Source organism: Cricetulus griseus, chromosome 8, assembly GCF_003668045.3.
Source record: "Cricetulus griseus strain 17A/GY chromosome 8, alternate assembly CriGri-PICRH-1.0, whole genome shotgun sequence".
NCBI classification, from domain to species: domain Eukaryota; kingdom Metazoa; phylum Chordata; class Mammalia; order Rodentia; family Cricetidae; genus Cricetulus; species Cricetulus griseus.
Window position 1 is genome coordinate 62315868 of NC_048601.1, and position 72089 is coordinate 62387956.

Here is a 72089-nt window from a genome sequence, read left to right on the forward strand (position 1 = left end):
ACTTATCTTTCCATGATTTGTCCCTTCTTCGGTCCTATCTCCCTGACCACTTCTCAGCCTCTTCCCTCCCACCTTCAGTATTCCTCCTTTGACTTTCCTAACACTTAAGATTTGCTGGGTTTTGTATGTGTTTTCAGAGATAATAAATAGAAATCGCTTCCCTGGGAAAAAAAGTTAACCAAAGAGACAGTGTGTGTGTGTGTGTGTGTGTGTGTGTGTGTGTGTGTGTGTGTGTGTGTGTACAGGGGGTGTGGGATAACCTGAATGAGTTAGTTCTTTCTTTCCACAATGTGAGGTCTTGGAATCAAACTCAGCCTCATTGGTCTTTGCTGTAAGCACCTTTCCAATTACCAGCTGAGCAGTCTTGCCAGTCTAACCCTACCAATTCCTTTTTAATATTTTTTTTCATTTTTAATTGGGGTGGGGTGTTGGTGTGTGTGTCAGTGTCCCTATCAGTCAGAAGAGGATATCAGATCCTAAGGAGCTGGAGTTTCTGGAGATTTTGAGCTAGTTTAAGTGGGTACTGGAAACCCAACTGCAGAGCAAGAAGTGCTTTCAACTGCCAAGCCACTTATTCACCTCTGATCTGCCATTTATTAGTGACTCTTTTGCATTAGGACAATGATAAATTTAATGGAGGTTTTGTTGTTTGTCATTTAAATTGAAAAGAGCTTTGAGTAATTAAACTTGTCAGTAAATCCTTCAGATGCAGGGTTACATTGTGACCACAATGTTTTTATTCTCCAATTTCTTTTGCTTGTTTGCACTCACAAACAGCCTGCTACAGTTACTTAGAAACATAAGGCACTAATTTTTCTGCTTCAGTTCCAATGTCTCTATCTGTGTGTCTGTCCCCAAATTAACTCTTCCATATAAGATTTATTAATTGAATTTTTGTCTTTATACAATATTCATCATTTTAACAACTTCTATAGTTGTGGTTGAAGTTCCCTACCCTTTCCTTTTCTTCCTTCCTCCCTTGATGGGGAATGTACTGTGTATGTTCATCTTATTGATTATTGAATAAAGTACTTGTTTGGCCAATGAGACAGCAAGTTAGATAGGACTATGAGTCAAAGAGGATTCTGGGACATGTAGTAGAGAAGTGGTGATCCAGGCAGGAAGAAACATAGCAAGGAGACTTGTCCCGCGCTATGTTCTCGCCGGCAAGAATCACACAGGACACTCGGATCCTTCTGCAGGAAAGCTTTAATGCATCTTGAGAGAGGAGAGCATAAGCTTACCAGAGCGGAGACCCCGAGCCAAGAATCCCGTCCCTTAATAAAGGCTGGCAGCGGCCGCCTGGGACGTGTCACCCTATGAATGGCTTCAGCTCCTCAGGCCATATGAGCCACGGGATAGGCAGAGATCAAAGAAATGGAAATTACCCAGCGCCTGCGAAATAATTTACATTCAGTGCCTGCAGGCACCATCATTGTAATGGAGAATGCAGGGATGGCTCCCTACAGATCCCCCTTTTTTTATTAATTAATGATAAGGCTTTATATTTTTACAAGCAAATAGGTCACCCATATGTTGAGGGATAGAGGCAGAGGTTGTACCTTCCCAATCAAGACTGTGTACAAGAGTCGCCATCAGGCTGTTAGCTTGACCCGAAGCGCTCTCGACCTGTCCTCTGCCGTTTTTCTGGGAAAAGGAGACTAGGCAGGCAACCCTTATGCAGGACAACATGCCTCCCAGAGAAGCCTGCATACTAGGCAACTCTGTGCGATGCCTTGCTCAACATCCCTCATGGGCTGCTCAAACCAGACACTCTACCCTGTGCAATGGGCCTAGGCTCCGGGTGTGCAAGAGCTGTCTGGCCGGCGGCCTATTGCTTAAGCATAGTTAGCCAAATATCAGTGGAAGAAAGTTACAAGCGCTTGGGCGATAACCATCTTGTCTCTCTTTAGTTTGAGCCCTGAGCTTACAGACCAGCCAGAGAAGTAACACCAATCCGCAGCAAACGGCTGCACCAAACAATCCCACCCCCACCCCTTAAGCGATGACAATCTCTCCGTCAAGGACAGGAGTTAATCTGGATAATAATAGCGGCTCTCAACTCCCGGGGAGAGGGTGGAGTTCCGACGTTTGAAGGTCCGAAGGGGCTCTTCGGGTGAGTCTTTCTGGGATCCACAGAGGATTTTCTTCATCCTGTGGAAAAACACAAATAGCTCCCCTGGATCTTATGAGAATAGGATCCGGGTCTCTCCAAAGACCAGTTAAGATATCTTTCCATTTTACCATTTCCTTTGGCCTTTTAGGTTCTGAGGTGTGACGCTTGGCCGTAGTATGGCCCCGAGCGTCAATGTTTATGAGGCTTTAAAGCCCCAGGCATTCCAGGCCTTTAAGAAGTGTTGAATAACATGCATGGCCTTTTCCCCTATCAAAGACTGGGAAAGCCATCTGTAATTTCCTCCGCTCCTCTAATGGTAAAAAGGAGTCAGTACCAAATAATGGGGGTGTTGATGGAAGTACACCCGCTGGATTAACAGGTCTCTTAAATTTACCGGGGTGTGACCGGTTATCCCCTATTTTCTCTCCCCCCTTTTTTGTTTCTTTTTCACCTAGCTGAGCTGTTTTCTCTAAAACTTTATCTCTTGAGCTTTCAGAGTCATCAGAGCTATCAAGATTTAAAGCTTTAAACTTATTTACAAAATCATCTAACAAATTATTCACTCCCTTGTCATTAGACATCCCGGGAGGTCCTTTTTCCTTACATACTCCCTTGTCAGTAGACATCCTGGGAGGTCCTTTTTCCTTATATTTTATTATTGGGTGCGCCCCATCTCTCACTACATTCGGTTTCTGACATGTAATTCTGGACTTCTTTAAGATTGCTACAACAGTGAGAAAGGTCAAAATGGCTCCTAGTAAAAGCACAGAAGCCTCTACACTAACCTCCCAAAATAGCAACATTCCCAAGCCAAAGTCCAGAAAAGACATACCTCTCCGAATTTACCACCCTGCAGTTCTGAATCCGCCCCGTTAGAGGGGTCTCCGTAGTGCCGGCGATGTTAACAAGTTCCCGGGTTTCGGCACCATGTGTCCAGCGCGATATTCTCGCCGGCAAGAATCACACAGGACATTCGGATCCTTCTGCAGGAAAGCTTTAATGCATCTTGAGAGAGGAGAGCATAAGCTTACCAGAGCGGAGACCCCGAGCCAAGAATCCCGTCCCTTAATAAAGGCTGGCAGCGGCCACCTGGGACGTGTCACCCTATGAATGGCTTCAGCTCCTCAGGCCATATGAGCCATGGGATAGGCAGAGATCAAAGAAATGGAAATTACCCAGCGCCTGCGAAATAATTTACATTCAGTGCCTGCAGGCACCATCATTGTAATGGAGAATGCAGGGACGGCTCCCTACAGAGACTCATATTTAAGCAAGGAGAAACAGGATGGTCCCTTTTTCCCCTCGGCTCTTCCTCCAGCAGAGCAATGTGATCCACCGGCAAGAGAGGGTGCCAAATGAAGGCATCCTCTATAAGATAAGTCTTATAAAATATATAGATTTACGAAAATTAAGACTGAGCTAACAGATGAGAAGTCCTAGTCATTGGTCAATCAGCATTTGTACCTAATACAGGTTTCTGTGTATTCATTTGGGCCCTAACTCAGGCAGGCGGCTGGCATAAAGCACACACGTGGCGGTGGGGCTCGGGCTGCTTTTAGCAGAAAAAATTATCGTAACATTTCATTTCTTTCTTCTTCTTTTGTATATGGTGTATAAAATAAATGAGTGAGTGTGTCTGTAACACAGAGTGCACATGGAGGACAGAAGGCAACATCAGGGGTTGGTCCCCAAATTCCACCTTGTTTGAGGCAGGGTGTCATCAGGGAACTTTCAAAACATGGGGTTGGGGAGGAGAAGACTTAATGGATACCTTCTTCACTTTTCAGAAGGGCAATGAGCCCTCATCAGCTAGGACGTCTCTAGAGCACTGAGACACTAGAACTCCTTCCATCCTCGATCCCTAAGGGAGAAGTTCTTAGTGTTTCCCTGTACTGTAGAATACTACAGCTATAAGCTGGAAAAGAGAAAATGGCCTCCTAAGAGAAATATTAACTATAATACTATAATCCAACTAGTCTTGTCCAGACATGAGGCTGGAAATGATCTGAGGTCCCCTATAGGCAAATAATTTTTTGATTTATGGGAAGATTTAAATCTCTGTGGACACTGTTATGTTATCTACCATTCTAGTCTCCAGTAATACTGCATCTGTGCTGGATCAATGCCTCTTGAGGAAACAATAGGTGATTTCTCTATTAATTAACCACCATCAAGTAGTCCCCAGACTCCTTTACTTTCCCCTTAAAGCAAATATCCAGGCAAATTTGCCCTCCTGAATTCAAATTCCCTTTCCTTGAAAAACTTAAACCAGATTAAATCTGAGTTTGGGAGATTTTTCAGTTGACCCTGACAAATAGGAAACAATGGTGTTAGTCCTAGGTCAGACAAATGTAAGTACAGGAAAATGAGTTGTTTCCAGGCTGCTGAGTCTTATACTGATAACCTTGTGTCCTATGGTCCATTTCACCAGTTCTTTTGTGAAGGGGAATCAGACCCTGTAGTCAAGGAGGCCATTTCCCAAGAAAACCATTAAAGGGCCAATGAGATAAACAGTTTCAAGTTCATATAGTGGAGGGACTAAGAAGAGTCAGGATCAAATCTTAGTGTATTTTCCCACACTATGAAGCCAGTGTTACCCAGATGACAGCACAATTTCCTTGTTTTTAATATTCCCCCACAAAAAAAGAAAAAAACTACAAGCAAAATCTAAGAACACATGAAGAGGAGGGTATACTGTGACCAAGCTGGTTTCAATCCAGGTATGAAAGGTTGGTTCAAAAACAGAAAACGGGACAGTGTGACCATGCCTTTAATCCCAGCACTTGGGAGGCAGAGGCAGAGGGATCTAAGTGAGTTCAAGATCATCTTGGTCTACAGAGTGAGTTCCAAGACAGCCAAAGATACACAGAGAAACCCTGTATTGAAAAAAATGAAAGCAATAACCTCAACTTAACACAAACGTCTTCAGAACAGAAATCTCATGGTCATCTCAGTCAGTGCAGAAAGTCATCTAGAGTCATGATAAAGTCACTAAAGGAACAACAAACAGAAGGATGATTCCTGAACACAGTAAAGAAGACAAATGACAAACTATCACCATAATCATATTAAGTAGAAGAAACTGAAAGTGTTATTTCTCAAATCTGGAGTGAGAAAAGTTTGCATACCCACTCTCACTCTTATTCTGTGTAATGCTCAAAGTCTCACTGAGAGTGAAAAGGAAAGGGAAAGAAACAATATCGATATCAATAGTAAATGAAGGACCCAAATTACAAGCATTTATGCCTAATATGTTCTTAAGCTTAAAAAAAACTCTCAAAACCCCACCAGAAAACTTTTAAACCTGAAAATACTTTCAGCAAAGATCAGGATATAAAGTCAACATACAATAGTCAGTAGCTTTTCTGTGTAATAGTAACAAGCTTACGAAGAAATAAGTCAAGGAAATTCCATTCACAACTTCAAAGCAAATAAAATATCCAGGAACCAATTTAAACAAGGAGGTTAAAGACCCCTATAATGAAATCATTGGGACATAGAATAATGAAAATAATAGATAGGGAAAGTGATGGGAGCTGTGGTACCAATGTGATACAAGAACACAATCCATATCAATATCCCAGTGACTTTCTCTACAGAACTAGAAAAGCAAGGCTGAAATTCTTTATCTCACTAACATCAACTGAATGTGTGTTCTCCAGTATTAGTCATGCAGTCACTTCAGCATCTCTGGCTCTGAAATGCATTGAAAGGGTTAAGCCCTATGTGTCCATCACTGGAAGAAAATTATATATAATAAGCTTAAAATTGGCTCAGCTTGGGATGTTCTGCTCTGTGAGAGGAAGGTCCTGTGTGAATCTGTGGTGAGGCAGCACATCAGGACATGAGTGTGTGAAGCAAATCTGAGCATCTTTTGGCCAGGGAAGAGGAGATCACAGACACACAGTCTCCCCATGAATACAGTATTAATGTCCCCAAACTTTCCCACTGGCCCTATATTCATACATGTTCCACCATCAATCAGGACAACATCCTGAAGACCAAGGCTTTACCACGTGAGTCTTCTGGACACAGTCAAGCTGCAATGTGCTTCAGTCCTTGAGAGTGAAGCCCTGAGCTTCACTCAGCCCTTTGAGTTGTAATAATACTGGATATCAGATCTGAAAACCTTTTATGCATCAAACCCCTAGAACCTGAGACTTAGGTTCTTTGCCTCATACTGAATATAACTTTCACCTAAAAGTGCCCTTGTCAGAGCCTCCAATGCAGGTGATATGGAGAAGGGAAATGCTTGTTACCAAAAAAAAGCTCATGAACCGGCTAATTTAGAATTTGTGTTTAGCATTGTGGTGCTGTGTGGACTTGATGGGCAGTATCCAGAGAGCCACAAAGCCCAGTGTCACCTGCCCCTTGTGTTTCACAATGAGGACAATGTCAGGACATCTGACACTCTCTCCACACACCAGGTTGGGACAGAAAAGCTGGGTGTGACTGACAGGAATCCAGGATTCCGATGCAGTGTTATTAGTTCCAGATAAGCATTCATGCATTTGGTGGTAGTCTTTATACTTGCTGGTGGCTTTCAAACACACAGTCTTTACCATTTGTTTTCATTTCTATGGAATATAGGGTCAAATGTATAAAAATCAGTTGCTGTAGCTGGTTTTTTTCACTTAAGAAATCTTTTCAAATACATTTTTACTTAAAAAAATAGTATCTTGTAGCTTTTCCCCTCCACTGGCCTGACCCCAACCGAGGTGAGTGTACCCTCTGCTCTTGCCCAACTCCTGTCCAAAGTCCCATTCACCTGGATCTCTCTGGGCCTGGGCCTGCTTGGAGTGGACCTACCCAGCCAGGGAGGAGCTCCCTGAGTCTGGAAACACCTCACTCTTCCTTTCCCCTCTGCTGGCCTGACCACTACTGAGGCCCAACCCCTACCCAGTGAGTAAACTACCAGGAGAGGAAAGATCATCAAGAGCTACCGACATTGAAGTCTTGGCCCACACACACCACTGGGTCACAAGAGGAGATAGAGAGACCCCACCTGCACCCACTTGAAGAAGAGATGGGAAGAAGACAGAATAAGAATACACTCAACATCAGAAAGTCCAATATGACACCACCAGAATCTAGGGACTCCACACCAGCAAGATCTGAAAAGCCCAACACAGAGGATGAAGAAGAGATGGATTTCAAAAATTATCTCAGGAAGATGATAGAGACTTTTAAGAGGAAATAAGAAAACCCCTTAAAGGAATAGAAGAAAACACAAGCAAAAAAATTACATGAATTGGAGGAAAAAACAAACCAAAACATTCAAGAAATAAACAAATCTCTTAAAGAATCTAAAGAAAGCCAAGAAAAAGCAACAAAACAAGTGAAGGAATAACTCGAAGCAGTTCAAGGCATGAAAGCTGAAATAGACACAATAAAGAAAACACAGAATGAGGTGATGGTGGAAATAGAAAGGCTGGATAAAAGATGAGGAACTAAAGATGTGAGTATAAATAATAGAATTCAAGAGATAGAAGAGAGAATCTCAGTTATTGAAGACTCGCTAGAGGATATATAGTCATCAACGAAAGAAAATCTCAAGTTCAACAAATCCCTAATACAAAATATCCAGGAAATATGGGACACCGTGAAAAGGCCAAACCTAAGAATAATAGGTATAGAAGAAGGTGAAGAAACACTGCTCAAAGATACAGAAAACATATTCAACAAAATCATAGAAGAAAACTTCCCCAACCTACGGAAGGATATGCCTATGAAAATACAAGAAGCTTACAGAATGCTAGCTAGACTGGACCACAAAAAGAAGTCCCCTCACCACATAATAATCAAAACACCAAACCTGAAGAATAAAGACAAAATATTAAGAGCAGCAAAGGAAAAAAGCCAAGTAACATATAAAGGCAAAACTATCAGAATCACACCCAACTTCTCAATGGAAACTCTGAAAGCCAGAAGGTTCTGGATAGAACACTAAGGGAGCATGGTTGCCAATCCAGACTACTGTACCCAGCAAAACTTTCAATCACTATAGATGGAGAAAACAAGATATTCCATGACAAAACCAGATGTAAACAATACATATCCACAAATCCAGCACTACAGAAAGTTCTGGAAGGAAAACTCCAATGCAACGACGTAAATACCCTCACAAAACAATAGGCAATAGATAATCCAGTTTTACCAAATACGAAAAGAAACAGGAGGATTAAATACACACACAATGACACCACCAACAATAAACCCAAAACAAACAAGAACCAACAATCAATGGACATTAACATCCCTCAATGTCAATGGTCTTAACCTGCCCATAAAAAGATGCAGGATAAAAGAATGGATACAAAGACAGAATCCATCCTTCTGCTGTTTACAAGAAACACACCTCAACTTCAAAGACAGGCGTTACCTCAGAGTAAAGGGTTGGGAAAAGATTTTCCAATCAAATGGACCCAAGAAACAAGCTGCTGTAGCAACCCTAGTATCTAACAAATTAGACTTCAAACTAAAATCAATCAAAGAGATGAAGAAGGGCATTTCATACTCATCACAAGAAAAGTCCATCAAGATGAAGTCTCAATCCTGAACATCTATGCCCCAGATACGAAGGCAGCCACATTTGTAAAAGAAACATTACTAAAGCTCAAACCACACATGAAATCACACACACTTATAGTAGGAGACTTCAATACCCCCCCACTTTCACTACTAGACAGGACCATCAGATAGAAACTTAAAGAAACAAAGGATCTGACAGAAGTTATGACCCAACTGGGTTTAACAGATATCTATAGAACATTCCATCCAAACACAAAAGAATATAACTTCTTCTCAGTGCCACATGGCACTTTCTCTAAAATTGACCACATAGTTGGAAACAAAGCAAACCTCCACAGATACAAAAAAAATGGAATAGCCACCTGTATCTTATCAGATCACCATGCTTTAAAGTTAGAATTCAACAGGAATACAAATTGCAGAAAACCTACATACTAGTGGAAATTGAATACCACGCAATTTCACCATTCCTGGGTTGAAAAAGAAATAAAAAAAAATTGAAGATTTCCCAGAATTTAATGAGAATGTAGATGCAACATACCCAAACCTATGGGACACTCTGAAAGCAGTGCTAAGAGGAAAGTTCATAGCACTAAGTGCCCACATGAAGAAACTGGAGAAAAGTCACACTAGAGAACTGACAGGACAACTGAAAGCTTTACAGCAAAAAGAAGCAAACTCACCACAGAGGAGTAGACACCAGGAAATAATAAAACTGAGGGCTGGCATCAATAAAGTAGAAATTAGCAAAACAATACAAAGAATCAATGAAACAAATAGTTGGTTCTTTGAGAAGATCAACAATATAGGCAAAACTCTATCCAAACTAACTAAAAGGCGGAGAGAGAGCATTCTAATTAACAAAATCAGAAATGAAAGGGGGAATATAACAACAGACACTGAGGAAATCCAGAGAATCTTCAGGTCATACTTTGAAAACCTGTACTCCACAAACTTTGAAAATCTAGAGGAAATGGACAGTTTTCTGGATAGATATCATTTACCAAAATTAAACCAAGAACAGATAAGCAGTTGAAATCCACCTACAACCCCTAATGAAATAGAAGCAGTCATCAAATGACTCCCAACCAAAAAAAAAAAAAAAAAGCCCAGGGCCAGATGGCTTCACTGCAGAATTCTATCAGAAATTCAAACAAGAGCTAACATCAGCACTCCTCAAACTGTTCCACGCAATAGAAGCAGAAGGGGCATTGCCAAACACTTTTTATGAGGCTACAATAACATTGATACCCAAGCCACACAAATATACAACTAAAAAAGAGAACTACAGACCAATATCCCTCATGAACATCGATGCAAAAATACTCAACAAAATATTGGGGAATAGAATCCAAGAACACATCAGAAAAATCATCCACCGTGATCAAGTAGGCTTCATCCCAGGGATGCAAGGATGGTTCACCATACAAAAATCCATCAATATTATCCACCATGTAAACAAACTGAAAAAGAAAAACCACATGATCATCCCACTAGATGCTGAAAAAGCCTTTGAAAATATTCAACACCCCTTCATGATAAAGATCTTGGAGGGAACAGGAATAAAAGGAGCATATCTAAACATGACAAAAGCAATATACACCAAACCAACAGCCAACATCAAACTAAATGGAGAGAAACTCAAAGTGATTCCTCTAAAATCAGGAACAAACAAGGCTGTCCACTCTCCATATCTCTTCAATATTGTACTTGAAGTTCTGGCTAGAGCAATAAGACAAGAAAAGGAGATCAAAGGGATACAAAATGGAAAGAAAGATGTCAAACTTTCACTATTTGCAGATGATATGATACTCTACATAAGTAACCCAAAAACTCCACCAGGGAACTCCTACAGCTGATAAACACCTTCAGCAAAGTACCAGGATATAAAATTAACTCAAAAAAATCAGTAGCCCTACTATATACAGATGATAAATGCAATGAGAAAAAAATCAGACAAACATCACCCTTCACAATATCCACAAGCAACATAAAATATCTTCGAGTAACACTAACTAAAAACGAGAAAGACCTGTACAGTAAGAACTTTGAGTCTTAAAAGAAAGATCTGGGCCCACACCTGGGCCATGTGGGGGTTCAAGGGCCACAATGCCATTAGGTTCATGGCAATGACCTGCATTGCCACCTGGGGCCATGGTGTCATCGGGACCTGGGCTGTTGCCAGGGGCTATATCTGGGTGCACGGCCCTTCTGCATCTTTGGTCTATGTTGATGTGCTTGGCTCCTGATACAACCAAAAGCAGTGAGGATGAGGCTGCACAAAGTTGCCCCTGCCCCTCACCAACTGCACCACTCAGGAGAGTGGGCCTTGTGCCTCCCCAGAGCTGTCTCTGATTGCAGGGTTGCGGGTGAGCAGGCCCTGAGTATGCAGAGTGGGAGAGCTAGCTCCACAGTGTCACTCAGTGGCACAGGCGAGGGAGAGATGCCTCCCTTACTCCTCGCCCCTCCCTAATAGCTACCTACAGTAGGCTGAAAAAGCTGGTCCGGAGTCATGACAGTGGAAGCTTCAACGCTCTGGAGAGTGGGCCCACACCTAGCCAGGGCAGCATAGTCGAGCTGACCCCACTACTTGTGGTCGCTGAAGTCATGAGAGTGGGAGAATTGGCACTGTCCCCCACCAACAAGCCGAACTTGGGAGAACAGAATCTGGGCAGCACAATAGGGCTAACCCTGATGATGGAGTGCAGGTGAGCAGACTTGGGGTCATGAGAGCAGAAGGACTGATCCCACCCCCTCATCATCCATGTGGTAGCATGGGTGAGGAAAACCATCCTCCCTCCCCTCACCACTTGCTGCCTGTGGCAGGTGAAAGAGCTGGTTCCAGGACCACACGAGTGGGATAACTGGCCCTGCCCATCATCAGGGTCAGCACTTGGGAGAATAGCATGGCATCTCACCAGGGCAGCACACCAGAGCTGACCCTGTTGGTGGGGCTCAGATGAGCCAGGACTGTAGGCATGAGAGCAGGAGGGCTGTCCCCACACCCTCCCTGGTATGGCATGGGATGGCAAGAGTAAAGGGAACATGTCCTTCCCCTGGCCCCTTGCCACCTGTGACAGGCAGAAGAGCCAACCTCAGGAGCAGGAAAACAGAATAGCTGGTCCTGCTCCTCCTCACCAAGTGCAACAATATGGAGAAGACACCCTGCACCTCGCCTGGGCAAAACAGTAGAGCTGACCCTAATACTGTGAGGTGGTGAGGACAGAAGTGTCCTTCTCCTTGTTGTTTGTGACATTGGTTGAGCTAGCCAGAGCAGTGCTGGAGAGCTCACCTGGGTTATGATGATGAGAGAAATCTGGCAGGCTCACCAAACCAGCTACCATACAGGCCCAGAACAACAACTACCACCCCAAAACCCACCTCACCTATGAATTGCTGGGGCATGTGAAGGAGACATACAGATCCAAAGCTACATGATCTCCAGGACACAAGGTAACAATAGGGTACCCAAGAAGAGTCCACTGAGGGTCCAGTATTGAGGGTGTAGCAGAAGCCAGAGGCCTCTAACCAGACCAGTGAATGACCCTGAAATAAATACTAACAAATAAAGATATATGGACTAAAGTGTATACTGTGTGACTCACTGGCCCACACTGCAGCTTCCATGCAGAGATTTATTTTTCTTTGGTTTGGGGTGTTTGGTTTTACTTTTAAATTTTGTTTTGTGGGGAGGTTGCAAGGGTAGAGAAGAAGGGAGGGGACAGGGAGATGAGTAGGATTGGGTTGCATGATGTGAAATCCACAAAGAATCCGCCTTTAATCCCAGCACTTGGGAGGCAGAGGCAGGTGGATCTCTGTGAGTTCGAGACCAGTCTGGTATCCAGAGTGAGTTCCAGGACAGCCTCCAAAGCCACAAAGAAACCCTGTCTCGAAAAACCAAAAAAAAAAAAAAGAAAGAAATCCACAAAGAATCAATAAAAAGGGTTTTTTATTTTAGTTGAATTATTTTGATCACAGTGCTCCTACAACTCACATCCTTTACAGCAGAGCAGTGACAGTGCTCTCTCTACATGGAATCTCACAGTAACAGGAAGTGATGATTCCCCATGGCCAGCCACAAAATCACCTGGGACACACTAAAATACTCTAGGGAATTGTGTGCTAATCCTAACTGCCATAAGCTGTCACAAGAGCAGGTGTCCTGTGAGCACCAAGTCAAGCTCTTCTGAGCTGATTTGCATATTGAGACATTAGCCACAGTGCAGATCCCTCAAACCATCTTTAAAGGCAGCTTGCCAGTGCCAATGAAGCAGCCTGTCTCTATTACAGATATCAGAGATGAGATCAGCTGCTCTCCTGCTGTGGGTACTGCTGCTCTGGGTTCCAGGTGAGAGGATGCAGTGCTGGGAGTATCCATTGTGGCCACCATTGTTTTTTTATGCTTTGCTGTCATGATCATTGAAATTATGGCATTTCATTAGTTTTAATTTTCTCTTTTATTTTATAGCTCCTCAGAATGTAGCTCATGACTGCTATTACAGATTCCTCACCCATGATAGTTTTACACTGGTCTGCTTTCAGTATATCTGTGACACTAATAGGTGTTTATCATTCCAGGTTCCACCGGGGACATTGTGCTGACCCAGTCTCCAGCTACTTTGACCAGGTCTCTAGGGCAAAGTGCCACCATCTCCTGCAAGGCCAGCCAGAGTGTCTCTATAGGACCTATTAATTTTATGCACTGGTATCAACAGAAACCAGGACAGCCCCCCAGACTCCTCATCTATGGAGCATCCAACATAGAATCTGGGGTCCCAGCCAGGTTCAGTGGCAGTGGATCTGGAACAGACTTCACTCTCACCATTCACCCTGTGGAGGCTGATGATGCTGCAACCTATTTCTGTCAGCAGAGTAGGGAACGTCCTCCCACAGTGCTCCAGGACTAAACAAAAACCTCCTGGAGTTGCTGTGCACTGAGGCTCAGTCTCTGAACTATATATTTCCACAGTACATCTCAGCCCTAGAACTCTAGAAGTTTGTTTCCATAAAGGAGAAAGCTGTGAAACAATATATTTTAGACTATTATGTGTGTTTATCCCATTCTGTATGCTTTATAATTCAACAATTTGCTTGGTAAATAAAGACCTCTCTGGTCTAGTTCCAATGCATTTCTATAGTCAATCAATTAACTAGACAGCAATTTTAAACTTACAAAAAAAAAACCTTTTTCTGTATTATTCAAAATAATTTGAACATTGAAGGCTGTCAGTTGTCTTACAGACAAAAGCTGACATTCTGACCATAACGTGTTTTCACTTCCATGTGCTTGGGATTACAACAATCCCTTTTCAGTAGATCACAAATGTGAGGCTGCAGCAGCTGGTTTTACTGCCTTGATTCTCATCTGCATCTCTGTGTCCATCACTAACATGTCCAATCTCAGTCTTAGATTAATCATCTATGATTTTCTCCATGACCAATAGTCATGTTGTTGGCTACAGTGTCTTCCACATGTGTAGACACACTCTCTTTGTGCTTTCTTTCATTTATAATTCCATTTTCACTATCTTTTGGGGGCGGGGGGAGGAGAATTAAGTTCTCATTTTATCTCCAGAGCTAACCTAGAAATCACTATCTACTACCCACTGACCCTCAACTGGCAACCCGCCTGCCTCTTCCCCCTGACTGATGGATCACGACACCACCAGCTGCTCTCATTTTGTTGTTGTTGTTCTACCACTGAATGTACATGAACTCTCAGTGCACAGCCATGGTCATGGAAGACTCACTTTCCAGACACATCTTCTTCTACATAATGACTACACTGTGCTTCTGCATCCTCCCCAGGTGGAGCAGGAATGCTCAACAGAATTATCCTTGGCAACATTTCTCAGATGCACATCTCCTGAGGTTTTCAAGTTTACAATCCTGCATTAGTTTCCTACTGCTGCACAACAGCTAATGCAAACTGAGTGACTTGAGACGCCAGAACCTGTAATCTGGGCAGAGTATGTCTGGATCCTCTCCTCGGGCTCTCATAGGCTACAGTCGAGGAGTTGTCAGGGCTCTATTCTCATCTGGGTACTCAAAGCATCTCCTTCTCAGCTCAGTCAACATGTTTACACAGGCACTGTGTGGCTGGGTGTGCTGCACCTTTACTAACCGTGGACTAGAGGCTTCCCTAAGGTCCTGCAGGCACTGAGAGTTCCCTGACGTGTGGAATTTCAGTTATCACACCAGCAAGGGGATGCACAGCAGAGAGAAAACTGCTCCTCTTTAAAGGATTTGATCTCATTAAGTCAAGCATACCCAGGTAGGTCAATCTCTGCTTAAATGAACCCCGAATACTCAGAATTTGTATCTACAAAATCTCACAATAGAAGATAATCTCAAATCTGGTCACAAGCCAGTTGCAGTTGCTCCAGAGGCAGCATTATTATCTCTATGTCTCAGGAGTCACTTGGAGCAGAGAAAAATGGGCTCATCTAGACTTTTCCTGAACCTCCTGAAAATATAGTCACCTGTGGGTAACATTCTGGGATCAGTGGCTCCTTCATTCAAACTCCTTATGTCACTGCAGAAAAACAACCTATTTTATGTGTCTTTCGCAATGAGGAAGGTCAGGAAGTGCGCCCAGAGATGCTCTGAGTCATCACATCTATTCTCACTGATGTGTACCTGTGCCATGTCATGGGAGCAGTAGGTAGCAATTGAGCTTCAGAAGATTGGCCCACCAGGCATCAAAGCACTGATGGGTGAATCTTGGATAGGCAAGGCACTGAGGGCTTCGTCTCCAGAGTGTCTCTTGCTACCGCTGTGCCTTTACATATTTGCTGCTGCCATTTTTCTCTGGTATCAGCAATGGTGCGAATGGACATGGGAGAATCCACACTGCCTTTAATGATGTGTGATTATCTCATGGAAATATCACATTCTACTGGGCAGTTTTTCCTGTGGATTATTATGAAGATGATTTACTCTTAAACTGTACTGTTTAACTGGAGTAATGATTTTATACAATAATAGTGTTAGTTTAAATAAAATTTTCATGATTAACAGTTTTTAACAAATACAGTAAAGGATTATGCTAGAAATTAGCTTAGTGGGAAAATTAATATAAATAAAGGTAGGATAGTTTTGTCCCTGTCCCTGATAAAGCAATGGTTGCAAAGGGTAGAAAATAGCAACAAGGAAATGACATGCAGAGCTAGGACTTATGAGTTTCTCTTGAGGACCATATCGATTGTGGACCAAACTAGACTAGCTCAATCTCTTTTAATCTTAAAGTTGAGTGATGTGTTCACAGGTTTTTGGCATGCATCACAGCTAAAACAAAGCTTTAAACAATGATGTAAGGTTAGGTTAATGGCTTTGAGGTTGAAAATCTTGGAAAACAATTTAAAGTTTAGAAAGGTAAAGTTTAAATAGTTGAGTGAAGGACTCATTGAGGTCAGTGAACAAAAACAATGACAGAATGGCTATTGCTGGTTTTCCAGGATGGGTTGATAATCAAAAGTCGTGTTTTTTAACATTTTTTTTATTTTAGAAGCACTCTTATTTATATATCCTTCCCCCTATTATTCCCTTGCCCTCCCACCCTCCAATGTTCCCCACTGACCCCCCCCAACCTAGCCCTCACTCACTCCCCGGGCATAGTGAGGCCCTACACAGAGGATGACCAAACTCGGTCACATCATTTGAGGGAGTGCCCAGGACCTCCTTCCCATATCTGAGCTGCAATAGCATCCCTCCATAAGAAATGGTCTCGCGAAGTCCATTTGTGCTCCAGGGATAAACACTGGCTCCACTGTTAGAGGTCCCATAGACTACCTTGGCCTCCTAGCTGGCACCCACATTCAGAGGGATTGGTTCAGTCAAATGCTGGTTCCCGAACTTTATGACTAGGGTCTCTGTACTCTCACAGGTCAGGCCAAATGATTGTGTGGGTTTCTCCAGCACCATCTTTGCTCCGTTGCTCATTCCTCCACCCTCTATGTGACTGGATACAAGAAGTCTGACTCAGTGTTTAGCTGTGGGTGCCTGTTTCTGCTTTGATCAGCTACTGGGTGAAGGCTCTAGGAATGGTAACCAAGATAGTCATCAATCTCATTATGGGGGAAGGACATCAAAGGCAGACTCTCCACAGTACCTAGATTCTTAGTTGGGGTCATCCCTGTGGATCCCCTAACATTTCCCTTGTGCCAGACCTCTCTCCAAACCTATAATGGCTCCCTCTATCAAAGGTATCTCCTTTCTTGCCTTCCTCTATTCCTCCCCTGTCTCAGTCCTCCTGTTCTCCTCTGCCCTTCTCCCCATCTCCTCTGCCCTTCTCCCCATCTCCCCTGCCCACCTCCCTCCTCCCTCCCCCATGCTCCCAATTGCCTCATGGGTTCTTGTCCCCCTACTCTTCCTCGGGAGACCTTGCGTTCTTCTCTTGGGGTCCTCCTTGTTTCCTAGCTCCTCTAGCACGGTGAATTGTAGGCTGCAAATCCTTTGGTCTATGTCTAAAAACCATTTATGAGTGAGTAAATACCATGTTTGTCTTTTTGTGACTGGGTTGCCTCACTCAGAATGGTTTCATCTAGTTCCATCCATTTACCTGAGAATTTCAAGATTCCACTGCTTTTTTCTGCTGAGTAGTACTCCATTGTGTAAATGTATCACATTTTCTCTATCCATTCTTGAGTTGAGGGGCATCTAGGTTGATTCCAGGTTCTGGCTATTACACACAATGCTGCTATGAACATAGTTGAACATATGTCCCTGTTGTATGAATGTGCATTCTTTTGTATATGCCTAAAAGAGGAATTGTTGGATTGTGAGGTAGGCTGATACCCATTTTCCTGAGAAACCTCCATACTGATTTCCTAAGTGGTCGTACAGGTTTGCACTTCCACCAGAAGTGGAGGAGTGTTCCTCTTTCTCCACATCCTCTCCAGCATAAACTGTCATTGGTGTATTTGATTTTAGCCATTCTGGCCAGTGTAAGATGGTATCTCAGAATTATTTTGAGTTGCATTTCTATGAGAGCTAAGGATGTGGAACACTTTCTTATATGTCTTTCAGCCATTTTAGATTCCTCTATTGAGAATTATCTATTTAGTTCTGCACCCCACTTTTTAATTGGATTGTTTAGTGTTTTTGTGGCTAGCTTCTTGAGTTCTTTGTATATTTTGAAAATCAGCCCTCTGTCAGATGTGGGATTGATAAACATCTTTTCCCATTCTGTGAGCTACCATTTTTTGTCTTGCTAACTGTGTCCTTTGCCTTACAAAAGCTTCTCAGTTTCAGGAGGTCCAATTTATTTTGTCGATCTCAGTGTCTGTGCTACTAGTATGATGTTCAGGATGTAGTCTCCTGTACCAATTCGTTTGAGGGTAACACCTACCTTCTCTTCTAAGAGGTTCAGTGTGGCTGGATTTATGTTGAGGTCTTTGATCCATTTGGATTTAGGTTTTGTGCATAGCAATAGATACAGATTTATCTGTAATCTTTTACATGCCAGCATCCAGTTACATTAGCACCATTTGGTGAAGAGGCTTTCTTTTTTCCAAAGTTTTAGCTTCTTTGCCAAAACTCAGGTGTTCGAATGTATGTGGTTAAATATCAGGGTTTTCAACTCGATTCCATTGGTCTACCTGTCTACTTTTGTGCCCAATACCAAGCTGTTTGCAGGACTATGGCTTTATAATAGAGCTTGAAGTCAGGGATGGTGATGCCTCCAGAGGTTCCTTTATTGTACAGGGTTGGTTTGGCTATCCTGAGTTTTTTGATGAACCATATAAAGTTGAATATTATTCTTTCAAGGTCTGTGAAGAATTGTGTTGGGATTTTGATGGGGATTGCATTGAATCTGTAGATGATTTGTGGCAAGATTGCTATTTTTACTATGTTGATCTTACCTATCCAAGAGCATTGAAGATCTTTCCATTTTCTGGTATCTTCTTTAATTTTGTTCTTTAAAAACTCAAAGTTCTTATGATACAGGTCTTTCATTTTTTTGGTTAGCATTACCCCAAGGTATTTTATGTTGTTTGTGGCAATTGTAAAAGGGTGATGTTTCTCTGATTTCTTTCTCCAAGAATGTATCATTTGTATATAGTAGGGAGGGCTACAGATTCTTTTGAGTTAACCTTGTATCCTACCACTTTGCTGAAGGTGTTTATCAGCTGTAGGAGTTCCCTGGTAGAGTTTTTCGGGTCACTTATGTAGACTATCATATCATCTGCAAATAGTGAAAGTTTGACATCTTCATTTCTGATTTGTATCCCCTTGTTCTGCTTTTGTTGTCTTATTGCTCTAGCTAGAACTTCAAGTACAATATTGAAGACATATGGAAAGAGAGGACAGCCTTGTCTTGTTCCTGATTATAGAATCACTTTGAATTTCTCTCCATTTAATTTGACATTGGCTGTTGGTTTGTTGTATATTGCTCTTATCTCGTTTAGGTATGTTCCTGTTATCCCTGATCTCTCCAAGACCTTTATCATAAAGGGGTGTTGGATTTTGTCAATGGCTTTTTCGGCATCTAGTGAGATGATCATGTGGTTTTTCTTTTTCAGTTTGTTTATATGGTGGATTACATTGATGGTTTTTCCTATGTTGAACCATCCCTGCCTCCCTAGGATGAAGCCTACTTGATCACGGTGGATGATTTCTCTGATGTGTTTTTGGATTCAATTTGCCAGTATTTTGTAGAGTATTTTTGCATTGATGTTCACGAGGGATATTGGACTGTAGTTCTCTTTCTTAGTTGTGTCTATGTGTGGCTTGGGCAACAAGGTAATTGTAGCCTCATAAAAAGAGTTTAGTAATGTCCCTTTTGCTTCTATTGTATGGAACAATTTGAGTAGTACTGGTATTAGTTCTTCTTTGAATTTCTGGTAGAATTCTGCACTGAAACCATCTGACCCTGGGCTTTTTTTGGTTGGAACTTTTGATGACTGCTATTTCATTAGGTGTTGTAGATCTATTTAAACTGCTTAACTATTCTTGATTTAAATTTGGTAAGTGATATCTATCCAGAAAATTGTCCATTTCTTTAGATTTTTGACTTTTGTGGAGTACAGGTTTTCAAAGTATGACCTGATAATTCTCTGGATTTCCTCAGGGTCTGCTGTTATGTCAACCTTTTCATTTCTGATTTTATGAATTAGCATGTTCTCTCTCTCTCTCCCTTTTGGTTAGTTTGGATAAATATTTGTCTATCTTGTTGATTTTTCTCAAAGAACCAACTCATTGTTTCATTTATTCTTTGAAATGTTTTCCTAGTTTCTACTTTATTGATTTCAGCCCTCAATTTGATTATTTCCTGGCTTCTACTCCTCCAGGATGAGTTTACTTCTTTTTGTTCTAGAGCTTTCAGTTGTGCTGTTAATTCTCTATGGTGACTATTCTCCAGTTTCTGCATGTGGGCACATAGTGCTATGAACTTTCCTCTTAGCACTGCTTTCAAAGTGTCCCACAAGTTTGGGTATGTTGTGTCTTCATTCTCATTAAATTCTAGGAAGTCTTTAATTTTGTTTTTAATTCTTCCTTGACCAGGAATGGTGAAATTGTGCATTATTCAATTTCCATGTGTTATAGGATTTATGCAATTTGTGTTGTTGTTGAATTATAACTTTAAAGCATGGTGATCTGATAAGATACAGGGGGCAATTCCAATTTTTTTGTATCTGTGGAGGTTTGCTATGTTGCCATACTCTGTGGTCAATTATAGAGAAGGTTCCATGTGGCACTGGGAAGAAGGTATATCCTTTTGTGTTTGGATGAAATGTCCTATAGATGTCTGTTAAATCCAATTGGGTCATAATGTCTCTTAGCTTCTTTGTTTCTTTGTTAAGTTTCTGTCTGGTGGTCCTGTCTAGTGGTGAACATAGTGTGTTGAAGTCTCCTACTATAAGTTTGTGAGGTTTTATGTGTAATTTGAGTTTTAGTAATGTTTCTTTTACAAATGATGATATTATATTTGGGGCATAGATGTTCAGGATTCAGACTTCATCTTGATGGATTTTTCCTGTGATGAGTATGAAATGCCCTTCATCTCTTTTGATTGATTTTAGTTTGAAGTCTAATTTGTTAGACACTAGGGTTGCTACAGCAGCTTGTTTCTTGGGGCCATTTGATTGAATAATCTTTTCCCAACCCATTACACTGGCATAATGTCTGTCTTTGAAGTTAAGATGTGTTTCTTGTATACAGCAGAAGGATGGATTCTGTCTTCATATCCATTCTGTTAGCCTATGACTTTTTATAGTCAAGTTAAGACCATTGACATTGAGGGATTTTAATGACCCTTGATTGTTGATTCTTGTTTGTTTTGGATTTGTTGGTGGTGGTGTTATTATGTGTGGATTTTTTATTTTGGTGTGTGATAAGTGGGATTATTTATTGCCTATGGTTTTTTGAGGGTAGTTATCTCCCTTGGGTTGGAGTTTTCCTTCTAGTAATTTCTGTAGGGCTGGATTTGTGGATATGTATTGCTTAAATCTGGTTTTGTCATGAAATATCATGTTTTCTCCATCTATAGTGATTGAAAGCTTTGCTGGATACAGTAGTTTTGGCTGGCACCCATGTTCCCTTATCCTTTGCAGAACTTCTGTCCAAGATCTTCTGGCTTTCAAAGTTTCCGTTGAGAAGTCAGTTTAATTCAGATAGGTCTGCCTGTATATGTTACTTGGCCTTTTTCTTTTGCTGCTCTTAATATTTTTTCTTTATTCTGTTAAGTTTGGTGATTTGATTATTATGTGCGGAGGGGACTTCTTTTTGTGGTCCAATCTATTTGGTGTTCTGTAAGATTCTTCTACTTTCATAGGCATATCCTTTTTTAGGTTGGGGAAGTTTTTTTCTATGATTTTGTTGAATATGTTCTCTGTAGCTTTGACCTGTATTTTTTCACCTTCTTCCATACTCATTATTCTTAGATTTAGCCTTTTTCATTGTGTCCCATATTTCCTAGATATTTTGTGTTAGGGATTTGTTAGACTTGAGATTTTCTTTGGTCAATGAGTGTATATCCTCTAGTGAGTCTTCACCACATGAGATTCTCTCTTCCATCTCTTGTATTCTATTGGTTATACTTACATCTGTAGTTTCTGATCATTTACCCAGTTTTTCTGTTTCCAGCATCCCCTCATTTTATGTTTTCTTAATTGTTTCTGTTTCAACTTTCAAGCCTTGTACTGTTTGAATTGTTTTTTTCACTTGTTTGGTTGTTTTTTCTTGGCTTTCTTTAGATTCTTTAAGATATTTGTTTATTTCCTGAATTTTTTGGTTTGTCTTTTCCTCCATTTCATTTATTTTTTGTTTGTTTTTTCTTCTATTTCCTTAAGGGATTTTCACATTTTCCCTTTAAGGGTCTCTATCATCTTCATAAAATAGTTTTTAAGATCTGTCTCTTCTGCTTCATCTGTGTTAGGCTTTTCAGGTCTTGCTGGTCTGGTGTCCCTATATTCTGGTGGTGTCATATTGGTCTTTCTGTTGTTGGGTGTGTTCTTATACTGTCGTCTTCCCATCCCTTTTTCAAATGGATGCAGGTGGGGTCTCTCTGTCTCTACTCTAGTATCCAGGTGGCAATTTGGAGCCAAGACTTCAGTGTCTGCAACTCTGGATGGTCTGGCCTCTCCTGTTATTCTCCTCACTCAAGCAGAGGGCAGAGGGTGGAGGAGGGACCAACGGTGAGTTGTAGCCAGACTCAGGATGGTCCTTCCTGCCTGTGAGGATCCACTCTACCCGAGGAGCAGGTCCAGGAAGATCCAAGGAGGAGTGGATGGCAGGAGTTCCAAAAGTGATGATTAATTCCTTGTCATTTCTGTCCTCAGCTTCCTGATACAAAAAACCGTTGATAGATGGGCATACATGAGGATTTAAAGTAGAACTGATGGAACAAAGAGAACATCTTCAACAAATGGTTCTGGCATAACTGGATGAAAACATATAGAAGACTACAGATAGACTCAAGCCTTTCGCCCTGCACAAAACTTAAGTCAAAACGAATCAAAGACCTCAACATAAACCTCGCCACACTGAAACTATTAGAAGATAAAGTAGCAAATACCCTTGAATTAATCGATAAAGGAGACCACTTCCTGAACATAACACCAGTAGCACAGACACTGAAATCAACAATTAATAAATGAGACCTCCTGAAACTGAGAAGCTTCTGTAATGCAAAGGACACAGTCAGCAAGACAAAATGGCAGCCCACAGACTGGGAAAAGATATTCACCAACCCCACATCTGACAGAGGGCTGATCTCATAAATATACAAAGAACTCAAGAAGCTAGTCTCCAAAACACCAAACAATCCAATTAAATGTGGGGTACAGAACTAAATAGACAATTCTCAATAGGGGAATCTAAAATGGCTGAAAGACACATGAGAAAGTGTTCAACATCCTTTGCCATCATGGAAATGCAAATCAAAACAACTCTGAGATACCATCTTATTCCTGTCAGAATGGCTAAAATCAAAAACACCAATGACAGTTTATGCTGGAGAGGATGTGGAGAAAGGGGAACATTTCTCCACTGCTGGTGGGAGTGCCAACTTGTACAGCCACTTTGGAAATCAGTATGGTGACTCCACGAGAAAATGGGAATCAGTCTACCACAAGATCCAGCAATTCCACTCCTAGGCATATACCCAAAAGAAGCACATTCATACAACAAAGACATCTGTTCAACGATGTTCATAGCAGCTCTATTTGTAATAGCCAGAAACTGGAAGCAGCCTAGATGCCCCTCAACAGAAGAATGGATAGAGAAAATGTGGTACATTTACACAATGGAGTACTACTCAGCAGAAAAAACAATGGAATCTTGAAATTTGCAGGAAAATGGATGGAACTCAAAGAAACCATTCTGAGCGAGGTAACCCAATCACAAAAAGACAAACATGATATGTACTCACTCATATGTGGATTTTAGACATAGAGTATGAGATTACCAGCCTACAATCCACACTGCCAGAGAAACTAGTAAACAAGGAGGACCCTCAAAGAGACATACTTTGTCCCCTGGAGAAGGGGAAAGGGTCACGATCCCCTAAGCAAATTGAGAGCATGGGAAGATGGGGGAGGGAGCTACGAGAATGAGAAGGGAAGAAGAGGAAGGATGCAGAGGTCATGAGGGAGCAGAAAGGTTGAGTCAGGTATAGATTAGAAGAAAGGATAAATGAGAGGTAGGGTATTAGTTGGGGAGGGGTGACAAAAGAGGAAGGGAGGGAGAAGGGAACTGGGATTGTCATGTAATTCAATCTTGCTTGTAATTAAAATAAAAAAATTATGTTAAATAAAAATGAAAAAATAAAAAACAAAGTAGATCTGATTGATTCTCTTTCATATATGAAAGGTTAGATTTTGATGTTTTAAGACTTTTTATAAGATTACCTTTTGAGATAAATAACGAAAGATTGATCCTTTCCTTGTAACTGGAAAATGCAGCCTGCCAGTAAAAGAACTATCTGAGAAAAATACCTTACTTGATTACACTCTGTTAATCTATAACAAAATGCCTGGACATGAATGTATGTAGGTTCTTGGGAATAATTTGTATTTCACCTGCAATACATAAAATGTTTAATCACATAAGAGAAATGGGAAGCATGTTGTTTTTTACTTGTCTTCATTGTACTCTTCACTTACAAAAAAAAAAAAAAGTCTTCTTCGCCTTTCCTCCGCCATCGTGCATCATATGCCTGAGTTGGCTTCTCACCATGTCTTCTCACAAGACTTTCAGAATCAAGTGATTCCTGGCCAAGAAACAAAAGCAAAATCATCCTATTCCTCAGTGGATTTGGATGAAAACCGGTAACAAAATCAGGTACAACTCCAAGAGAAGACACTGGAGGAGAACCAAGCTGGGCCTGTAAGGATTCACACACTCAATGGCAAGCCTTGAGAGTTTGTACTGAATCATGGTCAATGGTCAATGCAATGTATGCTGCCAGATGCCACATTTTTAATCTGGAGACTTGGTCATGTTTAAGCTGGGAATGGTTTTTCCTGTAATAAAAATATAGAGCCTTTCAAAAAAAAAAAAAAAAACAAAGTAACAAAAGTGTGCCACAGTCACCTTGACATTAACCACCATCACCATGAACAGTGTCAGGGAGGCTTGCACTGATGTGAAGTGCGAGTACAACCAATACTTCAACCACTGGTTTGCAGAGAAGTTCCTCAAAGGGGCCAGCTCTGGGGATCCGTGCACTGACCTCTTCAAATGCTACCAACTATGTGTCCAGAAAGCAATAAAGGAGAAAGAGTTTCCATGAACTGGAGTTCATGGGCCATGGCAAAGAAAAGCCTGAAAACTCCTCTTGGCCTGCCTGTCACTTGGAAGATGTCAGTAAATTGGGAGGCCTCTGGATTTTGTCAGCTTAGGCTGTGATTCGAGGAGTTTAAGAGGAGAGTTTTGTTTCTTCATTTTTGGTATTCTCCTCTCATTTCTAAAAGAACAGCTCTCACTCTAGCGTTGAGACAGTTACTTTTGCAGGCATCTTGCAGGAATTCCATTTGCTACATGAAAAAGCTTCTTGGGGATTTGGTTACAACACGTGGTTTGGAATCAGCTTTGACTAATAATGATAAACTGGTCATGATCAAGGTGGCCTGACTGGTTTTGCTGCAGAGGAACTACGTGGTCATCATTGTTCATGAGCACACTTGGTCAGGATATTTTTTCCTCTCAAGAAGCTGATGCTCTGAGAAGGGATCCCGAAACAACAGTTTCAATCACTGCTTGAGAACATGATTATATTTTTATAGTGACATTTATAAATGCTGGCAGCCTGGGTTGGCAAAGTAGAAGACAGTTTTACTCGGCTCCTGCTTTAACAAGGCGTCAATTAACATGTGAAAGCTTCAGAAATGACATAAAAGTCACTTTGGAGCTCACAGCCCCAGCTCATAGCTGCAGCACCTAGAGTGGCTGTGGAAGAATCGCCTACATCACAGCTTTGCTGTCACCAACATTTAACTCCGTGAATTAATGGCAATCTGCATACCTTATAACAGGCAAAATGCATCCAGCTGAGTAGAGGGAAGGTGCTCACTTATCTGTTTGCCTACAGTGCCCTAAGTCTGTAATCATGAAAATGAAATAAATTCTAAAATTCAGGAAAAAAAATTGCATATAACCACATCGAAATTTTTGCTTGAAAGATTCTGCTGGGGTATGTAAGCTATAAGGAAAAAGGAACAACACAGGATACATCTGGATAGAGGCAAGAAAATAAAGAGATGATGAGAAAGATGATAGACTCTAAAGGGATGTCTGTGGGGGGGGTCTGTGTTGGGGGGGTGTGTGTGGGTGTGTGTGTGAACCCTTTTCATGGGTCCCAAGGACTTAACTTTTGCCCCACTCATCAGCCCCAGAGAATTAAGTTTTACTACCTCGGATAGAAAAGTCAATCGAGAGATTACTCTACCAACTCCCTGGCTCCCCTTCAATTCTGGAGCTGCCGAAGGCTGGTCCTTGGATAAGGTAAAGTGGGTAAGATACAGAAAATAAATTCCAGCTCTGGAAATTGGAAATTCAAAGATCATGCTGCCAGGATCCCATTATGAGGGGCTTCCTCATAGTCAGTGTGCCAACTCTATTCTTTCTCCATTTAATCAGAAAACTACTATTTCCATCATGGTCCTGAGACGTACGACCTCATGCAATCATAATAACCTCCAAAAGACTTCCCCATCAAACAGCAACACGTGTATTGGGTGATTGAGTTTCCAATCATAAATTTATCACAAGTCCTTGTGCCAGGGTTGTCTCCAACCACTCCCCTTAAATTCTTGCTTGCTATGTTCTATAACCTTTCTTTTATACCATTTAACAATACATGGTGACATATTCATACCTGTGTCTTTTTATTTATTCGTGAAGAAAATGGGTTTATTTATTTCACAATTCCAGATATCCAAGTGCACAGCACTGGATTCTCATGAAGGTGTAATGGTGAATGTCATCTAAAAGATTGGGAGCTTTCTTAGTTGCATTTCTATTACTGTGATAAAACATTGTGACCTGGGCAATGTATAAAAGAAAGTGTTTAATTGGGCTTACAGTTTCAGAGGATTAAAAGTCCATGGTGACAGAGCAAAAGCATAGCACCAGGAACAGTTGAGTGCTCACATCTTGATCTGAAAGCAGGAAACAGGAAGAAAACACTGGGAATGGCACTAGTCTTTTGAAACCTCAAAGATGCTCCAAGTGGCATGCCTCCTCCAACAAGGCCACACCTCCTAACCCTTCCCAGACACTTCACCAATTCTGTGGGAACCATGTACATTCAAACTACCACAGGGACATTCTGTGGTAAGACAGAAACACTGAGGAGGAAGCTACAGTTCTTTTTTTTTTTTTTTTCCGAGTCAGGGTTTCTCTGTGTAGCTTTGGAGCCTATCCTGGCACTCGCTCTGTAGACCAGGTTGGCCTCGAACTCGTAGAGATCTGCCTGCCTCTGTCTCCCGATTGCTGGGATTAAAGGCGTGCGCCACCAACACCTGGCCTACAGTTCATTCTTATATAAGAACTCACTCTTTTTTTCTTTTTTTTTAATTAATCTATTTTTTAATTCCACTCCCAGTTCTCCCTCCCCCTTCTCCTCCCGCTCCCAGATTCCCCCCTCCTCCCATCTGCTCCACCAAGAGGGCAAGACCTCCTCTAGGAAGTCTAAGTCTGTCCCATCATCTAGTTAAGGCAGGACCAAGGCATCTCTCCACCCCACACACCCCTGTGTCTAGGCTGGGAAAGGTATCTCTCCATATAGAACAGCCTCAACAAGGTCAGTGTGTGCATTAGTGTTCGATCTTGGACCCACTGCCAGTGACCTCATATATTGTCCCAGTCACACCATTGTTACCTGTATTAAGGGCGTCTAGTTCAGTCTTATGCAGGTTCCCCGTTTGTCAGACCTGAGTCAGTGATTTCTCAATAGCTCGAGTCAGCTGATTCTGTGGGTTTCACCATCATGGTCTTGACTCCTTTGTTCATATTATCTCAGCTCCCTCACTTCGATTGTGCTACAGGAGCTTGGCCCATTGGTTTGTTGAGGATTTCTGCATCTGGTGTTGGCATAACTGGATTTGGACATGTAGAAGATTGCATTTAAATCCATATCTACTGCCATGCACAAAAATTAAGTGCAAATGGATCAAAGACCTCAACCACACTGAAACCACTAGAAGAGAAGTTAGGTGGTACCCTTGAACAAATTGGTACAGGAGACCACTTTCTGAACATAAAACTAGTAGCACAAACATTGAGATCAACAATTAATAAATGAGACCTCCTGAAACTGAGAAGCTTCTGCAAGGCAAAGGACACAGTCAGCAAGACAAAACACCAGCCCACAGACTGGGAAAAGATATTCACCAACCCCACATCTGACAAAGGGCTGATCTCCAAAATATATAAAGACCTCAACAAGCTTGTCTCCAAAGCACCAAACAATCCAATTAAAAGTTGGAGTGCAGAACTAAATAGAGAATTCTCAGCAGAAGAATCCAAAATGGCTGAAAAACACTTGAGAAAGTGCTCGACACCCTTAGCTGTCAGGAAAATGCAACTCAAAACCACTCTGAGATACCATCTTACTCCTGTCAGAATAGCTAAAATCAAAAACACCAATGACAATCTATGCTGGAGAGGTTGTGGAGAAAGGGGAACACTCCTCCACTGCTGGTGGGAGTGCCAACTCGTACAGCCACTTTGGAAATGTGTATGGTGATTCCTCGGTCTACCACAAGATCCAGCAATTCCACTCTTAGGCATATACCCAAAAGAAGCACATTCCTACAACAAGGACATCTGTTCAACTATGGTCATAGCAGAATTACTTGTAATAGCCAGAACCTGGAAACAACCTAGATACCCCTCAACTGAAGAATGGATAGAAAAAAATGTGTTGCATTTACTCAATGGAGTACTACTCAGCGGGGAAAAAGAACAATGGAATCTTGAAATTTACAGGCAAATGTATGGAACTAGAAGAAATCATCTGAGTGAGGTAACCCAATCACAAAAAGACAAACATAGTATGTACTCACTCATATATGAATTTTAGACATAGAGTAAAGGATTGCCAGCCTGCAGCCCAGGCTGCCAGAGAGGCTGGTAAACCAGGAAGACCCTAAGAGAGACATATATGGTCCCTGGAGAAGGGAAAAGGGACAAGATCTCCTAAGCATATTGGAGCATAGGGGGAGGGGAGAGGGAACTAGGAGAATGAGAAGGGGAGAAGAGGAGGGGTGAGGAAGATGTGATTGGACAGGGAGGTTGAGTTGGGGAAGAACAGAAGAGAGCAAGATAAGAGATAATATAATAGGGGGAGACATTATAAGTTCAAAGAGAAATCAGGCACTAGGGAAGTGTCTGGAGAGCTACAAAGATGACACCAACTAACAATCTAAGCAGCAGAGGAGAGGCTACCTTAAATGCCCTCTCCTGATAATGAGATTGATGACTAATTCATATGCCATCGTATAGCCTTCATCCAGCAGTTGGTGGAAATAAAAGCAGACACCCACAGCTAAACCTTGAACTGAACTGAAATCCAGATGCAGAGAAAGAGGAGTGATGACCAAAGGGGTCAAGACCAAGCTGGTGAAACCCACAGAAACAGCTGACCTGAACAAGCAGAAACACTTGGTTCACAGACTGATAGCTGGGAAACCAGCATGGGACTGATCCCAGACCCCCTGAATGTGGGTGTCAGTGAGGAGGCCTTGGGGCCTCTTGTAGTGGATCACTACTTATCGCTGCCATAGGAATGGACTTTAGGAGCTCATTCCACATGGAGGGATGCTCCCTGAGCCTAGACACAAGGGGCTTGGACTAGGCCCTATCCCAAAGATTAATACAGACTTTGAAGACCCCCCCATGGAAGGCATCACCCTCCCTGTGGAGCAGAAAGGTTATGGGATAGGTAGGGTGGTAGTTGGGGGTGCAGGGGAGGAGGGGAGGGAGAGGGACTTGGGATTGACATGTAAAATAATTTTCTTTCTATTAAAGAAAAAGGAAAAATATCCTCTCTTGGGTATATACCCAAAGAATGCACACTCATACAATAAGGACATATGTTCAACTATGTTCACAGCAGCATTATTTGTAATAGCCAGAACCTAGAAACAACCTAGATGCCCCTCAACTGAAGAATGGATAGGGAAAACTACACAATGGAGTACTCAGCGGACAAAAAACAATCGAATCTTGAAATTCCCAGGCAAATGGATGGAACTAGAAGAAACCATCCTCAGTGAGGTAACCCAACCACACAAAGATAAACATGGTATGTACTCACTCATTTTTGTATTTTAGACATAGAGCAAAGGATCACTAGTCTACAATCCATACTACCAGAGGAGGTAGGAAACAAGGAGGACCCCAAGAGAAGATTGCATAGTCCCTCGAAGAAGGGCATGGGGACTAAAACCTCTGACCAAAGTGGGCACCTGGGAGCAGGGAGAGGAAGGAGAGCCTTCATCCTGTTGCTGTTCATAGCAGAAACAGACACCCACAGCTGAGCAGTGAACCGTATTACTGGAATTCAGTTGTGAAGAGGGAAGAGAGATGAGCAAAAGAGCCAAGACGGGGCTGGAGAGACCTGCAGAAACAGTGGACCTGACCTACTGATAGCATGGAGACCCTTGTCATAAATCTGGGGAAACAGCATTGGATCAAACCAAGCCCTCTGAATGTGGGGCTAGGAGGCCAAGACAGTCTATGGGACTTCTAACAGTGGAGCCAGTCTTTATCCATAGAGCACAATGGACTTTGGGAGCCCATTCCCTATGGAGGGACACTATTGCAGCCCAAATACAGCAAAGAGGGCCTGGGCTGTCCCCCAAACAATATGAGAGACTTTGAAGGTCCCTGGCAGGGGGGCCTCACTATCCCTGGGGAGGAGGTGGGGTGTGGGTTGGGGCAGTTTGGAGGGGAACATGGGAGGATGGGAGGGTGAGGGAATGGGGGGAATTGATATGTAAATATGAGTAGTAATTAAAGAATTTAAATTTAAAAAAAAAGAAACTGCCAAATTTTGGCCAAGACACCCAGGTCATTGTGCAAATTTGGTACTGCCACTTTATTTGGTATTGATATCAATACATGTCCAGAGATAGGCATCCATTGAAATTTTGGCATGATTCCATTAGGGCCATAAATCTCAGAGGTCATCACTAGAAGGACATGTACCCAATGTTACCTGTGGTAGCCAAAATGAACCAAGACTACCTCAGAGGCCCTGACAAAAGGGCAAAGGGAACTTTAGTTCTATGTCATTATCCAGTAATGAACTTGGGATGGCCTGTCTAAGGATGGAGCCTGTGTCCCCCTCAGAAGAGTCAGGGCTATGGCTTCTGAAGATCCAACTCTTCCCCTAAGCTGTGGTTACCAGTCCTTGGGGCTCTGAGGGGGAACTGATGTAGACATCCCATTTAGAGATGTGTGTTCCAAGCTCTCTCTCTCTCTCTCTCTCTCTCTCTCTCTCTCTCTCTCTCTCTCTCTCTCTGGGTCTCTGTGTTTGCTCCCATCTTCTGTAGGAGGGAATCTCTCTGATAATGGCTGAATACAGCACTGATCTATGAGTATTACAGAATGTCATTAGTGGTCACTTTATTGACCTTTGACCTTTTTAAGATTGGTAGTGTTTGGTTTTTCCCTGAGTCTCTGGAATATCTAGTCTTTGGTTCTTGGTAACACAAGCAGTGTTGGATATGGGTTCCATCTTCTGGAGTGTGCCTAGGCCAAGTAAGATATTATTAGTTCGTTACTCCCACAAGTTTTGCACCACCATTGCCCTTGCATATCTTTCGAATAGAACATATTATAGCTCAAAGTTTAGTGGCTGGGTTATTGTTTACATTTCTCTTTTGATGGCCTTTCACAGTACCTTCCTGTACCAAAGACAACAGAACATAGGGGTGAAGGTTCTATGTAGGGACCAGCTCTGCCTCTTCATGTTCAGTGGGTTGTGTCCAATACTGTGTCCAATATTTGTGGGACAGGCAGAAACAGAGTAAACTTGCCCCTCTATATTAGTGTGTTTCCCATCTGAACATTCTACCAACCTCAAATGAGAATTATTTGGAGGGATTTTTCTGTCTGTGTGTCTCTGTGTATGTGTCTATCTCTGTGTGTGCGTCTCTGTGTGTGTATCTCTATGTATGTGTGTGTCTGTGTGTCTATGTGTGTGTGCCTGTGTGTCTGTATGCCTGTATGTGTGTATGTGTGTCTATCTGTGTGTGTGTGTCTGTGTGTGTTTATCTGTGTGTCTGTATGCCTATGTGCCTGTATGTGTGTCTATCTGTGTGTGTCTGTGTGTATCTGTTGTGTGTGTGTGTGTCTGTGTGTGTGTGTGTGTGTGTGTTTGGGTATCTGGTGCTTTGGATTGAAGACAGAGAATTTAGCAAGTACACTTCCACTGAGCAGTACCCCAGCTCCAAAAACATCCTATAATTTCATCTATCTAAATATTATGGACTTTTTCCTTGTCATTGTCCCTTAGACAGCACTACATTACATTACATTTCTATTGAACTTCAGTTTTTTTGTTTTCTCTTCTTTAAATAGGGTCTTTCCATGTAGTTCATAGTCCAGGAGCTTGCTGTGTAGACCTGGTATGTCTTGAATTCATAGAGATCCTCCTGCTTCTGCCTCCCAGGTGCTGGAATCAGACATACACCACCATACCCAGCCTGAACTTGATATTTTTAAACAATCTAGAAATGATTTAAAGTAAACAGGAGGCTGCTCTCAGACTATATGCAAACACAGCATCTTATACAGGAACAGCATTTGCATTTGTTATTTGTTTAAGACAGGGCCTCAGAGACATCTGACGCCAGGGATCTGTCTACTCAACACATCCATACTCCACAGCGGGACCCAACACACCCGGACACTGCCAAGGCCCTGGTAACAGTACCACCTCCATCCACAAAAAGAGGACAGACATCAGAGTATTGGATCTGTTTGCATCTACCAGAAGGGAACCTTGGTCCCATACCCACCAGGAAAGGAAGAGACTCCTGCTACACCCACCAGAAGAAAGGATGAGAAGAGGACAATGTAAAAGCACAGTCAACAACAGAAAACCCAATATAACACCACTGGAGACTAGAAACCATATACCAGCAAGACCTGAACATCACAATGCAGATGAGAATGACCTTAAAAACATCTTCATGAAAATGATAGAGGACCTCAAAGAGGACATGAGAAAATCACTAAAAGAAATGGAAGAAAAAACAAACCAAAAAATACAAGATATCAACAAATCTCTCAAGGAAACAGTTCAAGACATAAAAACTGAAATAGAGACAATAAAGAAAGCACAATCTGAGGGAATGCTGGAAATAGAAAAGCTGGGTAAACAATCAGGAACTACATATGTAAGCATAACGAACAGAATACAAGAGATGGAAGAAAGAATCTCAGGAGTTGAAGATACACTAGCGGAAATAGACTCAACGACCAAAGAAAATCTTAAGTCCAACAAATTCCTAAACAAAATATCCAGGAAATATGGGATACCATGAAAAGACCAAAACTAAGATAACAGGTATAGAAGAAGGTGAAGAAATCCAACTCAAAGGTGCAGAAAACATATTCAACAAAATCATAGAAGAAAACTTTCTGAACCTAAAGAAAGGCATGCCAATGAAAATACAAGAAACCTACAGAACACCAAATAGACTGAACCAAAAAAGGTCTCCTCACAACATAATAATCAAAACAACAAATATATAGAATAAAGAGAAAATATTAAGAGCAGCAAAGAAAAAAGGTCGAGTAACTTATAAAGGCAAACCTATCAAAATTACACCTGACTTTTTCATGGAAAATCTGAAAGCCAGAAAGTCCTGGATAGATATTCTACCTACACTAAGAAACCATGGATGCCAGCCCAGAATACTATACCCAGCAAACCTTTCAATCAATATACATAGAGAAAACAAGACATTCCATGACAAAACCAGATTCAAACAATACATATCCACAAATTCAGCCCTACAGAAAGTTCTGAAAGGAAAGCTGCAACCCAAGGAAGTTAACTACAACCAGAAAAATATAGGCAATAGATAATCCCACTTTACCAACAGCCAAAAGGAAAAAGAGATAAAATCCCACACATAATTTCACCACCATCACCAAATCAAAAGCAAACAAGAATGAACAATCAATGGTCATTAATATCCCTCAACATTAATGGTCTTAACTTGCCCATGAAAAGACACAGGTAAGCAGAATGGATAAGAAGACAGAATCATCCATCTGCTGCATACAAGAAATACACCTCAACTTCAAAGACAGACAGTACCTAAGAATTAAACTTTGGATAAAGATTTTCAAATCAAATGGACCCAAGAAACAAGCAGGGGTAGCAATCCTAGTATCCAACAAATTGGACTTTAATCTAAAATCTTCACCAAAAGAGATGAAGGAGGTCACTTCCTAGGCATCAAAGGAGAAATCCATCAGGAAGAAGTCTCAATTCTGAACATTTATGCCCCAAATACAAAGTCATCCACGTTTGTAAAAGAAACTTTACTAAAACTCAAATCACACATAAAAACTCACACACATATAGTGGGAGACTTCAACACCCCACTCTCACCACTGGACAGGAACACCAGACAGAGACTTAACAAAGAAACAAAGGAACTAATAGAAGATATGGTGCAATTGGACTTAACAGATATCTATAGAACATTCCATCCAAAACAAAACAATTTACCTTTTTCTCAGAGCCACATGGAACCTTCTCTAAAATCGACCACATACTTGGCAACATAGCTAACCTCAACAGGTACAAAAAAATTGAAATAACCCCCTGTATCTTATCAGACCACCATGATTTAAAGTTAGAATTCAACAACAACACGAATTACAGAAAAACTACAAACTCGTGGAAATTAAGTAACACCCAATTGCACAATTCCTGGGTTGAGGAAGGAATAAAAAAGAAATTAAGAATTTCCTAGAATTTAATGAGAATGCAGACACAACATACCCAAACCTATGGGACACTTTGAAAGCAGTGCTAAGAGGAAAGTTCATAGAGCTAAGTGCCCACTTGAAACAAGAGAATAATCACACTAGAGAATTAACAGCACAACTGAAAGCTTTAGAACACAAAGAAGCCAATACACCCCAGAGGAGCAGATGCCAGGAAATAATCAAATTGAGGGCTGAAATCAATAAAATGGAAACTAGGAGAACAATACAAAGAATCAATATAATGAAGAGTTGGTTCTTCGAGAAAATCAACAGTATAGACAAACCTTTATCCAAACTTACCAAACAGCAGAGAGTGAACATGCAAATTAATAAAATCAGGAATGAAAAGGGGGACATAACAACAGACACAGAGGAAATCCAGCAGAATGAACATGCAAATTAATAAAATCAGGAATGAAAAGGGGGACATACAACAGACACAGAGGAAATCCAGAGAATCATCAGGTCATACTTCGAAAACATGTATTCCTAAAAATTCAAAAATCTAAAGGAAATGGACAATTTTCTGGACACATTTCACTTTCCAAAATTAAATCAAGAACAGATAAGCAACTTAAAGAGATCTATAAACTCTAATGAAATTGAAGCAGTCAGCAAAAGTCTCCCAACCAAAATAAGCTCAGGGCCAAATGGCTTCAGTGCAGAACTCTACCAGAAATTCAAGGAACAGCTAATACCAATTCTCCTCAAAGTATTCCACACAAAAGAAGCAGAAGGGTCATTGCCAAACTCTTTTTATGAGGCTTCAATAACCTTGATACCCAAGCCACACAAAGACACAACTAAGAAAGAGAACTACAGACCAATATCCCTCATGAAAATTGATGCAAAAATTCTCAATAAAATACTGGCAAATCGAATACAAGAACACATCGGACAAGTCATCCACCATGGCTTCATCCCAGGGATGCAAGGATGGTTCAACATACGAAAATCCATCAATGTAATACACCATATAAACAGACTGAGGAAAAAAACATGATCATCTCACTAGATGTTGAAAAAGCCTTTGACAAAATCCAACACCTCTTCATGATAAAGGTCTTGGAGAAATCAGGGATAACAGGAACACAGCAAGCCGACAGCCAACATCAAATTAAATGGAGAGAAACTCAATGCAATTCCTCTAAAATCAGGAACAAGGCAAGGCTGTCCACTCTCTCCATACCTCTTCAATATTGTCCTTCAAGTTCTAGTTAGAGCAATAAGACAACAAAAGGAGATCAAGGGAATGAATACAAATCAGAAAGGAAGAAGTCAAACTCTCACTATTTGCAGATGATATGATAGTCTACATAAGTGACCCAAAAAACTCTACCAGGGAACTCCAACAGCTGATAAACACATTCAGCAAAGTGGCAGGATACAAGATTAACTCAAAAAAATCTGTAGCCCTACTATGATGGATGACACATTGGTGGAGAAAGAAATCAGAGAAATATCACCCTTTACAATTGCCACAAACAACATAAAATACCTTGGGGTAACACTAACCAAAAAAGTGAAAGACAGGTTTCTTCTACTTCCATCCATTATCCTGCAAAGTTCAAGATTCCATTGTTTTTTCTGCTGAGTAGTACTCCGTTGTGTAAATGTACCATATTTTCTCTATCCATTCTTAGGTTAAGGGGCATCTCGGCTGCTTCCAGTTTCTGGCTATTACAAATAGTGCTGCTATGAATGTTGTTGAACAGATGTCCTTGTTGTATGAATGTGCTTCTTTTGGGTATATGCCTAGGAGTGGAATTGCTGGATCTTGTGGTAGACTAATTCTCATTTTCTTGAGGAGTTGCCATACTGATTTCCAAAGTGGCTGTACAAGTTGGCACTCCCACCAGCAGTGGAGAAGTGTTGCCTTTCTCCACATCCTCTCCATTCTGAGCGAGGTAACCCAATCGCAAAAAGACAAACATGATATGTACTCAATCATATGTGGATTTTTGATGTAGAGTAAAGAATTACCAGCCTACAATCCACACTGCCAAATAAGCTAATAAACAAGGAGGACCCTAAGAGAGACATACATGGTCCCCTGGAGAAGGGGAAAGAGTCAAGATATGCTGAGCAAAGTGGGAGCACGGGAAGAGGGGGGAGGGAGCTAGGAGAATGAGAAGGGGAGAAGAGGACGAATACAGAGGACATGAGGGAGCAGAAAGGTTGAGTCAGGGGAAGAATAGATGATAACAAGAATGGAGACACCATAATAGAGGGAGACATTTTTGGTTTAGAGAGAAATCAGGCACTAGGGAAATGTCTGGAGATCTACAAAGATGACACCAGCTAACAATCTAAGCAACAGAGGAGCAGCAACCTTAAATGCCCTCCCCTGATAATGAGATTGATGACTAACTTATATGCCATCCTTAGCCTTCATCCAGCAGCTGGTGGAAGTAGAAGCAGACACCCCCAACTAATCACCGAACTGAACTGGAATCCAGATGCAGAGAAGGACGAGTGAAGATCAAAGAGGTCCAGACCAGGCTGGTGAAACCCACAGAAACAGCTGACCTGAACATCAGGGAACTCTTGCTCCCCAGACTGAATACCAGCATGGGACTGATCCAGACCCCAGGAACATGGGTTTCTGTGAGGAAACCTCGGAAATCTACAGAACCTCCTGTAGAAGTTCAGTACTTATCCCTAGAATAGGTGTGGATTTTGTGAGCCCATTCCATGTAGAGGAATACTCCCTGAGCCAAGACACATGGGGGTGGGCCTAGGCCCTATCCCATAGGATACGATGGACTCTGATGACACCCTATGGAAGGCCTCACCATCCAGGGGGAGCAGAAAGGATATGTGATAGGTAGGGTTTTAGTTGTGGGGTGGTACAGGAGGACAGGAGTGAGAAGGGAACTTGTATTGTCATGTAAAACAATCTTGTTTCTAATCCAATAAAAGAATCTGAAAAAAAAAAAAAGACAGGGCCTCAAAGTCTTGATCTACCTGCATCCACTTCCTATCTCCCAAGTGCTGCCACCAGCCAGCTTATCTAATTTTAGACTTCCTGACTTTATAAATAAATTTACAATATGGGCTTTTCAAAGTTGTTACACTTGTTTGTTTATTGATTTTATGTGTGTATGAGGCTGGGTAATACATGCCATAGCACATGTGTGGAGGTCAAAGGACTTGTATGAGTTAGTTTTCTCCTTCCATGGTCCCTTATATGGGTCCCAAGGATTGAACTCCAGCCATCAGGCTTAGCAGCAGGTGCCTTTATCAGCTGAGCCATCTCACCAGGCCTATATTACAGCATGTTTTATATACATATCCAAACCAGAGGCTCAGGAAGCATAAGTAATTGATTTGCAAACACACAAGAAAGGTTCCTACTGGGCTGGAGAGATGGCTCAGAGGTTAAGAGCACTGGCTGTTCTTCCAGAGGTCCTGAGTTCAATTCCCAGCAACCACATGGTGGCTCACAACCATCTATAATGAGATCTGGTGCCCTCTTCTGGCCTGCAGGCATCTAAGCAGGCAGAACACTGTCTACATAATAAATATATCTTTTTTTAATAAATAAATCTTTAAAAAAGAAAGAAAGAACGGTTCCTACCATACACTAGCCATATTACATATTACATATTACTGGCGATTCTCTGCATTGCTCTTCATGTATCTTGTTCCACAGCTATTAAAACTCCCCAGAGCTATTTCAGATAGCCTACGCAGAAAACAGAAGTATTGGTGAGACAATTTATCATCTATGAAGCATATTTTCAAGTTTGATGCTATAATTAAAAGCCTTATAACTGGTCCTGTTGACTGTGGTTTTTATCGTTGTTCTCTGTGTCAAAACTATACATACATTCTAGAAATAAAGTCTGAAAAGTCAAAAAACAAGCAATATTCTGATAGGTGGGAAGCATATATATGTTCCTATATATGATATTCATTCATGTGTGTGCGAGAGTTACAGAGGGCAGGAGGAGATAGAGGAGAGATTGATTTTCTTAAAACAGCAGAGTCTGTGCCCATTCCGGGGGTGGGGACCTGAGCAGATTCAGATCACTGCTTTTATTCATGGGGCAGCTCAGTGACCCGTGACCAGGCCTCTGTGGGCTCACTGCTTATACAACACTGCCATCTGCTGGCTCAGCTTCCGCACCCTGACTAGAGCAGGTGATAAGGAACACTGTGAGATCATTTTCTCATCACTGTTTCTCTGTGACACAGCTATTTATGCATACTGGAAATAGTCAGAAAAGCGCCCAAACAAGTTCAGATAGGTAGGAAGCATACATATGTATCTGTATACCTGCATAGATACTCCAGTGTGTGTGTGTGTGTGTGTGTGTGTGTGTGTGTGTGTGTGTGTGTGTGTGTGTAGGAGGTGGGGAGAGGGGGAGAGAGAGAAAGGAAAGGAGGAAATGAAAGAAAGGGAGAGAAAGAGAGGATATTTTCTAAAAAAACACAGAGTCTTAACCCATTCCGGTGGGGTGGGGACCTGAGCAGATTCAGATCACTGCTTTCGTTCAGGGGCCAAGCTCAGTGACCCGTGACCGGGTCTCTGTGTGCTCAGTGCTTATACAACACTGCCATCTGCTGGCACAGCTTCTGCACTGCCTTGAGCAGGTAGCAAGGAGAGATCATTTCATTTCCTTTCATTTTTGATATCTAAACAACATTTCTGCCATATGTAGACTTAAATAAATTGTATAACTATTCCAACTTTACTAATTAACATTTCCCCTCCTTTTACCGTTATCAAATGGCTTGTTGTCGTTCTTCTGTTCTACCTAGATAGGGAAGGAAAACCGGGTTCTGTTCATATATGTTATGTCACACGCAGAGGACAGGAAAAGGTTTCAGGTGTCAGTAAATGGCCAAAGATAACCCAAGATAACGGCTCTGAGTCTGCATCATTTCCACCTGTCTGCAATCACCGAAGTTCTGATCAGTGATTAGTGTTCAGTGTAAGGTGCAGTTTCTTCCGGTGGGGCGGGCGCAAGGGGAGCCTGGGACTTTGATATGCAAGGATAAAACAGAAGACTGCCTCTGTGTGAGCTGAGGAAGGAGAGTCAGGGGACAAAATGGACTTCATCACAAAGACAGAAATAGAGGAAGAATTTCAGAAGTTCATTAAGAAAGTGAAAGATACTTGAAAAAGAAGGGGGGTAGGTAAGTGTGACACAGAAATCAGCTAGATACTGCCTCCAACTTAGACTTCCCTAGAAGGGGAAGGGAAGCAAAATTCCTGAAAGGCGAGCTAACCTCAGCAGAGCAGTCCTACTCTAAGACAAGAAAGCATACAGCTCACACATCCTGAAATCCAGGTACGGTTTTAGTGAGATTCCTCCAGCATCGGGATCAGTCATGGATAGAACACCCCACTCAGAAGAGTGAAACACAGACTCTAAAGCTCAGTGTGGCCAGCAGAGGTCCCTAGTCAGCAACAAGGAAAGCCATCTCTAATGATCAGACACTTAAACAATGCAGACTCAGCAAAAACATAACCGGGAGACTGAGCCCGCAAGTTCTGACGTTCTCTGTCCCTCAGTATGCTTTTTAGAGGAAGCTGCTCCGACACACCCCCACTTTCTTCCCCCCTATTGTTTATTCCATGAGCTTCTTCCCCCCACGCCACTCCTCAGAATATTTACTGTATTGTATTTGTTTTTATATTTTTGTTAACCCTCTTCATACAATCATCTAATTTTGTTCATGCATTTTTACAGTTTATGGTAGTTATTTTTCTTAGTTTCTTTTTCCTTCTTTCTTTATTGTTTACCCCTGATTCTTACACACACACACACACACACACACACACACACACACACACACACACAGCACACACAGAGTGATATTTTGATACTTTCAATTGTTTTATAATTTTCTTAAGCTGTTTTTTTTCTTCTTTTCTGGTTTTAAACTTTTTCATTGTTGGCAAATCTTTTTTTTCCTGTCTCTCCTTTTTCCCAAGTCTAGAAAAAGAAGCAGACATTGAAATGCAAAAGGAATTCAGAACTCTAAACAGACTTCACAAGAGATAAATCTCTTCACACCATATTATGACCAGGAAATAGGCCGGGCATAGTATCACATGCCTTTAATCACAGCACTTGGGAAATAGAGGCAGAAGGATGTCTCTGAGTTTGAGGCCAACCAGTGTACAAACCAAGTTCCAGGACTGCCAGAGCTACACAGAGAAACACTAAACAATATTAATAGTATAATAGTAAGCAATAAGCAAAGAACGAATACTGTAAACTGTAGGGGGAGATACCAACTCATCTACATGACACAAATGCTAGAATACATCAAATCTCTCATCGGCAACTCCAAAAGCCAGGAAATCATGAAATGATGTACTTCAAGCCCTGAAAGCAAATAGCAGCCAACCAAGATTGATATATCTACCAATGCTACTCTTTTTAAGTTGATAACTAGAGCATGAGAGTAGCAAAATCTGAGCTCATAACCACCAAGTCAACATAACAGGAGGTGGTTTTAAAAATACTACACGGAGAAGGAAGAATGATGCTCTACATCACAAAAGCACAGAAAAGGATGGATTTCACAAGAGGAATCTATGTTCCTGGATTGGCAGAAATAATGTGGTGAAATATTACACTAACAAAATGCTATCCTCACCAAAAGTCCAATGACATTCTTTACAGTACTGGAAAAGTACTAAACCTATATGGAAACGCAAAAGACCTTGAGTAGACAAGCCAGTCAGTCCTAAGCAGGAAGAATCCTGCCAGAGCCATCACATCACCTGACTCAGACTACACCACAGAGCCATAGTTACTAAGACAGCAAGGTAAACTTCCACAAAAACAGAATATAGAACAATGAACTGTAACAGGGCCCAGAAATAAACTTGTGGACATACCATTTTTTTGACAAATGTGTCAAAAACATAAATGTGCCCTAGAAAAAATTAACTTTCATATTCGAAATCCACAAGAACTACATTGGATCCATACCTGTCATCCTGGACAAAAAGTAATTCAAAGTTGTATCAAAGGCTTTGATTTAAAACCTGCAACTGCATAGAAAAAAAACTGTAAAGTGTAAATATAGGCAAAACTTTCCAAATAGAACTCCATAACACAGGAAATATCATCAAGAATTGACAGGTGAGATTACATAAAACTAAAAAGCTTCTGCACAGTAAAAGAAATGATCAGCATAATGATAGCCAATCTACAGAATGAAAGAAAATCTTTGCCAACTATACTTTAATAAGGGATTAACACCTAGAATATATAAAGAACTGCAAAAAACAAACAACAAAAGTACAAAACTTCCAATGGATAAATGAGATAATGAACTGAATAAAAAATATACATGGTCAAAAAAATTAATTTATCATCAAGGAAATGCAAATCAAAACTAAAATAATAGATATCTCACTCTACTTTCTATTATCATTAAGAAAACAACAAATGCTGATGAGTATGTAGAAAAAGAGGCCTTATTCACTGGTGGTGGGAATGTAAGTTGCTGTGGCCCCCATGGAAGTAAATATAAGCTTTCTCAAAAACTTAAACCTAGAACTACCATATAAACCATTTATATCACTCCTGGGCATATAGCCAAAGGATCTTTATCCTATTAGAGATACTTATACATTCATGTTTATTGATGCTCTATACACAAAAAACTAAGAAATAATATCAACCTGATGTCCATCAACTGATGAATAAATTATGAAAATATTATTTATAAACACAATGGATTTTATTCATATAAAACAGGAAAACAAATAGAACTGGAAAAAATTCTCCTTCATGTGCAGATCCCAGCTTCTAATTTGTGTGTGTGTGTGTGTGTGTGTGTGTGTGTGTGTGTGTGTGTGTGTGTGTGTGTGTGTATTTACATGGGACTTTAGGTGGAGGTCAGGAACCTAGAGGTCACAACTCACATGGAGTAAATAAATGTGCTTTAAAAGATGTGAGGGGTGAGGAAGGTGCTGTTCAGTGTAAAAGTGGAGAGTGGAATAGTGACAGTGGTGGTACAAGCAGAGATGGAGGGCAGGGGCTGAGAGAGAGAAGTGTGACAGAGGATCAATCAAAACAAAGTATCATGAAAAAATATGGGGAAACTGAACATCCAAATGTAAAGTCATGAAGCTAGATCCTTTTGTGCCTTGTACCAAAAAAGTCTATTCAAAGAAAATCAAAAACCTCAATGTATGACCTGAGACACTAAAATTGTTAGGTAAAAACACTTCACGATTGGAAAAGACTCAAATAGCTCAGGAAATGAAGCCAAGAATTAGCAAATGTGATTGTGTGAAATTTAAAAAGTTTCTGCATATCAAAGGAATGGGGCTACACATACCCTCACCTCTGAACACAATCATGGCTAGCCAGTGTTTACTCAAGTGTACTCTCAATGTATCATAGTGTGAAAAGCTAACGGGTTGCTCAGTCCTAAACAGATAGGGTGCATTTGCAGTAAGGTAAAACTGTCCTTTAGTAAAGTTTTAGGAGGAATCCTCTATTTACCATCATATGCTCATGCATAACAGGGCAAGTATATGATTAAAACCAGATTATTGGGGGGGGGATATGTGTAGCAGAGAAATGTTGATATTACTCAATCTATCAATCAAAACAGAGAACCAACCCCACCATGTCTCTTAGTAACAAGGCCATAGAAAGAGTTCTGAGGCTGCTGAGTGCGTTGTTTTGAGAAGGGGCTGTGTGTATAGTACATGCAACTGAAGGAACTGTGCTGCAGGTGCATTATTACAAGCAGGCAGTGTGCATGACCCCAAAACAAATGGGGTTCCAAGCTTTAAAAATTCCCCTGAGCTCACAGACCTCAGTTCTGTAGTCCTTGCTTAAGTCCATGTGACCCTTGATATCATTTAGCTCAGCATTCATCAGTATGACCTGCCTATTGGAGGAACAGAAGTTTGAAATCAGCCTCTATTCCTGTGTTGGGGTTAATATATGATGATATGTTTAGTAAAGTTTTATATAAATTTAGGCCCACCTGCGTTGGTGCATTTTTTTCAGAATAGCAATGTCCTCTTAGTGGATTTCTCCTTTCTTCTTGGTCTCTTTTGGCTAGTGTTGGTGTGAAGGCTATTTTGTCAGGTATGAGAATGATAATAGCTGCTTATTCCCTAGTTCCACTTGGTTGGAATATGTTTTTCCATCCTTTCAGTGAAGGCAGTGTCTACCCTTGATGGTTATGTGTGTTTCTTTGAGGCATCAAACAGATGGATCCTGAGCTTTTAATTCAACCTGCTAATCTGTATCTTTTGTTTGGGAAGTTGAGGCATTACTACTCATAGTTATCATTGAGAAACATATATTGATTTCTATTATGTTGATTTTATAGTGTTTTCCTGAACTTTGTTCATTTAACTATCATTCTGACATCCCTTGTTTTTCCCTGTAACCTCTGAATGTACTTATCATTCTTTTAAATCTAAATAATTTATTCTACTATCCTCTGTAGAATTGGTTCTTTTCTTTTTCCAACAATTGCAATATATTTTGCTGAGTATAGTAGTCTGGACTAGCAGCTGTGGTCATTCTTGAAATTCATCATCACATGCCCTCCAGGGTTTTAAGATTTCTGTTGAGGAATCTATTGGTTTTTTTTTTAAATGGGACTTTTTTGTATGACTTATGCTTCTCTCTTGCAGCTTTCAGTGAACTTTCTCTATCCTGCATTTATGGTCTTCTCATATGGTATCCAGCTAGCACCTTCTTATTAACTCATGTTTGTCCTTGGAATATTCCTAGACCCCTTGTCTTCAAGCTCAGATTCTGTCCTCTCCTTGATACACTCCATGAAGCTTTTTAATTGACTTATTGTGGTTTTTATTTTTAGTATCTCTGTTTGTTTGATGTGTCTATCTCTTATGAATTCTTTCATACCTTGCACCAACTTCCTAATTTTATTCAACTACTTATCTTTCTTAGCTTATATTCTTCTTTGATTTTTTAGCATGCTTATAATCATTCTTTTGAGTTTTGCCTGGGTTACATCTACTTCATCCTCATTAGAGGCCATGATTGTAGGATTAGGAGTTTGGAGATGAGTTATGTTGTTTGGTTCTTCATGCTTTTTTATTACTGCTTTGGAGATTGCACATCCAAGGTCATTTCATTACTTAAATTTGTTAACAGTTTATTCATTTTGTTGAAGTATTTACAATGGGATGGGTTGTGGCCGAGTTGAGTTGTGTAGTTCAGATGTGTAGTCTCAGGGTTAAGAATTCATGATGTCTTCTGTGACTTCTACAATACTTCAAGGGTAGGATAGTAACTGCAGAAGCAACCACAGCTTCTGAATGTGCCCAGTAGCAAGCAAATACTACACTAGCCAATTAACAGTAACCCCTTTAACTTCAATAAATACTGGATAATGACTGAAAAGGGATAGTAAGGTGTATATTATGGTTTTAGTTGTTAAGATCAAGAGTGAGAAAAAATTTTTAAAGATCAAGAGTGAGAAGGATGGAATATGGCAGAGGATAAGAATTAATACTAGATCAACCTTGAAAAATTCAAGATGGGAAAAGTAGCTAAGAGGGGAAAGTTGGGATACTGTTAGGGTTCCACAGCTTCTGGGAGTTATTAGGTTATTAGGGCTATTAGGTTATGTTTAACACATGCATGAGAGGAGAAAGGAAAATGGAAGGAGAGGGAAAGGTAGGGGAAGAATAACAGAGAATGACAATAATAGACTGAGTGGCAAAGCATACAGAACAATCCTAAAACCTAACTGAACAATACACAAATTAATCTAGACCACTATTGGATATGAATGCAAGAGTGAAGATTAGAAAATGAAAAATAAAAACTACAGAAAATGACTCAAAATTAACAATAACAAAAATGTGAAGTATAATTTTGAAAATGCACTCAATTTTTAAAGATCACATCAGTCTGTATTTCTTCCATGGAATTTGAATTCTTTCTTTCCTCGTGATATTTCATGTATCAAACTGTATTGATGAGGGAGATGTAATTCCAGTTCAAACCTGTAGAACCCAGGTACGTATTGCCATAGTGGGCTTAGTTAGACCAGTTACCTTCTGTAATGAGTTTCTGGAACAACCACATCAAGGTAGGTGGCTTAACGCTCCCTTCCTTCCTTGGGAGGTTCTCCAGTTTGTCTTGGTGCTGTGAGGCAGATGGGTAAGTGAAGCCTTTGGCTTTAGTAGCAGCCTTGGGTATTCTAGGACTGTGTGTGTGTGTGTGTGTGTGTGTGTGTGTGTGTGTGTGTGTTACTGACATTGTCCAGTGGTTCCCATAGACCTCAGCCAATCTCTATACTCTCCTTCAATTTCTTCAGTTGCCGGCTTTCACTGCAGACCATGTATCCAACCCTTTGCTGCCCAGTTGATTGTTCCACAGAAGCATACATGTGAACAGAAGTGCTTCCCTGGCAGTTTCCACTACCCTCACTGGAGCAGCTTAGTGCAGTTAGGCTCCCGTCCCTAGTCACTCTGCCTGCTTTCCCCCTGGAAATATTACTCAGCTTAATGAGTTTATTACAGATCCTGTGTCTTACACTAGGAAGTGTATTTAACTCCCTCTGCTTAGCACAAATAACCTTACAAGTCCATGGACAAGACACAGCATCTCCAAACTATCTTGCTCACCACCTTCCTCCTCAATCATTGACACAAAGGAGGCCACCCAAATATAACACACATACATGCTGAATCACATCACCTTGGGAGTGAAACTCAAATGACAAAGACACATGGGGGAAGGCAGAGAGCTCAGAGTTCAGCTTGTCATACCTATAAAATGAACTGGAACCCACAGCAGCCAATATGTAAATTTCAGTGGCTTAGCCCCTCTGAGGTTAGTAAACTCTGACCCAGTTGCTGTTTTCTCTTTCATGTGAAGCAAAATGGCTGTAGCCTAATATCCTTCTGAAAACAAGAGACGCATCTACATTTTCCAGACTGGGACCAGAGTTTTGGGTCATGTTGATGGCGTTCACACATGCACATGGCAAGAAAGGACTTAATTTGTGCCCACGTGCCTTTCTCCAGGGACAAGCAGAGACAGGAACCTCACTCTCAAGTGACCTCCTTTGTCTCCCTCCTTCCTGGCCAAGGAGACCAGCCTGCCTTTTATGATGTGAGTTTACTATCCAAAGACAAGCCCAACTGGAGCAAAAAGAATTGCCTATCTAGGACTCTATCATGACTGACAAACTAAAAAGGAATATTGAACAGGAGGCTTCAAGATGGATATTCCGGTGCCAGGTAGGGAAGCCAACACCCCTCAAGCATTGCAGAGAACAAAATTGTTTGTTTCTGACATGTTGTGTGATCTTCTGTGTTACTAATATGAAAAGAACCTTCCTTAAAAGACTGTTTAATGGTGGCAAAATTATTTAATAATGGCAAAACACATGTTTCTGAAATTGATATATCTAAGGAATATCACTGACATAACTTGTGTTTAGGATAGTTTATAGATGTGTTTGGGGGCTTGCTGGCTCCCCTTCCCCTCTTCCTCTCCATCTCCCTTTCTCTTCACAAACAGGTTAAAAATGATTGTGAGAATTTATTTGGCTTTCCTGGGGGTGAAATGAGAAGCAACATTGAGGATGAGTTTATTGGAATGCTTATCTCCAAATTCTATTCCCATCACTCTGCTGCATTAAGTCCAGGAACCACCCAGCTTGTCTTACAGATATTTAGCCTTTCCTCTATAGATCAACTAATTCCCAGCATGGACGCTGTAGAAGCATAGATCCCAGCAAAGCCTCATAAATGCACCTGAGACATCCTTTGCCTACAAATAATGAGTCCCATACTAAACATCTCAACAATATCTCAGCAATGTATGTTTACTAGAATAGAGAGCCCAGCCCCATCAGCTACCACTGTGTGGCCAAACACAGCTTCATAATGATTATCTGCTGCTGCAGGCATCAGTTGTTCAAACTAAATCGTGTTTACTCAGAGCTATGTCTGTGGTAGTGCCAGCTCATCTAATCCGCTCCCATGTTACAGTCCCCATTTCTGTATTTGGGAAAAAAAAACTCCTACACAGAACCAGAGAAGCTCTTACCATTTTGAACTCTGTTTAAAGATATTTTTTAATTAATAGAGAAAAAGAAAAAGAGCGATCTAAGAATTTAATTTTTTTCCTCAGTGGCATAATCTCTGTTTCTGACAACTGTAAACTGAATGTAAGAAATGAACTATTATCAAATGAGTGAATGTAGCAGTCAAAGAATATGCAATATAAAGCATATATACAATAGACAGGAGAATATAGTGTGTCATTAGTTCTCCTAAGCAGACCCAGGTGGTGTAACCTTCCAGAAGAAGCCTGTACTCCAGGATCCATTTTTAAAGGTTCATGGTGTCAGGCCATACATAGCATTCACTGCCCCACATTTTCATGAAAATATCTGGAAACCTAGTTTTCCTCTCAGTCGACTGATTTGTGTTCATTTGTGCTCTACAAAAATTAGTTTAACCGAACTCCTATTGATGGATATTTGGTGTTTGTATTTTTTTAACCTTTTAAACAACAATACAATCTATATAGACATCTGGGCACACTTAGCCACTCATTCCGCCCCCCAGGATGGCTTAAGGGGTTTTCCTTCCTCCCACTCCGATACTCTCTCACATGTATGCTGCTTCTATCAGGGGAATGTGCTAAACACATGAGCAGTAGATTCAGGTCCAAGCTCTACCCTTTAATGCTATAAGACAGTCAATATTAATTTCTACTTCATAGGGTCTTATGGATAGCTAAATATAGTGAGCCATATACAACGCCTGGTGCTTTAGAAGTTCTCAGAAAATGTCAATGTATACTTGATATCGCTTCTATAACTAAGGAGAAAATCACTCTCCATTCTCTTTAGGATGCATATTGGTTGAGTTCATCAGCTATTTTACACACTTAATTTTTATTTTCTCTATACCTCCAACTTGATTCTTCTCTTTCTCCATCTTCTGGTGAAACACAATATAGAATCTGTCATTCCAGATTAGCAAAACTCCCAGTAACAAAAATAAATTGGGCTGTCTAATCTGGTTACATGTGCAATTTCTCTAGAAAAGTTGGTTGTTGTAGTGATCAGTACTAACCTTTCATCCATATTGCAGACTACTCGCACTGATTATATTATTGACTTTTTAATTGCTTTTTCATTTATAATGCAAGTATCTGATGAGTGCTTGTCAGTTACATATAGTAGACAATACTTCTCAAATATCTGGTTAACTAGACAACAAACAGCTTACCATCTACTAGGGAAGAGAGAATCCAACAGCAGTTAAGAGTAAATGGGTTCTATAGCCCTAACAACCTGTCTGCAAAGCCAACTCACTAATGGAAAGATGCTCTTGAGCTGAATCTTGAATGACAGCTGTTTCTGAGCTATCCTAGGAAAAGCAGAGTGTTCAGAAGCAAAGAAGATGCTTTGCAAATGCTGGAGGCCATAGTAGAACTGTAAGGAATTTACCATGGTAGGAAGGGGATGGGAATGGATGATTACAAGAGAAACAAGGCTGTAGTAAATAAATCAGTACTCAAAGCAAGTTCTTCAGTGTCTTTAATTGGTTGCAGTGGAGACAATAACTCCAAAGGCAGTATAAACTTGGTTGATCTCAGTGACACCTGAGTTCTACCTGACCCATTGCCTTATATGTTGCCCAAACTCAATTTCAAAGTGCATTGCAAAGATATGAGCCTTGGTTTTGTGTGTGTTTATGTGTGTGTGTGGTGTACCTTCTATGAAAAGCGTTAAAGCAAAGAAATTCAAATAGAAAGTCAGTCTTAATTATTATTAACTGAGAGGCGGCACTGAGTTCTGACTTAATATCAAAGTTTATAATTTGCAGAAGTTCCCATACCCACTCACCCCAGTAAATGTCATAAACAAATGGCTACTCTTTATTTTATTTGGTTTTTTTAAATTACTTTATCTATGTGTGAGTGAGTGCCGTGTGCTTGTGGGTACAGAGGTCAACAGCTAGTATAAGATTCCTTGGAGCTGGAGTTACAGGCAGTTGTGAGCTGCTTCACATGGGTGCTGGGAACTAAGGTCCTATGGAAGAAGAGCAAGTGCTGTTAACTGTTAACCATCTCTCCAGCCCCTCCTTTATTTTAAATGATTAAATGATAATCAGTCTTATATGGTAAGCTGCTAAAGAAAGAGATATAGTGCATAGTATCATATATATATATTGAAATAAATTATCTTCTACAAATTCAAGCCTCGCCCATGAAAATAAATATTTCTCTGTCAGAGAAGCCCAAGAGCTTCCACGCATGCTTGGAAAAGGGGTTAAGCTTTAGCAGCTGCCCTACTGCTCTGTTCCTCTTCGGTGAGGAGGGTTTTTGTTCAGGCAGACAATGGAGTACTACCACTGTGGTGGACGTTCGGAGCTGGCACCAAGCTGGAAATCAAACGTAAGTAGACTCCAAACTCTCTTTTCTCCATTGTCTGTGTCTCATAGCCTCTTTGTCTAAAAGTGATGTGCAAAATCTAACTCTCAAACCAGATCCTAGCATTCTCCAGGGTAAAGACAAGTAATAACTCTGTAAGCAATGCTGGGAATAGATTGTACATGGTCTCTGGGTGCAAATGGGATAATTAAGAAAACTGATAGTTCTAGACAAGGCCTTGCTCAGTAGTCAGAAAGCAATACTCAGTTTTTGTATGGGGAAGAAGGGAAGGGAAACCAGTGTGTATACACGTTCGGAGCTGGGACCAAGCTGGAAATCAAACGTAAGTGTTCTTCTCAACTTATTCTTCACTGTGTCTAATCAGGTTACTTTGTTCTTTTTTTGTGTGTTTTCCTAAATGAGATTTTAGGGATGTGATAAACTTCATTCTCAGACTAGGTGCTAAGGAGGGAAAATTGTTCCACAGCAGGCTGGCTAGTGGCTAATTTTTAGGCTTTCTAAACCAACATAACTAAATTGGGGAAAGAGGGATAGTTGCCCATCAAGGGAGGTTTTTGTAGAGGGAGAAGTTAAAGTAGATTACTGTGAAACACGTTCGGTCAAGGGACCAGACTGGAAATAAAACGTAAGTACATTTTTACTCAACTGTCTGTGAAGTTTGGGTCCCACTGTGTCTTTTGTGTGAGTCTGTGATGTTTTGGGTTAAATGAACTGTTCCTGGTGACCCAAAAGTTAAATAGAAGAGCACCAGAAAATAGCCAGTATAGAATCTGGACAGACAGACTGACCTTCATGTCAGAATGGCAAGTAAAGTAGGATTTGTGAGAGGAATGGGAAAGAAATAGTTTTTCTCTGAGTTTGGCAAATGTGATTGGGCTGACTTCAGAGGCAGATTTTGGCAGAGGGGGTCATTGACATGAGTCACTGTGGTTCACTTTCGGCGGAGGGACCAAATTGGAAATCAAACGTAAGTAGATTTTGGCTCAGTTATTTGTGACATTTTGGTTCTGTTGTATCATTTATGTTAGTTTGTGATATTTTGGCTAAATGAATCATTCCTGGTGACCCATATACATCAATAGAAGAGTCCCAGAAAATAGCCAGAGTGACAGATGAGCAAAGAAACTCAAGTTAGGCTTGTGAGAACAGGTTTGTGAGGGAATGGAGAAGAAAGAGCTGGGCTTTTCATCTGAATTTAGCCAGTCTAGTTGGGTTGGCTTCAGAGGCAGGTTTTTGTTGAGGGGGACTTGTCAGAGTCCTCACTGTGGCTCACGTTCGGTGCTGGCACCAAGCTGGAGATAAAACGTAAGTGCATTTTTCTTATCTTTCTTTTATGTGTACAATTTTCATGTTAGGAGTTAAAGTCAGTTCCAAAAATTGGCTGATTTGCAGAAAAATCTGCTGATCTGGAGAAAGTAGAACGGGCTTATCAGATGATGTGGCATACAATGTCAGATTTTCTGTTTCTCAAGATGTTGAGATTAGGGACAAAAAAAAAGGAGGCTTTAGTTGAGGAGAAAGTAGTTAATACTGTGCTCACCATCAAGAGATTAGACTGAGGATGAAATATAAGTAATTATTGTCTATTGTCTTCTGATATCTGGATCTAACTGCTCAAGTGTTGACTTCTAGAAGTTTAAGTAGGAGATTTGAGGAGAGGAGGAATGAGGGCACTTCAGGGTGGGCAAGATCTAAAGTTGGATTGGGCTGTAAAATTTGATATGGAAGCAAAGCTTTTCATTGAGATCAGCTAAATGACTCCAAAGGTGGGAACTGCAGGTAAAAAGAGGGGCTTGGAGCGCTAAGAACAGACATATTGTATTGAATTTCCTCAAATACTGTGTTGAGTTTTACATTAAACATGGTATAGCGCAGTTGAGTGAGGGGGCCTTAGGCTGCTTTCCCTCTTTTGTCTCACAATTTTTTTTATAACTACAAAAATCAGCATCATGCCCTGAAATAAAAAAATCAGTAAAATGTTTAAAATTATGACTGCTTGGGATGTAGAAAAGGTGGCCTATTGAATAGTCCAAAGAGATGTGATTCTTAGAGTCTAAAATCTGTCACAAAATGTCAGAATGAGAGGCTATAGGAACAAGTTCTTGGCAGACAGCTCGTTTTTTGTCTCATGTCTGCATGAATGTGAATTATAATAGTAGAAATAGTATTATATTTTTAATGGCCACGATTTTGTAAGATATATGGCCCTTTGTTTTCCCCCAGTTATTTTTCTACCGCCAACAAGGGGCTGAAATGGTTGGCAGCGGCTTCTTTACGACTCAATGACTTCGCAGCGGTGCCAACCATTCAGAGTGGCCGCTAAGGGCCACACAAACCCCGCGGTAGCGCCCTTCGCTCCGTGAGGATCATTTTCCTGAGGCACAATGATAAGAATGGTGCCGTTAATGAAAAGAGACTAGAGATGTGACAGACAGTACACTAACGTGGGGAAAAGGTGACTTATTGGAGATTTCAGAAACAAAATTTATCATTATATTCCCTTACTTACCCATTAGGGAGTTATAAAAGGCAGAGAACTGTTTTGTACCCAGTGTTATATTAGAGCATATGATTCTTTGGAAGTAAAAGCAATACCAGGGAAATTGAATTAACACCACTCGTACGCCATTCAAGTCATGGTAAATCTACTTTGACTAAGCTCTCATTAAATTCCATTAAATTATATGGCGTATTAACTGGTAAAAATAAAATAAATTTGTGACATGTTTTAACTGGTTAGGTAAGCTATTTTTCTTTGTACAAAAATATGACTAATAAAAATCTAGCATAAACATATTTTTCCAGTACTTTAATTCAGTGATAGAAAAATGTTTAACCTGGTTACTTTAATTCTGTAACCTCTAGAATTGTTTACTAATTTGTTTTTGTGGTTGACCCTTCCCCAGACAACCACAGTGATTTACGCACCTTTTAAAACTCTTGAAGTCATTTTAGAGTCATTCAAGTTATTTAACCACTTTTAATTATATTAAAACAACGTCAAATCCTTTTAAAACTGCTAATTTATTAAAAGGGGGAGAAAAGCTGCTCCTAATTCTGTTGTTTTTCTTGGCAAAGGGCTCTCAGTTTTCATTTTTACTATCACTCTGTCACCTAAGGGTTGGCATCCCCACAGAGGGGGATTTCCAAGAAGCCATCTGGCAGCTGCTGAAGGTCAGAAGTGAAGCCAGACAGTTCCGCTCAGGCAGGTGGCCAACATTACAGTTGACCTCTTCTGGTGTGGCTAAAAATTGTCCCATGTGGTTACAGACCATCAGACCAGGACCCAGGTCTCACCTGGAGGCCTTGGAGAGAACTGAGAGAGTTGCTGGACATACACCCAAACACGGACTCTGGCTCAAGGCCCTGTCTGTAGGGTGCATCTAGCTTGGCCACACCAAAAAAAGCCATAGAGAGTCTGATATAAGAGAATTCTTGAAAGAGGCTGGAGAAACCTGCCTTCTGTCCCTACCCAATGTGTTTGTGTGTTCAGACTCCCAAACACCAGGGATGTCAGATAAACTGGCTTGTTTTCTCTCTCTGAAGCATGGAACCATTGCAGCTGATGGGAAACACAGTTTCAAGGAAGACAGGTATAGAAGGAAGTCTGGGAATAGCTTCAAAGGGTCAGACACAATTTACTTTCCACAGAAGTAGCCAGGAACCAGGGAATAACTCAAAACCAGCAAGATTGTATATGTTTACTTCCTAGCCTCATTCTATCTTGAAGGATAAGCATGCTTTTCTGTGTGTCTGTCTACAATGTGACTGTCCACACACAATGAACCCAAAGAAAGACCTTTCCTGTTACTTCATGCATCTTCTGTGTTTCCTTCCTCAGGGGCTGATGCTAAGCCTACCGTCTCCATCTTCCCACCATCCCGTGAGCAGTTAGATGCTGGAGGTGCCACAGTTGTGTGCTTCGTGAACGACTTCTACCCCAGAGAAATCAATGTCAAGTGGAAAGTAGATGGCAGTGAAAAACAAGATGGCGTCCTGGAGAGTATCACTGATCAAGACAGCAAAGACAACACCTACAGCCTGAGCAGCACCCTCTCGATGACCAAAGCAGATTATGAGAGGCATAGCCTGTATACCTGTGAGGTTACTCATAAGACATCAACTGCAGCCATTGTCAAGACCCTGAACAGGAATGAGTGTTAGAGCCAGAGGTCCTGAGGCACCACCACCTGCTCCCTAGGACCGTTCTCAGTCTTCCCTCCTAAGGTCTTGGAGCTTTCTCCATAGACTACCTACCACTGTTGCAGTCCTCCAAACCCCCACCACCTCATCTCCCTCCCTTTCCTTGGCTTTTATCATGCTAATATTTGGGGAAGATATTGAATAAAGTGAATCATTGCACTTGAGATCTTTGTCTCCTTTCTTACTAAAAGGTTGTTAACAGTTGTTTTTTCAATTACCTGGTTTCTCTTCTAAAGAAGTTAAATATTTAGTTGCCCTGAAATCCAATACACTTAAAAAATAAAACAAAATCCTCCATCTGCCATATGTGCCTGTCCTCTACATGACAGCCCTCTCTAAGGTTCACAAGTGCTACTCACATCTCACCCCCTCTGGGCCATGGTGGTTTGGAGGAGGCTTGCTTCCTAGTCTTCCTCTCCTAAGTCCTCAAAGTCCAGAAGGGGACATATTCTGTGATCTGATTCAGCCTACCCTGAAAACTAGACAAAGCAATGGAGAGTCTTTACCACAGGAAATGGAGACAACCTAAATGAACAAGCAATAGGGAAAGGTTTGTGCCCATCATAGCCCCTGAGCTTCATGAGCTCTTAGGCCTTCGTTGTGTTTTTAAACATGGATTGACTCCTATCTACCTTTGGAAATGCTGGGCAACTGTCCACAGCCTTACTCCAAGACTCACTATACTGTGAGATTAAACACATTCATCAAAATTATGGAAAGGTTCTATAAAGCTGAGAGGTGACAATCATTATTTCTGGGTGTATCACTCTTACATGTCTGTCTCTGTACACCTTAAGCAGCAACCCATGTTCAGAGACTCATATATAAAAGTCTAAAACTAGAAACAACCAAAATGTCCACCAACAGTTAAATTGTGGTATGTTCACAATTGAGCTATTACTCAATAAATGAAGTATACAAACTAAAGCAGCAACCTAGGTTAATCTCATAAACATGATAGTAAGCAAAAAAAGAGACATTTGGTTATTTTCATCCACATAAGTTTAAAACTAGGTAAACACAAAATTAAAACTTGGGAGACACCTTGCTGGAGGTGGGATAAGTTATAACACTGTAAGAAGGAAACTCTGGAGATTGGGGGATGTTCAGTTTCTCAGTGTGGGCTGTCACTTTGTGAAAATTCATATTGTGGTGTTGAAATCTATGTTTTTTCTGTATGTTTTATACTTCATAGTAACTTCATATAAAGAAATACCTACTACCCAGTGCATAGATAGAGAGGATAGAAGGAATGGATCACAGGTCAAGGCCAGAAAGACAGTAAGTAATAGGGAATCCAGGATCAATCCAGGTCACATTCCTAACTTTCCTCTCTTGTGCCCTCTATTATTCTACCTTCCAGAGCTAAGACAACAAAATGTGAGTCAGCACCTGATGCCTCCTTGGGGTCTCCTCCTCCATCCATCAAGCTAGGAACATCCCTGTATAAAAATGGGATGAAGGAGACCTTCAGCAACAGGTCAAGGAATATAAATATCATTGTCCAGACATGAAGAAGTCATGTATCAAATGTTGTATTTGGGAAGGAAGAGGGTACATAACACTTTCACCCTCCCCCTCTTCCTGGAGACCAGTGGGTTTAGTGCCTCATGGGCTCATCCACTCAGCACACATTTTCCAACCACCTTCTCAGCCTACACTCCGAAGGAGGTAGAGAAATGATTACAATAGTATCCTTCCCTCAGTTAATACACAGTCTAGTTTTCCTACTCTTTCCCTTTCTCACTCAGCACTGGAATGTGAGGAAAGGACAGTCATCAAATTAGATGGAAAACACTTTGCCTTTCTACTTCTTGAGAATCTTCATTACTATCCACTTTCTGAAACTTTAGAGGTTTTGTGGGGATTTTTTTTACAATTTAATATGACTTTTCAAATAACATGGACTTGTTCACCATTTCTGGGAACCAAATTTAACCATCAATAACACCTATAATCTGGCTAAGAATGCAAAGCAAGCCTCTTCTGAGAGGCAAGATTCTGAACCAGACCCATCAGGACCCAAACATGAGAAAATAAATGTTGTAAGTTGAATTGTGCTCCTCAAACATTTGTATGTTCAAGGCTTAGCTGCAACAGTGTCCACAATAAAAAGGAAGGTAAAGGATATCTATATAAGCTCTGAGATAATTCTTACCATACGTGTGCTCAGTGGAAAAAAATAGTCTAATGTCACATGACATATTCTTTTTCATTTAATATTCTTGAAATTACATCATTAGAGAGCAGGACAGATCACAGATTCATAGGAGCTAAGGATAGTAGGGACAAGAAAACAAATATGACTATCAAGTGGATGTCACAAAGAGGATCTTCATGCTCATGGAATCACTGTCTTGATTACAGTGGTGTTATGTATATCTAGATATATGATAAATGGTTTAGAGCTATATACACACATTGCACCAATGTCAAATGCTTAGTTTTGGCATTATATTATAATTAAGCAATAAATAACTATTTGCACAAAGTGGGTGGAGGTCACATCAAAGATGAGACCATACTTGCTAGGAACTAACTCAGAAACTATTTGTGTAACTTAAAGCCATTTTGTGCGACTTGAAATAATATGATACCTGAACTTGACACTAGGTAGATTTTATAGTAAGACCTAAGCCTCAGAAGCAAGTCCCTGGCAGGTCACCAGGTAGTTCATATAGGAGCTAACCCCAGGGCAGGCTTTGATATACTAATGAACTACCCCCAAGGTGGTGTTGATATACTAGTGAACCAGCCTCAAGCTATGAACCATGATAGCACAAAGCTACTGCCCAATAAAATGATACAAAAATTGGAATTTTGGGAATGGTCTCTAGGATCAATCTGCAGTGTTTGTGAGACATGGCTTCTCTAGCCTTTGTGTTAATAACCATCAGTAAGAGGACTTGAGATTCTGTGTGGTCCTGATTTCGGTGACTATTGAATTTCCCACACTGTCAATGGGCCCCCATAGGCCCATCTATCAGCACTAGCCATTGGCCTACATTCTCCAGGACATCCATCAGTGCCAATCTCCCAGCCTGCCACAGCTAAAGACCATCACCGAAGATTTGGGTTGAGCCTGAAAGCTTCCAAAGCATTTTCATCAAAGATTCCCCACTGGAACCCTGCAGCATCATTTCTGCCCAAACAACTGTTTCCCACCAGGAGAGATGTCTGCCTAACTTTTATATTAACATGATACTATAAGGAATGTTTGTGTGGATAAACCAGGCATATTAGAAAGACAAATCTTGTGTGGACATCCTAACTAAGGAGAGCCCTATAGCCTATAGATCAATGTTCTCCACAATACTGGATCTAAATGAGTCCTAAATCCAATGTTTGGCTTCTTTATATAGGGAAGGAGATTAATGATGTGGAGACTCCAGAGAGTGTACCATATCACCATGGAGACAAACTGGAGTGACACAGTGGCATGTCAAGGAAGAGTAAGGACTGCCTGGAGCAACCAACAGCTGGGGAAAAGGTATGAAATGGCTTTCCCCTCAAAGTATCCTGAGGAAACCAACCCAACCAATACCTTCTTGTTTAAGACATCTAGCCTTCAGAACTATAAGTGGGTAACTTCCTATTGTTTTCAGCACCAGTGTAAGGCACCTTGCTAGGGGAAAGCCAGGAAACTGGTACAATGCAGACAGCTAAAAGGATTGCTTAGCTTCCAAAAACCTCCCTTCTAAATTTATGAGTTGGCCCACAGGTGTTCATCTGCCCAGAGAAGGCTGTGTCCACTCATGGGCCTCTATAGCCCCTCCAGTTTGGAAAGCTCAAGTCAATGTGAATTAAAGACCAAATACACAGGATATCCAGACTGCTTCTCTTAGTAAGTAACATACAGGCCTTCTGCTCTAAAATATAAACTGTACAATCACCCTTCAATATGTCATGTACTGGCTATATAATTTGCACGGGACTCAATTTCTTATGTGTTAGATACATGTAATGATGGTAATCACTGGACAGGCAAGAGTTGTAAAGACTAAAAGGAGCAAGAAACGTATAAAGTTATACACGCTGCAGGCCTCATCCTCAAAGCACAGTGAGGCTGGGTAGTGAATGAGTACATTGTGCTTTCAGTGAGGTGCAGGGTGAACTGTCTTCAGTACCAAGTCCCATGAGTATCATGGTAAGCATAAGGACTGGAAAGGTACAACAGAGAAAGAAAAGAATGGGGGAATTAAAGATGGAAGACAAGAAAAATGGGAGAAAACAAAAACATCCCCACACTCAGGAGACAGAGACAGGCAGGTGTCTGTGAATTCCAAGCCAACCTGGTCTATAATGAATTCCAGCCCAGCCAAAGCTACATCCTGAGTGTGAGGATGGAGAAGAAGGAAGGAGGAGGAGATCTGCTAAGGAAAACTACGAAGGCCCTGCCATGGCAGTCCCCATGCATAGATAGGTCTGATAGATTCTTAGCACACAGTGGGGTTTGCCTGATACTGAGAGAGAAGAGGCAAGCCCACACCCATGGTGCAGAGGAGAATGTCAACTACTGGATAATTAGGCCTAGACATCTTAAGAGCAGTGTATAGATTATACTGAGGCAAAAACACAGTAGGAAAAATTGGAACTTCTCAGTAGTGGGCAATGGAATTTAGTGTCACAGATTGGGACAAGAGCTAACCCACCACCTCCTCCTGTCATTCCTTTCAAGTCAGCCACATTCCCCCTCCCCAGTCCTGGTTCCCTTAGGTGTGTGACCCCTCACCCCCACACCCGTCAACAAGACAGAGAGCTGCATCAGGGAACTTAAAATTCCAGCTCTAATGTCTGCATCTCAGAGTGGGATACTCTATGACTTTGAATGAGCAGTAGCTTTCCACTTGTAACATTTTGTGTCTATAAATGAAAGAATTTTGGAGTGGGAAGGGGTGCATGAGGCCCCAGCACTAATGGAGAGCTGTGGACAGTTGATGGCTTCTGGGGGAGGGAGAGTGAGTCTGCTTAAATCATGTGGCTTCCACTAGGTCCAGCATGTTCCAGTGAATGACCTCACATCCAGGAGTACACAGACAGCAGAAACTGGAATCAATGGGTCATTTTAAAACTAAAAAGAGGGCATGAAGTTGGGGGGGTAGTAAGGTATGGATAGATCTGGGGGGGTTAGTAATGGAGTTGGGGTGAATACCATTTAGTGCAGGAAATTCTCAAAGAATTAATTAAAACATTTCTTTTAAAAGAAAGAATTTCCAGAATCAGCTATGCTTCCTAAAATTTGCTTCTGGAGAAGTTAACAGGCTAAATGAGTTGTTTTGGAGGAAAGGCAAAGGGAGAGGAGGCGATAGGGGCAGAGGGGGGTAAGGAAATTAAGAAAGGGATGGAGGGAGACAGAGGTGGAGAAAGAGGAAGCAAAGCTGGTTGACACAGGATAAGAAACAAAACAGGAAGGAGAAAGGGAAGCCAAGATGGATATGTGTCTGTGATTTGCAATTGGTCTTGTCAAAGTTATTGATGAGTCTAAGACTAAACTCTTCTCTTGTGTCAACCCAGCAACATCTTTTTTCTTACAACCAGGCCCCCAGTAAGCTGGTGTCTATACCCCTTTTATCTTCTTGTAGAGGGCTATTTATAATGGGTACCCTTGTGAAGGGAGGGAAGCACATCCATACTGAGATGTGCTACTTTTTTAACACCAAATTTGAAAAGTTTGTACAATATGTGTATAATTAATAATTGCTATGATACAATTTCAATTTTGATTACATATCAAGATGATAATACTATGGATATATTAGGTTAAATCAGTATATTAATAAGTTTAATTTCACAGGCTTATTTTTATAATGGGGCTATTAGAAATTTTTAAACTTTATGTATGTCTCATATTCTATTTCTATCACATAACACTGTCTAGATAATGCTAACTACTACTAAATATGCCCTCAAAAGTGATCCCAAGTTGTTTGTTTGTTTGTTTGAGGTTTTTTAGTTGTGTTATTGTTGTTGTTGTTGTTGTTGTTGTTGTTTGAGACAGGGTCTTACTATGAAGCTCTGGCTAGCTTGGAACTCATTGTGTAGACCAGGCTGGATTTAAACTCACAGAGATCTACCTGCCTCTGCCTCCTGAGTACTGGGATTAAAGGTGTGTGTCACTAACCCGGCTAGGAATCCCAAGTTTTAACAAAAGGTTTCTAGACTTGATATTAAGCATGGAGAACTAGGGTAGAGTTTGCCTGAATCACTCACTATACCTTACCAGATATTAAATAAACATTAACAAAAGGATCCAGTCCCAGGCTAGAGGTAGGGCTCAGTGATAGTGTTTGCCAAGCATGCATAGGCTCCAGGTTCAATCTCCAGCACTGATCTGGTGTGGGGGCAACAAATGAGAAACTGGCTAAGACTTGCCTCAGATCCTCTAACAATTGAAAGGCTGAATTTGTGACTTCCAGCAATTCATTTTTTCTTTTACCATTCTATCTCTAGCTAGTCAATTACTCTGCAGAAAATATCCTCAGTGTTTTTGCTTGCAATTGTGATCAGAGTAGTTATGAAAGTATAAGTCATAATTGCATCACTGTCCCAGAACATAAATTCCCTAAGACTCAAATGTAAGTAGGCCTCATCAACACTCGTATGTTGACATGATATAACACATGATGCAGGAGACTAAGAGAAGGTAAGTCGCTCCCTGTACCCTTCCTGATGCTGCCAAAAATGGGCAGTATAAAGTCATGTGAGGATGATCCATAGTTCCTGCCATTGATGCTCTTATAATCCATCAAACAGACAAGGCATTTGTTCAATACAGGGAAATTGAACAAATTCTATCAAATACAATAAGACAATGTTTGGGGGAATTATAAACTTAATGACCTGATTTCCAGTTTATGCTTTCATTCAACAAATGTCTACTAAATGCCCAAAATATACCAGGTTCTTCCTCAGATGTTGATGAATAGCAATGGAAAGTCCTAAGGTATACCTGTGACTGATGTGTACACAGCTCAGGATTATAGGGATGCAAAGCAAGTCAAGTAGACCCTCCAGAATCACAGAAAGAATCAATTTTACTTCAAATGAATGAGGGTTGGTAGCTCTAAATTATAAAACTAGGGGTGCTGGGAATAAAGCTTAGTGATGTAAAGATTGGGGGGGGAAGAATAAAATTCATTGAACATACATTATCTGGCTTCCTCTGGGTACCCTGGTGACAAGTTCTCAAGAATGGAGTAGGACAGGAGTCCAAGTAAGACATGGTGCCACTTATAAACTCAGACTGACAAGACACACTAACAGGGTATCTGTTGAGATTCAAGGGTGAATTGAGAGTCTTCAACATATAATTAGAAGGACCCAGTTGTCTTAACTAGAAGTATGATGCCAATAGAAGGCACAAGTTTGGGAGAAAAAGCCAGAACTCACTGGAATTTATTTTGCGGTGTACTGTGAAGTAAGAGTTGAGATTCCTTCTTTTCCATATTGATATGCACTATTTCCTTAGAAAGGCTTCCCTCCTCCATTGGGTTGATTAGGAATATTTTGGGAAACTCTACTGGCAATGTAAGTTGAGTCTATACGTAAGTTTCCTATTTCATTCCATTGATCTAATTGACCATCCTTATGTCTGGAGACAGTGTTTTAATTGCTAAGGCCTTTGGAGATCTTTCTAAAACATATTGATTCTGAGACAACTGTTGGATAATCAAGGAGAGATGTCAGGTGGACAGCTGGATAGTATGTCCAGAATCAGAACTAACAGGAGAATGCTGGAAAGAGAGATGCCATCATGATCTGCTATCGAGCATGGCTACAGAAATCTAAGCCTTGATCTGGAAGGTACTCCAGCATTAGCAAGCTGACAAAATGAAGAAAGACCAGAAAAGAAGACAGAAAGGATTTCCCAGGGGCTAAGGGACACTAGGAGGATGGCAAGATACTAGAATACAGTATCAGCCAGGAAAAAAAAAGTCACGAAGAGGATCAACATTTCAATTGTGTTGTTGGGTCCTGAAGGTCATCTAAGATCAGGAGTGGAAATAGGCTGACAGACTCAGTGATGTGAGGATCATTGGTGAACTAAAGAAGAGAAGTTCTATAGAAGGCAAAGTCAAGAATTCGATCAGAAAGGGTTCAAGAGAAAAATAATAGGAAGAAAGTTGGATAAAGGATTCATGGAAAACTATGTCAAGGAAAGAAGTAGAAAATGGAGGGAGAGAAATGAGGCAGTAACTAGAGAAAGAATAGAAAGAGAAAAGGTATCCACAGGATATATGTGAAATTCAGAGAAATGGCAGCATTGCCAATGTTGATGAGAAGGATCCAGTAGATGTGACAAATGTAGAGTGCAGCACAAAAGGAGAAATTTCTGGAACGATGTCCCTGTATCTGTGAGACAGTAGGTAAACACAGGTGGAAGTGTCACCCTTGAATAGACACAGACCACTCACCACAACAGCAAGGGAGAAGGGAGTGTGCCAGGCATAGCTTCAGAGAGGTCCACAGACACGTTGGGAATTGCCTGTGACATCAGTAAATATGTATTGCTTAGATGTTGTAGCTTCAGACAAATGAGAAGACCCTGCAGATCAGTGTAAGCCACTCAAGGCTGTAGGCAGGATGTGGCTAACAGAAGAGTGGATGGGGAAGGAGAGAGATCTTGCTAGATAGTGTCCTTGCTACCTGACATGTGCCTTCCTTTTGCTCTTCCTGATGTCTTCTTCCCTGAACGACTCCCTACAGACATCCCAACACATAGACTTTGCATCCTAAGAAACCTCATTTCTCCCCACACCTGCCACAGCCCTGCCCCAACCCATTCCTCTTGTTGTTTATCCACTTACTAATACACCATGCACTCTCTTCTCTCCCCAGAGTCTGCCTCCTTGCTCAATCCTTCCCTCTGCCTGCACTCTTGTCTCAAGATGGAGTAGTCTTTATCATATCTCCTGTGTGACTAACTTATAAATGGTCCCACCTCCCAAATCTGGATGGGCCTTTTGTGTTCCTGTAGCTCTGAGACTCTCTGCATAGACTCAAAAAGGAAGGGCTAACAAAGCAGGGGAGGCTGACACTGGCATTGTCCCCTCTATGGCACCTTAATTTCTGACATCCCACACTGAGGTGGTATTAGCTGAGACTCATAGATGAAGAAGCCAGTGCTAAGGTTCTCATATTTGAGTATTATGTAGCAAGTAGAGAATAAGGCCTATGGCAGGGGCCTTATGAAGCCCGATGGCCCATGCCTTTTCCAAAGTTTTCCACATGGTAAGCACTATATAGATTTTTTTAAGAACATTGGTTTGTAAGCTCAAATGGATAACAAATAAGAGTTTTCACTCTCTATCAGCTATCTACATAAATACATAAGCTTTAATTCCACCATGGGTTCAAGGGCAAATGAGAAATAGACCCCCAACCTAAGACAAAGCTATTACACCCTGATGACCATCACCTTCCCTCTTGTGGTGACTCCACAGATTCCAACTTGTAACAGTTTTACTCTGTTAAAAGTAATGGATACAGTGTCTCAACTCATGACATTGCCTCTTCAAGAAGACCCTGAAGCAACTTGCATTACCCTCTTTTTTAAAGATAGGGAAGCTAAGATTTAGCGGGAATAAATGCCATGAGTAAGGTCTTACAATCAGTTAAATCCAACTTGGGCCGATCAAGATGCTCAATTCAAAACTAATGCTACACCTTCACTAACTCTTGCATACAGTTGGTGATTCCAGAAGCAAAGGGTCAGTGAATGTCCCAGTGGGAAAAAGGTTAGAAATCAAATGACTCATCTAACAAATGAGGAAATGAAAAGATGGAGACAGAATGATAGGCTTGGGGTAGTTGTACACTCCTGTAATCCTAATGCTAAGAAGACTAAGGCAGGAAGTTCTCAAACTTAAACCAGCTTACAGAAACTGTGCCAAAAAATAATTACCAACTACTTAATTAATAGGAGATTGAATGATAAGATCTGATCACTAAGAGGCAGAACTGAGATTCAAGGCCAGTATTTTCTACCTGCTAGGTTTTTAAATTGCAATAAGGATCTAAGTGTACATATAAAATGAGAAGATTCTACTGACTTCTACAAGAGTGTTAGATTCATTTAGAAAAATACTATCAGCCAGCACCTTCCACCATTTCTTTACAGTACTGAGGACCCACATAACTCCCCACCCATCCCCCCATCCCAGACTCGTTATTGAGTTTCATGGTGACTGGTCTGAGAAAATTAAAAAAAGTAATGCTACCTTATGAGGGAGTGTCCCATGGACCAAGATAGCAACTGTCATAGCAACGGTCACACTGCTTTGATCAAGAAGACTCTTTGAGGAACTGAAAACAGAACCTTGGGCACATCTGTTGCTTTCACTCCCATCCTCCTCCAGTAGGCTGGGTGGTGCACTCCACACCCTTTCAAGTTTCCAAAGCCTCACACACCAGCCCCCCACCCCAGCACCTGGCCAAGGTTGTATCCAGCACTGGGATGAAAAATGACACCAACCTCCATCTTGTTTGATATTACTCAGGCTGGTCTCCAGTCCTAATGCTCTTCCATTGTCAAAGTTCACCTTGGAATAACCAGTGCCCTTGAACTGTTCTGATACAGTCATGGGGCCCATATACAATGTAAGACATGTGAAGAAGATGTCTCATAAGAACCCAGACAGGTTCTGGAAGTACCAGAGAGCAGCAAGAAATAGTTGTGCTAAATAGTTTGGTCATCTCAAGGCAGAGAGACTTGGAAGGATAGGGATGGACTGTACCAGCCTTTCAGGATAGATGTCAGCAAATGCCCCACCGCCCACATCACAAGTGTTCTCTTCTTGTTCTATCTCTTTTCCATCCATGCATATGAACATCCTCATATCCATTCACCCAGATGCTGGTCCCTACCCAACTCAGGCTAAATCATATGTCCTTCACCAAGAAAGCCTACCATCCAGGAAAGAAAGATGTGTATTTGGATATGTGAGTAGTCACTTTCATTCATTTTGTGGATTTTTGTTTCTTGTTCAGTTTTTTTTTTCATGACAAGGTTTCTATGTGTAGCCCTGACTATCCTGGCACTCACTCTGTAGATCAGCCTGGCCTCCAACTCCCAGAGATCCACCTGCCTCTACCTCCCAAGTTCTGGGATTAAAGGCATATGCCACCACCACCTGGCTTGTGGATGGCTCTTGAGGTAGAATCTCATTATGAAGCCTAAGTTGGTCTCAAACTCACAGTTCTCCCACCTAATGTGCTTACAGATACATACAACCATGCTGTACTTCATTGCAGTCATTGGTTTCTCCATGCAACTGCCTCAGGAATTTGTTCTGTCAACAATATAGTCAACAAAAAGAAGTTCCAGTGTTAAGGAGTTCTCAGCCTACAGTGGAAACAATTGTCAATCAGAAGTTGCAACACAAAGTAGGTGAGTGAATTAGCTAGACAGCTCTGCAGAAGCAAGCTACAAGAAGGGCATGTAACTCATGCTGAAGTTCAGAGAAGGTGCCACCTGCCAAATGCTAGCAACTAGGAGCTACCTGGCACCAAGGGCATCCTCACAGATCATTCCAATGGTTGAAAATAGGTCATGTGGGAGCCCATCAATTACAAACTTATTTGTTTTTCCTTTGCCTTTAATTCTCCGGCTATATTAAACCAGTATCTATTAAAATCTCTACCTCGGAGATGCTGTGAAAAATCAATGAAGTAACACACACACACACACACACACACACACACACACACACTATATATATATATATATATATATATTATATATATATATATATATCTGCTTAGTATTGGACATGGTGTAGCACACGTGCTCAAATCTTTTAAGTCTCTTTTTTTTATTGATCTGTTTGTTTGATGGTTAGATTTTGTTGCTGTTGCCGTTGCTGTGCTTATTTGGTTTTTGAGACAAAGCCTCCTTCTGTATAGCCCTAAAACTCACTATGAAGAATAGGGTAGCCTCAAATTTGCAGTGATCCATCCTGCCTCCACCTTCCAGTGCTTACATTAGAGGCATGTGGCACTGTGCATGGTTCATATTCTTAATTTTTTTTCCTTTTTGGGAGGAGTTGATGTGGGGTTTCTCTGTGTAGCCCTGGATGTCCTGGAACTCACTTTGTAGACCAGGCTGGCCTCAGACTTACAGAGATCCACCTGCCTCTGCCTCCCAACTGCTGGGATCAAGGCATGTGCCGCCACCACCCGGCTCATATTCTTAACAGGTCCTTAGGGTCCATAGCAAAACTCAGATATTCTCCCTGAAGGAATCCTCCAATTTAGACTATTTTTGTTTCCCCCAATATGCAATAACACACTTAACAACTCAACAGGAAAAAAGTGATTTAAAAAAAAAGTCACTATTGGAAAGATAGAGAAAATGAGGCACAAGGTGAAGATATTGTTTGCAAGTCCTATGTCTGACCCCAGGCTTAGGGATCTTGGTCAGCTCCAAATATTTTCCCTCATTCACATCATCCAGTGTCATAAAGGAGCTTAGGAAATATTGCAGGGTTAAAATACAGCATGCATTTCCCAAAAGACTAATCCTGAAGAAAAAGAGAAAAGTGCTTTCTAATCATGAGCATAGAATTTCAAGAAATCCAAACATTCAGCTGTCTTCCCCACCAGGACCATGGGTTGAGGGTGTGCTCTTTACCCTTGTGGGCAAAGAGACCCTGAACACTAAAATATCAGACACTTGGTGGCCGACAAAGCAACCAAGACCTGCCTTCGTACTCACTCAGTTCACAGTCAGGGAGTGATGGTGTGTTTACTGAAATTCTCTAATGCCCAGGAATTTTTTTTTGGCTTTTCATTCAATATTTTTAAGAGAATGAACTAACAATATATAGAGAGAATTAAAAAGAAGAAGAGAGAAAAGAAACCACCTTGGGGAGTTAAGACATATTTGACACAGAAGTTATGAGTTATAATTTTTGCCCCCATGGGCATCCCTGAAATGTTTTGTCTGTAGATGTGATTTGCACATTAGAATCAGAGGAAGATTGGGAAAGGCACTCTGGGACCAGGAGGAAGTGGCAAGCCCTGACCTTCTGGTGCTGGAGCACAACCCACACTCAGCACTCTCCTTCCTTGGGCTCAGAGCCTGTCTCCAGACAAAAGCTCAACTGTGTTGCCTGGGAAGGAGGAAGAGGAGGAGGAGAGCCTCTGAGCTACTCCTACTCAGTTCACAATGTTCTTTCACAGATTTAAGGATCCACATAGAGGTTTTTATTATATAATTTCTTTGTCATATGCCAAAAACAATAATATAGACATGAGGAAATTCTGAACTGAGGTTCACCAGCCAAACACTAAATTTGACATCCTCTACAGTTGACCATTCTCTTCACTCTCCCTCTTTCTCTCCTTCTCCTTCCCCTACTCCCCAACTCTGCCATCTCTGCCATGCCACCGTGTGTGTGTGTGTGTGTGTGTGTGTGTGTGTGTGTGTGTGTGTGTGTGTGCGTTTTGTGTGTGGTTTGTGGTTTGGTTTTTATTTGGCTTTATTGAGACATGATTTCATGATGCACCCAAGTTGGCCTCAATTTCACAATTCTCCTGTCTCAAGCTCCTGAGTGCTAGGATTACAAGTGTGCATGCCACTATCTCAAATCTTTCTTTCTTTCTCCCTATCTTTCTTTCTTCCTATCTTTCTTTCCTTCTTATTTACTTCCTTCTTTCTTTCTGAAACAATTGAGAATACTCTGGATGTGGGTAAGAGTATGCATGAACTATTTTACTTAGCAAGTTAATGTTTATGCTTTAGTTCTACAATATGTACAATTAAAAAATTAAATGATTATATGGAAAAGATTTTTTTTAAAAACAGAGGGAAAGAAAACAGAGGTGGAAATAAGGAAAACAGTGAGAGGTTACAATGACTGAAGAGCTTGGCTGTGGGGCGGCAGGAATGAGGCTGTGTGTTGCAATGCTTGTCACCTGCTCTGCCACTCCATATACTACGATCCATTGTTAAATGACATGCTTTTGGAGACTCCAGTGGTAGTGTTGACCAAGGCAGCTCACACCAACATGGAAAGATTCCCTTGGATTACTACAATAATCCACTGAAGTCAGAGGGTTGGAAAAGCTCATGCTTCACAACCCTGCAATGGCTTGCCTTTGACTTACTTACGTCTGCCCTCCATTCCATGCATCCTTTTAGGGTTGTAAATGTTTAAGACACAGACAGAATGTTCTAAGTATAACTATTTAAAAAAATATCAGTCGGCCCGTGGTGATGCACACCTTTAATCCCAGCACTCGAGAGGCAGAGGCAGGTGGATCTCTGTGAGTTCGAGACCAGTCTGGTCTACAAGAGCTAGTTCCAGGACAGCCTCCAAAGCCACAGAGAAACCCTGTCTCAAACCCCCCCCCAAAAAAAAAGTATCAAAGCCCTAGAACTGTAGAAGCAAAATAGCCACATGTGAAAATGGCAGTATGGAAGCCCCATTGCTGCCACCCCAGCACAAGTACACACGAGCATAAATACATGCTTTTCTCCAGACTGCTTGTTGGTCTGCTGCTGACTTTCTCCACTCTCAACCTCACTGTGGTTTTCTAACACACTGTTATTCAGAAATACAGTGAGCCCTAATTATCACATAAGAAAAATAAAAGCATTTCTTCTTTCCAATCCTATATCCTGTTACAATAGATGTTAAGTGACATTAAATAAACTTCTAATGTTTGTTCCACTGACCTACTTGATATGACAGTGACAAATAACATTGTCACCCATGTTGTCAGATAGATACATGGAATCGGGCTAGAGAAATGGCTCAGCACTTAAGGCATGAACCGCTAATCCAGAGGACTTGAGTTTGCTTCCCAGATTCATGCAAAGCCCCAAAATAATGAGACATAAATGTCTTCACTATGACACCATCAAATCTGTTAACTTCCACACTGCTATGAGCTGTTTATCTTCAGGCATGTCTGAACAGTGAAAGCTTGGCTCTCCTTCCATCTGACCTGAAGAAATACATCTTACCTAGAGCATCTGTAATGAAAATCTCCTACCATCCTCCCTATGCTCACCCTCTCCCTGATTTTCCGCGTCAATATTTATTGAATAGCATCGATCATATATGTATTTGGCTCCTGCAAGTTCCAAGTATTTCCTGTTAAAATGCAAACCTGCTGGGCCCAGTAGCACAAATTTGAAATCCTAGTTCCTTGGGAAGCTGAGGCAAAAGGATCTCACATTTAAGATTTGCCAGGGCTGCAGAGCAAGTTTGAGGCTAGACTGGTCAAGTTAGTGAAACTGTCTCAAAATCCAAAAAAAAAAAAGTATTTTAAAGGCTGGGGATATTGTCCTATGGCAGAGTACTTGCCTAGCATATATAAGGCCCTGGATTTAATCCCAAGTACAACAAAACAGTAATGCACATAATAATAATAAATTTTACACAGCAAACTTTTATAAATATATTTCATAATCTCCTAAGGGACAGAATCTATAGTCCATTAAGCAGAAACTGTCACCGTTCCCTTGAAAACAGTGCACCAAATCATTTAATGTAATTGTAATTTCAATCAGAGAGAATTTATATAAAATCATTCTTGATTTCCACACTTCAGCTTTGAATTTATCTGCCACTCATTGGAAACCTGAACTAGGATTTTTTTCACACCGTGCACCTTATGTAATTTTAGAATTGTTACAGAGCTTTGTGCAAGGCATAGCACCTTGGTCGGACAAGCAATTGCTGAATAAGTGAATAGATGAACAAAAGAGTTGTTGATGTCTGTGGGCCTATGTTTGTCAGGGTTTATAGAGTTGTTTTTTTGTACGCATGGGTGTAATTGTTTGCTGGGTACATTGACTGACAGAGTGTGACATTATTACCCTCTGTTTACAGGTGAAGGAGCAGAACCATCTAGAGACTCACTCAAGTGGAAGTCACCTTCCACACCTGCCCCGTGCATTCAGGCCTTCTGTACATACAATCAATTGCCTGGATCAATGTTGTCAGCTTCTGTTGCCAGCTTCTAAAGCATCCTGCTGCACAAGCAATCCACTCTCTGCTTATTTTTCTGCTGTCCTTGTGTTGTATCTGTGCATTGTTGCCTAAAGCCCCAGAGACACTTCCTGTAAGGACAGCAGACTGTACCTTCTGGAGCCAGGCAGCTAGAAATTACTTCTCACTTCTCCTGACTCTGGATAATCCAATCCTATTCCACAACCCAACCCTCCACCAGCACCATGGCCACACTCACCACCTCTGGGTACACATGGTCATTTACTATTAGAGGGCAAGACTACACTGGGGTTGAGGGATTTGGTCCCATGTAAAAGTTATTAAGTTGGAGAACAGGGGTGTGTGTGTGTGTGTGTGTGTGTGTGTGTGTGTGTGTGTGTGTGTGTGTGTCCAGAAAAATAAACAACCTCATTTAATTATAAAAATAAATCATTTTTAAAACTTTTCAACATTCATTACAATATATACATATATAAATATGACCTGTAAACATTCCAGGTTTATTAAAAGGTGACTAGTGTTCACTTGAGTTACAATTGTGACTGCTTTTCATTTGAGTTACAACTGTTTTATAGATACAGGAAAGAATCTAGGATAGAGGCCAGGTGTGGCGGTGCATGCCTTACAGTGTGGCCTGGTTTACTTGGCCTTGTTAGCACTAACATTAAAACAGGATTGAAAACCAAGGCTAAGAACTTTTTCCATCTTGTTCTTTCTCTAACTTAGGCCAAGAGACCTTGAGAATCTGTCTGTGGCATGAGAAATGTCCATGGTTTGGGTTAAACTGATATGACTTGAATCAAACCAACAGCTAGAAGACTGACAAATGTCATAGTTGTGCTGTGTGGTCTCAGGTTCCTCTCTTTGGCAAGAACCCAGCTGTTCAAGTCCTAGAGGGAAAGCCCTAAGAAAGCACTGTGGGCTACTACTGCATACAGTGCTGTATGGAATCAGCACATTGTTGAAAAGCCAAGCTTCTCAGTTGCATAAGTTCTTTTGAGAGTAAAGCCAAGAATGGGAGATGCCCCAGTGTTTAAAGCATTGCCATGTGTGCAAGCATGAGGACCTGAATTCAGATCCCCAGAACTCAGAACCAGACACAGCTGCAAACATATGTAATTGCAACACTCCTGTAGTGACATGGGAGGTGGAAATAAAAGAATCCCTGCAAGTACATGGGCCAACCAGCCTTCTGTATGTAATGGCAAACAAGAGTCTCTCCCAAAGCCAAGGTGGGGACCAGTACCCAGAGTTGTCCTCTGACTTCCACATAAAGCAACATGTGTCTGAACTCACATCCAAATACACAAATTACACACACACACAAACACACACACACACACACACACACACACACACACACACACACACACACTTCTAGATGAAGAAGATGTAAATCTCCCCACTGTCTACTTGGTAAGTTGAGAGTTGCCATACTGCTTTTTATCTATTCCTTTCTTTTTTTTCTTCTAAAGGATTTATCCCTCTATAGAATTGACTGGTCCTTAGAAGAACTGGGCATATTTCCAATGGAACAGTAGGACAAGTTCCTCAAGCCTGACATCAGGGCTCCCAGAGCCTCCCCTTCCTTTGGACTCAGTACTGGGTTTATGACCAGTATTATAGAAAATCTGGGAAGCAGATCCACAGCAAGACAAGCAAGAGAGAGCCCATCACCCACTCTGTGTGTTGCATCCCACGTTCTTTAAGAAAACCATCCATCCAAGGCTAACACACAGTGAAAACCAGAAAGGAAGTTCTGCCCCAGAGACAGATGGAGCCCTCAGGCAGGGACTGCTTCATTATTCAACACAGTCACTAGTCAGTATTTTTTAATTATTTTATGTCAATTATTAAAGAGAAGGCCTTTTAAATCCACCTGTAAATTTCTAACCCTAGCATCTATGACTTTCAGTT

The 72089-nt window shown here is 41.1% G+C and overlaps 2 pseudogenes and 1 gene segment (V, D, J or C); all 3 read left to right on the forward strand.

The window, feature by feature from the left end:
- The first annotated feature begins 12946 nt into the window (after positions 1-12946).
- On the forward strand, positions 12947-54171 carry LOC113837073. The segment is given in 5 exon segments: positions 12947-12995; positions 13226-13519; positions 37719-37723; positions 50929-50974; positions 53849-54171. Coding segments are annotated over 5 exon segments (717 nt in total).
- Positions 24311-24517, forward strand: LOC100768246 (annotated as a pseudogene).
- Positions 24705-24990, forward strand: LOC103159364 (annotated as a pseudogene).
- Positions 54172-72089: the final 17918 nt, after the last annotated feature.